The sequence below is a fragment of the Phallusia mammillata genome, chromosome 6 (assembly GCF_965637545.1).
Source record: "Phallusia mammillata chromosome 6, kaPhaMamm4.hap1.1, whole genome shotgun sequence".
Classification (NCBI taxonomy): domain Eukaryota; kingdom Metazoa; phylum Chordata; class Ascidiacea; order Phlebobranchia; family Ascidiidae; genus Phallusia; species Phallusia mammillata.
In genome coordinates, this window is record NC_137257.1 from 23,633,852 (window position 1) to 23,703,232 (window position 69,381).

Sequence of the window (69,381 nt, forward strand, 5' to 3'; positions counted from 1 at the left end):
GTAAAAAATAGTTTGTCATGATCACCGGAACTTTGCTTATCAAACAGTCCCTGAGTATCCATCAAAAAGAGAGCAACCTGTCAGAAAAAAAGCATTAACCAGAGCCTGGTAAATGTGTTTTCAACAGTTAATAGCATTCCACACCATCCACATCAAATTGGGGCATAAAAAACTTTTGTTACTAGTCTTTTGTTACTATGAGGTGTTCGCAGAATGTATCTGACTGCTTGCTATGTGCGATTAACGTTCAAAAGCGCAGATATATTTTTTTACATACTGCTTTGTTATTTTTTGATTCCAGCCAAAAAGGTTGGCTCCAGACGTAAATGCCTTGAGTATGTCCTTCTGATCCATCTTTCCATTCAAAACCTGTGTTGAGAAATGATTTTGTGTCATCCCACCAATTACCTTCCTGTAAAAAGTCGGGATAAAAATAAAATGTTTTTTTTTTGTCAGGTATACATATACATCACACATTTTATTTAAGGTATAAAAAGAACATAAAACACACTTCATTATTTGTTCTGTGGTCAAAATATCGAAGCATCAATGACATAAGGAGGGACTTTCCCGTTCTCATTGGACCAGCGATGGAGTAAATGCAAATCGGAGCATGTTTTACTTCTGGATTTCCAAACACTTGGTCAATCGCTTTATGTTTGATCACAATCTTGTTTTCATTATTCACACACGTGATCTGAACAGCTGTAAACATGGTTTGATGTCGGTATTTAAGGGTGGCAATTTTTTTAAATCAAGTTTGGGATAACCGGCAAACTTTCATGTTAACATAAACCGCCTTGATCAACTACCATATTTCAATTTTACCCTGGCCAATATCATGATTAAAACGCCCCGAAAGAGACGTTGGAATGTCGGATAAGTCAAATATATTCACAGGTTGATCAATAGGACAGTTTATGAATCATGTCTGGCAACAACACTATATTTACATGTATACATTTGCACAATATTCGGCATACGTATATTTAGAATTTAATTTCGACATAATTAAACCCGAAACAAATGCTTGTTTATTGTCTGGAAGTCAAGCACAACGATTTTTGCTTAAACATCTTGTTGGCTTTTCTGCAGTGTTATTTTTTATTTGTTACCTGAATTATATTTGACTTTTATTAGTATGTCAATGTTATTTGCTTGTGCGTCGATTCTTAGAACCACAGGTTTAAAATTAATTTGTAACCACGCGATTTTTATATTATTTGATGCAAGGTAGGCGGTTTCACTGACCCTTTGGTTGTTGCAATTGCTTCTCTGGTTGTTGTGACATTTCCTCCATCGCTTTGTCTTAAATGTTCTACAAAACAGGTTTAGGTTAAAGGCTGCAGATGGCACCGTTACCGAAAAGAGATACGGTCCATAGCCGTGAACTTTTGAGTAGAAATATCGATCTGCGGGCCAGCGAAGACTTGTCCCCCGCCGACTAAACCGTAAAAGCAAGGCTACACGTAAAAAGATACACATTTAAAAACAAGCTAGTTACGAAATATTTAAGTGAGCTTTATAAGGATCATCAAATGCAGCATACCTTTGTCAATGCAAATTCAAATTAGAAAATATCAGTCACAAAAATCGTCCTTTATCTTAAAAAAGTTATTTGTAAGATTGATCTAATATTAAACAAAACACTGTTTTCTTTAGACTTAAATGCTTTTTGAAACATGTATTTCTAAACATCTAATCACATACTATCTTGTCATAAACAATTAGTTGCAGCTCGTTTTGTTTGTGCTCTACGTGCTCTACGCCTGCCAAGCAGTGGCGTAGCCAGGGAGGGGCCAAAGGGGCCATGGCCCCTCCCAATTTTTCAAAGTTGTACATTGATAAACTTAAATTTAGTGTAGTTTCGTCTCTCAACTGACAAAGGAATATATAAATTACCAAAAATGATTTTTGTCACCAAGTTGTAGGCCGAAATCCATGCCATTTATGCAGACATGGAATAAATCAATAAAGCGTTTGGCTGTCCCGTCGAACCACGTACAGTTTGGCAAGTCACGTTTTTGGTAAAAGCATGCGGAACGTTAGCAAAAAGTAGTATTTGACATCAAATTATTTGGCCCCTCCCAAACCTTTTACTGCCTACGCCATTGCTGCCAAGTAACCTTTTTGCTTCTGAATAAAACACATAGTCTCAAAGTTCAACAGTAAGTGATAGGCTGGTTATTGACTACTCTTTGACACCTTATTATAAACGCGACACTCTTGTGACAGATTTTTGTTCACTGTAGCATTAAAACACGTTTTTTATTCTAAGGAAAACTTTGGTGCGAAGCAAATATCAATTAGGAGGTAAAAGAACAGTGCCTCTTAGTACTGTGACCGTTCGACAATGAGTCGTATTTTGTGTACACAGTGGTACTAAGGTCGGCCTTCGGATATGTATCAGACATTCACGGGATCGGGATGTTTCTTTTCCTGTAAATAATATACTAAGTTATTGGAACTTTTTATTATTATTTTGGGTACTTCGTTTTAAACGCTTACGTGTGCAATGTAAAAATATTCTACTTTCGTGAGGGGACGCAAACAAACGAGGGATGCAATGAAGTGTTAATGAGGGATTCCCAATCAAACCTATTTCGACTGCTGCGCTACAAAAGATTTTAAAAACAGAATGCTGGTTGCATATGCGTTCGTTAACATTTCAATCAATGATTCGTGGGGTTTTGACACAAAACATTATGTTTCTGTAATGCTACTTATGGGCCAAAAAAATAGTCCTAGTGGATGATAGTGGGCAATACAAGAATATTTTTTTAAATACACAACAGGTGAGTAATGCTGACTATAGGATCGTAAATATGATAGTTTTTTTCCTCTACTTAACATCAAGTGTTAATTACTTGGCCACAACTTCAAGATTTTAGCACAAATAACCCGGGATCTTGATTGGGAAAAAACGATTGTGATATCGGGAGTGGAATTTTTGCAACAACGTCCTAATTATAATATGAACTTAAAGGCCTTTATTAGAGGCGTTACTTTTGAGCAACCTACTTCATACATTGGTTTACTTAAAACGTCTTAGCTTGCTTGTAAATACTGAAATGTTGTTTTGTATCGCTTTTTTTAATTTCCAAAACAAAAAGTGTAAAGCTTTTGTTAAACGGATTATTTTTGCATTCCCGTTTTCCACCTAAATTAGCAGCAAAACTGTTTGTTGTTTGCGTTTGGCCATTTACTTTTCTCAAAGGAAATATAGTTTGAAATGCACAGGCTTTCAATTGGCGAATAAACTTTCGTGGTTTGTGCTATGCTTAGTTAAACCTGAGTGACGACAAAAGTGTTAGTACAGCATAGCGAAAAGAGAGTTTAAATATTGACGTGGGCGTCCTTGAGTGGTACGCGGCCCTGTTCGTGAGATGTGAGAAGTTGTTGCTAATGAGTTGTAAAGCAAATATGCAAGGGCGCGGCGTTAAACCTTTACATACTAGATTTCGTAGACTTTATGGCCTCGTTCCGTGCATTGCCGTGATAAATCAATGTTTATTGGAAAGGTTGGGACTTTGTACGTCGCTAATGAGCAAACTTGTTTACCACGCTAGGACCGTACCTAGTAACGCGACTATAATTAAAGTTTGTATATGGAACGAGATTTATTGTGTACTAGCTGGGGTATCCAAAATACGCTAAAATAAAGTTTCTGTAGATGTTATGTTCAATTTTTGGGCGTCAAATGTAAAACAACGCGCACTTTGTTTATCGTTTATTTTGGGATATGTCACAACAATCTGGCTGCTACATTTTTTTACAAATTCACAGAATTTGACGTAGAACACACGCTATATGTTTCAGATGTGTTGATTTAACTTGGAAACGATCAATCATATCTTACTGACCCCAATTTGCGATGCTGCTTCAAACACATGTTGATATGGTTTGTATATTTTGACACTGCTTTACGTATGAAAGACCTCGCGTAATTTTGTATTTTTTGCACCCATTCAATCGTAATTGAGCCTTTGTCTTATGTGCGCCTCTAACGGCGAAAGTGTACGTTGCAAAAAGGGGGTGATTTTGTTTTCACTGTAGACGTGCACTTTATTGTTTTTAAACGTTTAACACACAAAAACGGATCACACTAAATAGCGCACCGTTTCAGACTATTATTTTTAACAAGCTGGTTATTTAGTTTGTACTGTACTTAGGTATTCTAACAAAAATGCTTTATTTCCTTTTTTGTTGTTAAATTGCCGACAGTGTTTGATTGCAAAGTTTTTGCTGTTTCCACACATATAACATATGTGTGGTGTACATAACGCATGTTGAGTGCGTTTATTGTTCATGAAGGAGGCAATGACCTTGTCTGGTGTTGTTAAGTGTTAATTGTATTACATTAAAGCAGTGGTTCTCAAGTTTTTTGCATTTGCGGACCCTTTTCGATGCTGTAAGCAAGTTGCGGACCCCTTTGAAGGTTTAGGTGCATAAAATACCAACCACGTTCGGTCCAGGTCCATTGCATTGCATTGTAATGTGACGTTGTTTGCAACTGAAAATTTACTTCTGTTACATCACAATGAGATTAAAATGTCACAATGCAGTTACGGTTTCAAACAAGTTTCATGCTATTTCCAAACGCCAATACGTTGTTTTTAATCGCGATTTATCAATCTCGTTTCACGCGAATTAAGTTGCCGCGGACCCACTCAAAACGCTTTGCGGACTCCCGGTTGAGAACCGGCGGATTAAAGACATGTTGATGTTCAACAAACATTCTAAGCAGTAATTGTAAATGCAGAAGACAATAGAAGTAGAACATGCTGTTTACAAGTAAAGTATAATTACCTTGTAATTTGTTAACAAACTAAACATAATATAGAAGAAAATCCAGCAATCTATCTTATTAGCAGTGGTTCTATTAGCAGATAAAAGCGACGTACAATAAGCAACTTTTTCGATACTACCATTTATAGAAATGTGCAGGAAAATGCTTTTGTTATTTACAAGTCTTTGACTTAATCAAAAACTTTAAATACAACGTCTGAATCAAAATCGTTTATAAATTTGATTAAACTGTAAGCACTTGACAAATAAAGTTTGTTAATTATGCGTAATTTCTTTACCTCCAAAACGATCGTTTGGAGGTAAAGCCATAGACCTCCAAACGATCGTTAATTTCTATGGCTTTACCTCCAAACGATCGTGAGTCACGTTATCGTCAAGTGTTTCTTCTTTAAGAGGATAAAATTCAAGAATTGAGCGAAATGGCCTCATAGCTGACTGATCTTGTAATTCTTCAATATTATGGTCAGCTTTTGCTGCAAATTGTACAAATAATTGTTTATGAGAAATAGATTGTTTATGTAATTGTTTGTAAATAATAACTGCATATTTCGAGCCTGCTTTACTAGTTACTAAAGAAAACAATGTTTCCAAAAATAACGGAAGCTGGATTGTATAAGAGTAGGAAATTAAAGAGCAGTTTAGTGTTTTTTTAGCTTTGGGCAATTGATAAAGTTCAGTATGCTTGTTGTTTATTTTAGGTGCAGTTTGAAAAACGCTTTTGGAAAATTTGGAAAATTTGCAAGTTAAAAAATAAACTGAACGCAAAAGGTACAGCACATTTTATATGTTAAACGAGTCTTGTGGTTCAGACAAACTGATAAACATGTCAGAAAATCTCAAGGTTACTGGTAAACAAATCTTACGACATTTGCATTAGTTTATATTTTATAAATAAATACTGTCCCTTATTATGTTGTATGGAGCAAACTTGTTATTGTAAATGTTTGTGCAAATCAAGGATTTGTATAACGTATCTGTAAATAATATTAAATGGGTTTTAAGCAAAATATTTGTGTTTTTTTCAATTTTAATACACATTAAGCCTTAGAAGTTATGTTAGCACAAGGATAATGCATAACTGTGTACAGTTAAAACCAATTTACAATATTATAGCCCTAAATCTAGTTAACAACAGGGTAGGTAGGCCTACCAAAGCATCGTTTCAGAGGCGAGGCACGCTTCATGCCAAAGGCGTTTTTGCATCCTGTTTTTACCTTTTTTCTGTTTTTTTTGTAACCGTATGTAAAACTGTTGTGTTACAAATTGGAAATGCAAATGTTTGAGAACCAAGAGTAGAAAATTAAAGCATTGAATTTGACGTCAACGTTATGTAAAATTATGTAGGAAAACAATTAAAACGATTTTATAGCAATATTTTTTTTTAAAAAATTGCACTTGTACCAATGTATTAGTACGTAGAGATTTTAATTTGTATTAAATTTGTTATTGTTCCAAAAGAGTTAACATCCATAACTGATGTGCCAACTACTTTTTTGAATTGTATTGCAGATAAAATATAAAAGACATCCCCTTGATTCGACTACGAGAAGCTTTTCCGATCCAGAATATAGGAGCAAAAACGTCGGGAAACCATTAAACAAGCCATTATGTTTCGACAACGGTTTTAAATTAGGTTTGTTGAAAGTAAACATTCAAAGTTACGTATACCTTTAAAGCAGTGGTTCTTAACCGAGGTTCGGCAACGCCAAATCAGGGGTTCGACGGAGGTCTTTTTGTACAATACAAATACCTATTTTTGTCAAACTTTAGGGTCTATAGTCGCAAAAAACGGCAATTTGTATTTGCTCAATTTTAAAACACTGGAAGGTTAAACTTAGACTGGGGTGTTTTAAACTGCTCTAAACAGTCTTTGTTGTAGTAAAAAGAGTAATACCAGCCTAATAACCTGATGTGTCAGACTCTTTGTGCGCCTATTATGTGCCAACAATGCGAACAAAACAGGCACCACAAGCATCACAAAATAGATTATGACGTCATAAACATCTAAGACTGATTTCCTCGGTAGAGCAACTAGCACGATACGTTTCTCCTGACCCAAAAGTGCTTAATTTTCGACAGGTGGCGCAAAGGGCACTTTTTCCATTTAAAACGGTATATCTCAAAAAATGCCAACGGTTAGGGCTATTAGGGTTGGGGTAAGGTATATTCCAAAAAAATAGTTACTAATGTAAAAATTTTATGTAAATATTTCCCAGCCCAACCCTTTTATAGCCGCTAAATAAATAATTCAGCTCTTTACGCCACCTGTCGAAAATTAAGCTCTTTTGGATCAGGAGAAACGTATCGTGTTAGTAGCTCTACCGATTTCCTCGCTGTGCAACTCAATCTGTGCACCGTGCTGGACATTAATCTGGGATTTTTGGGCGCTAATAGATGGTAAATACATGATATAAACCAAGTATGTTAAAACAAAAATAAGCAAGTAAATGGCGGCTGCTGGTAAAATAAGAATCTGCGATGCGGCCGTCCAAAATGGTTGTGCACCTCTGCACTAAGGTCTTGTTTTGTTTGCAGGACGTAACAAAGAGCATTGTTCGTAAGCAGAAAAACAGCGAAATTTTGTTGGCAGCAAAAACCATTTTCATTTTTTTCATGTTTGTGTACAAATGCTAAAACTACAATGCTTCATTTTTGGTAAAAACTCAAAATTGCCGGAATTAAAGCAATCATGAAACAAGTTGCTTGTATTATGATGTCAGAATTTAACAAAATGACAAACAGTAACTGTTGCCACTACGTTTGAACAAAAACTAATTATGACCCGCCAAACAAAATGGGTTAAAAACCTAAGATTTTTTGGGGGTTCGACCACAGGCTGAAGAATATCGTAGGGGGTTCGGTCGTTATAAAAAGGTTAAGAACCACTGCTTTAAAGGAACGTCCTATTCATTTATTAAGGCTGACGATAATTTTAGATACGCAGCGACTGCTGACGATAAATGATCGAGCCAATTATTATCGTGGATTTTGATTATTTTTTTTCGTCGCGACTTTTTTTTTGCATGTGTAAGTTGTAGTTGAATGAAGTTTTTTACTTATCTTTGTTGCATACATTTGTTTTTATTTCTTTTACAGGCTTTGGTTCTTGATATTATGACGTGTCCGTGGGGTCAAGGGAACAGTTTAGTTCGGATGGGAGGGTGCTGACTGTGTGACGTCAGTTTAAGAAATGTGAATATCACTGTTTTATAATTCAAAACCCAGTGTATGAACCCTGGGCCAAACAGAATCAACCGTACTTGTAAACAGTATTTCACGGAATATATATTTCACCAAAAAGTTTTGGCATCTTCAAGCGAATACAATACTGTTATAAAAGCGAAGGGATAGTAAAACAGTAAAAACAATAAAATACTGAAACAAGCTGCCAGTATAACATGCAACTGGTGAAGAAAGTTTCAAGAATGAACGCCGAGCTGTTTACTATCGGACTGTCAAGTATGCTGCAGGTGTGTTGCAAAACAGAAAACAGGCGAAAGTACAGAAAAAGATAAGAGAGTAATTGGGTTGAGAGGAATGCGTGGAACAAATTCAACAAACACGCGGTATCATGCGCTGGATGTTTATTTTAGCGTTAATCAACGCCAACCTTTGCTTCGGTCATATCTAATTTTTGTAGCACAGGTTGTTCTGTGAAAGTTACCGAAAAACATTGTGCGATGTTTGTTTTTTTAACGAGAGCAGACATATGCTTCTGTTCGTAATGGCGAAAAAGCGCGGCTTTGTCATCCTTGTGCGTGGTGCTGTGTGATGGAAAATCTTTTCCATGCTGCGCGATGACTACGCCACCTTGTTGCAAACGTATTTTTTGTTTGGCCAACGTATCTGTCGCCACAAAGCGTGCATTTCGCAATATAAATACCGTGGCTGTTGCAATCCAGGCATTGCCTTCACGTATAAATTTATGTTTCCGTCATTATCTCCTTCACAACGCTTATCATCGACGTGATGTTTTTGTAGTTCCCGCAAAGAGCACAGTGTCCGCAGGGCTTTGAAATACCGGGTTCTCTTGTGGTGGGGTTTGATGCCAGTTGCCAGTAATTAGTAAGTATTCTGCCTAACGTTGGCGGTCGTTTATAGGTGAACATTGCGTTCGGATTTAGCTGTTTTTCTTTATTTGTTTGTTGTAGCAGTCGTGGAAACGCCGTAGCCCATACCAATGGTTCCGCCGTCCAGTGCACAGCCTCAGACAAAATTTTGTCAACTGTTCTAGGTGGGAAACACGAGTTAATACATTTCGTTTTTGGCTTGTTGAGACTCTTTGTATAGTACGCATTTTGTTCGTTAAGTCTACGTAGACGCGTGGCTTCGCCCTTCACAATTGCCTTGAAAATGTGAAGGGGTGGTGGGAGGTACCGTGTAAAAAAATCCGATTTGATGCAGAAAGTTTTTTGTAGTCTCCAAAAATAAAACCATACGGAGACTGCATGGACGATGAATGTAATACATCCAGCAACTCAACATCTCCTTCATATTTTAAAATTATTCCTAAAGGTCAGGCGAAGCCCAAACTTCATCATTGCATTTTTAGTGCAACATCGATGCATCTGTTTACCGCTGGTCTAGTTGCGATTCATATAGTGTCATGATGTCGTCTATAAATCGTTTGAATATCTCGCATTTTTTAAGTGTTTTTGCTATCGGTTTCAAGACAAAGTGCAAAGCTATGTTTGCTAAAGAGACCGAGTGATTATCTCCGGTAACAATACGTTCGGTTTGTTGATAATAATCTTCAGCATACTTAGTTGTAACACTTTTATACTTACCATGACCAATTCCACCAACTGTTTTCTTCCCTCAGCATTAAACTTCGTGTGTTCTTGTAGCGCTGTACCAACCGCTTCTTTTAATAAACTTCTGGGCAGATTTGGATACAGGGCAACTATATCTGCAGCTGTAATGCAGAGGAGTCCACCGAGCATCTGTGCTTTGTGCATGTCATCTCGCTTCCACTTTTTTACCTACTCCACATAGTGTATACTGTCACGACAGAATTAGTCAATGCCCGACTGGCAGTATTTGATTGCCACAGGATGCAATATACATTCAATAAGTGCCGTCACAAAGTTGTGATGTTGCCAGCAGCTTGTAAGAGCCTGTTTTATATCAGTATTGTAATCGCTTACCGGAACTGAAGATGCCAAAACTTTTTGGTGAAATATATATTCCGTGAAATACTGTGCACAAGTACGGTTGATTCTGTTTGGCCTAGGGTTTATAAACTGGGTTTTGAATTGTATTGATGTAAAGAACAGTAATAAACTGGGTGAGTAAAATCAGGAGAATCGTTTTTGCAGTTTTGCAGTCGTGCAATATAAATGTTATTCCATTTGCTGCATACACAATGGCAACAGTTCTAAACCTTATACAAACCACGCACCACCCGATTTCTTTTTCTATCGCTGCGAACAAGCTAAACCATGTTTGAATGAGTGGGCAAAGGGAGAGGACCGTTCCTCTCTTCTTGCTTGACTGAGCTAGCGTACTTGTAAAACGAACAAGGTTAGCAATTGGAAGAGAATATCCATGGCAGAGTTGTGCACAAAACCAGGGCTGATTAGTTGTTAGATGCCTTGCAATTTTTATTTGACTTAAATTAAGAATAGCAGAAAGCTATTAGCGTACCACAAGTTGAGAACCACTGCACTATGGTTATAGTAACCAAATTTACAAATTGAAAATGTATTAGTGATAGAACTGAAAGCAGAAAGTTGTACAAAACATGAGGTACTTTGTTCCCTCCAGATGTTTCATCTAGTGCAGTGGTTCTTTTAATTTTAAGACGTTTTAGGTGCTGGAATATTATCACGACATTTTGCTTGCAGGACATTTATTGAAAACCAAACACCTAATAGAAGGAATGTTGAGTTTAAATATTTTCAGGTGAGATTTATCATGTGCATGGTTGTTTTCTGCCGTTTGAAACCATTGCTCTTATTCTGTAGAGTTGCAAAAATTAATAATAATGGAGGCTTGAATAAATAGAATGTGTTGAGTACTTGCATGGCAAATTGTTTACAGTCTCTTAACATATTTTTTGACAATTTTCTTCATTTGTTTGAAGATAAAAATAAACTTTGCAAAATAAACTGCAAAAAAGAAAGAACAAACCGATGTATTTGTGTCTGGGTGCACGAACTGTGCGGTTAACTATTTTGCTTCATTTGTGCATTTGATTTATCCTCAACAGCAGGTTTTTTTAAGGTTTGGTTTGGGTGACCGCTAAGTAGTTTTAAGAGACCGCAAGTGTTCTAGTTAAATACCCAAAAATAGCCATACTTGCTTAAAAAGCCATTTTGGGAAACCGCTGGAGAAATTTGGGAAACCGCAAAACACCAAAAAAGGAAGGCTTTGTGTGAAGCGGAGGGCTTTGTGTGACGCTTATTATCAGTTTGTAGAAATTATTGACTTCTGTATTCAACCGCGAGTATACGCTCCTGCTAAGATCCCACAAGATAAACTCCTGTTGGCGGTGGTACGACCTTATCTACCGTATCTCATTTGGATTGCTGGTTGGAATTCGAGATTTGAGCTTGCTTATTCAGTTACTACAGGAAACCTATTTGGGACTGCTTCTTATCGTTGCATTTTACACAAGATTCAAAACGATGCGCTGCATTACGGTTTTGTTGTTGATTGCAACATTCTATAAATTTACTGGTACCCTTGGTATATTGTCGCTGTCATTTGTAAATGCCAAGGAAGTCTGTGCTGTGAAAACGAGAAAAAAAAATCAGTCCGTGATTGACAAGTTCCCTCCAATTTGGACAAATGTGAAGAAAATGGCGAAAACACGTTTAATCACCACTGTTGGAGACAGAGTAAAAATTAAGTGTCGTGCAGGCGGAAGCAAACCCTTACTTGTTGTCTGGTACAAAAACGGAAATCTCATTACAAAGTCGCAAAGAGTTGGAGGTTACAAATTTCGTCGTAACAATCAGATTTTGATCCTAAGTTTTGTGGTCGTATTAGATGAAGGTCCTTACCGTTGCGTTATGGGCAATCATTTCGGCTCAGTTACATTCACACGACATCTGTACGTGAAACAGCGAACCGCACACCGTCCCATACTTCAGTTCCATGAGCCATAAAATTGACCCACAGACGAATTCGCCATATGTGAAAGAAATCACTTCAATAAAGGCCAGTCCTGTTGAATCTGATTGGCAGAATGTGACTTTAGATGATTCTGGAATTTACACTTGTCTGGTAAGCAATGCTATTGGAATCTCTCATCTTAGTACATGGTTAGCCTAACTGTTACTGAAAAACCTGGTCTAGGCCAAACTAAAGGGGTTTTGTATTTTGTTGTAGTTGGAGCAATTCTTGTAGAGAACAACATTAGTATATTTCATGGAGTAGCTATGAAGTTTGAGGCCAGCGCACATCGCATACTTTTTGGGTTGATTTTGGACATTATTTATGAATTATCAATCGCAAATGTGGTACAGTAGACGTGTTGCTAGAAGCTCGAGTGAATGCTTATTTTTGAGGTATGATTGTAGAGAACAATATTTGTAAATTTCATGGAGTAGCGATGAAGTTTAGGGCCAGCGCACATTGAATATTGTTTGGGTGGAATTTTATCGGTTTTGGGATGTCGGTTATGAATTTTCCATAGTGTATTAGTGCTGACTCCCTGTTGCTAGAAGCTCGAGTCATGGCTCATTTAAAAGGTATGATTGTAGAGAACAACATTTGTAAATTTTATGGAGTAGCAATGAAGTTTAGGGCCAGCGCACATTGAATATTGTTTGGGTGGAATTTTATCGGTGTTGGGATGTTGGTTATGAATTTTCGACAGTAGTGATGATTCCCTGTTGCTAGAAGCTCGAGTGATGGCCCATTATAAAGGTATGAATGTAGAGAACAACATTTGTAAATTTCATGGAGTAGCGAGGAAGTTTAGGGCCAGAACACATTGAATATTATGTGGATGTAATTGGTTCGGTTTTGGAATGTCGGTTATCAATTTTCGATAGTGTATTACCGTTGCGTTCCCGTTGTTAGATGCTCGGGTAATGGCTCAATTTAAAGGTATGGGTATAAAGAATAATATTTGCAAATTTTAATGGATATTGTTTGGGGTGAATATTACATATTGTTATTAATATTTCGACTTGAATCCCCGTTGCTAAATCATTGTGCTTGGGCTTATTCTGTAGCGTGTGTTTAGGAGAAGACTCTGCATAACATTTTATGGAGTATCCCTGGCGTTATGACCAGGGTCGGCTCGTGCTAGGGTGCTGCGGAGCTGCAGCACCCCCTAGATATTTTTACTTAATACACCTACCATAATATTACAAATAACTTTCATTATTTTTATTTTTTATTCCTTAGCAATATATAATAAGCATAATTTCCGCCCTAATCACCTTTTTTTTCATTGAAAAAAATTTTTTTTTGGAAACACTAATGTATATCTATGCTGGAACTGCAGCACCAGTTTTCTGACGTTTCGTGACGTTTCATGACGTTTTGCGGTTCTGCACATGCGCACTTTGAAAAGCTACATGCTGGGCGAAATAGGAGCCAGGGTGCTGCGGCTCGCGCAGCTCCACCAATCACGTAGCGTCTGACCTGGGCACCCGGAAGTAGTTGTCTGTTCCGCGTTTATTGTGTGCCAAAGCAAATCACGTGTACCATCAGGTTCTACAATGAGTACAGTACGACAGTTATTCTTTTTTAATCACTTTTACAGTTTTTGATTAAAAGGTTATAATCATGGCTTTTCAAGATTCTAATTCGGTGACTGCAAGTGAGCTTCAGCAACTTAAGATTTCGCAGATTTCATCAAATGCTGAAAAGGTAATTATAAAGAAAAAAGGACGTCCAACGCCTGATATTCAACTTTGTCAGCCAGGAATGAGCCACAACAAGAAATATATACGCAGTTTTAATTCTGAATGGTATCAAAAGAAAAATGGCTTTGTGGTTGTGAAGTTAAAAATGCACTGTTCTGTTTTCCATGTTTGCTGTTTGGAGGTGATGAAAAATGCTGGACAAAAGATGGCTTTACAAATGTAGCCAAAATAGGTGAGAAAGCAGGAAAACATGAGAAGTCAAAGAAGCATGTGGACAATGATGTTTCACTTTCACTTTTGGGAACTGTAAATATTAAGGAAAAACTTAGTGAGGCGTGTATAGACTTTCAATTATTGAACACATCAAAAAAGTGGAAAAAAATCGTAAAATTTTGTCCAAAATAATATACTGCATTTTGTTCTGTAGAAACTCCCTTACATGTACTGTTTGTCTAAACAGTAGCTGCTAAATTGCTTCACAGGAAGTGTTTCTTAAGAATGAACATTCTACAGACAAGATAGTAGTGAACACCATCCTATTGTTGACAAAGAAATACTAGTTACTGAAATAAAAATGTTTCTGTAGATCTGATGTTCGTGATTACTTTGAAAATAATCTAGATGATGTTTTGACAAGTGAAATTGCTAGGATGAAAAATCCTTTTTGCTGTTTCCATGAGTCCTTCACAGGCAAAACAGTTTGGATGCAAACCTTTGTTAGGAACACAATTATTTCCAAAAGACTTGCACTTGTAGTGCTAATACTACTAAATAGAAAAACAGTTTCTCAGTTGTCATTTGGAATCAAGGAAGAAGCTATCAATTATCATGCCCAAACTATAACTTTATGATTCATTTTGGTTGTAAAAAGGAAGCACAAGGTTTAATAATATGGTTTAAATTTAAGTGATAGTGTTGTAAATTTTAAAGGTTGAAGGTGTTTTGCACTTAAAAAAGCAATTATAAGCTTTTTGCCAACAAATCAAGCAGCAATTATAGCAGTTAAAAATCTGAAAGACAAATAATAGTCTGTACACAAAAATTCAAAAAAAGATGTTAAAATAGTCAAGTTCTGACACAAATGTAAAGTGGTTGTTAAATTTGTCAGTTATGATACCAATAAACAGCTGTATGGCTAGTTTTTTGTGTGACAATTATAATCTGTGAAATTTCATATAATATGTTGAAAACGCTGACTGTGACCATAAGGTTACTTAAATGAAACATGACCCTTTTTTTAAATGTTGTCGAACTGAAATACTTCGACCTTTTTCGAATCATTACTTTTTTTCCATATTCTTGTTGTGTTTTACCGTATTTACAACCGCTTGGTTTCGAGTCTGTGTCACGTGCTTTTGTTCCACATTATTACTGCATGTTATGGTGTTTAGGCTAAACAGTTTAGCCGTCGCTGTGCAAGTAAACAAAATACACAAATGATATCGTCTGCTATTTACACTCGTGTACATTATTGCGTAACAAAAATTACGTCACAATGCAGTTTCTAATTAAGATTTGTATTACTTGTTTTTCTACACAAAGCAATGGCTAGAAAACTATAAATGTAGGTTTTTTATATATTGCCAACTTATATATGTTCAATAAAGGCTAAAATTTTGAGCAGCACCCCCACAAATTTTAGACACGAGCCGCCACTGGTTATGACGTTCATATCGATGAATATTAATTTCAACATACGCGTATTAATAACTAAAAATTTTTCAATTTTTTTTCGAAAGTTTGTGCGATAAAAAGCTTTGAAAGCGTAAAATATCATGTCAACTTTTCAGTACCGTATTTTTTTAGTTTTAGCGCAATAGCGATTGCTATCTAGCTTCAACTAAGAAAAATAGTTTAGCGAAATGTTTTTCTTACTTGAGAATCAGCTGGATTACTACATCGTGTTGCGTGTCTCTTTGATATTTGTTTAGCGACATCATTGTAACGAAGACGACAAAAAGAAAAAAAATGAGGAACACCGAACAAACAAAGTTCGGTTAACAATAATCTTGTTTAAATGTGTTTTCAATGAGAAATCATTCTTAGCTGTTCCTATTCACTTAAGTTAGCTGCTTTGTTAATTTGGTTGTGGAGATTATCGCGATTCAAGAAAATGAGGAACGCAAAAACTTGTCACGTCTCTTTGCAAAATTTGACAGAGCGCGTTTTTTGTTTGACATTCTTGAAATACGTTACACAAGTTATAAGATCAACAGAAAACGCCAACTACAGATTCTACCTCATCAAGTTTGGGCAGTCAGCGTTTTATTTAATAATTAAAAAAACTGTATGTCCATAACTGGTAATTAACATAAACAGGAGTGAATTGGATTACTGTAGTAACGACATTATCAGGAAATTTTTCAAACTTTCCAGGTGTTTTTTTTTCATTTTTCAGTAAAACTTTTGATTTTTAAAACTTGCTTGCTTAAACATAATTTAAAGTTTGTTTCGAAAATGCCTGTCTATTAGAACAAACACCGCAGATAATGAAACCAACAATTTAAATCACTTGTTAAAATTAGAACAATTGCTTTGACTTTCATCGTCGCTGTCGGAAACGAAAATTCCACAATCCCCAGATAGTTGAAAGCTAAAAACAACCACCAAAACATTTAGCAATATTTCCAAACAACACAAAATAAAATTCTTCAATGTAGAGAAAGTTGTGACGACAGTATGTTTGCGTCATCATTTTTTTACAGGTTTAAAATAGTTAAATTCAAAATCAGAACACATAATCGTACGGGAAGTCCGAGTCTTTGGAGTTCTCCGCGTAAAATCCGTTTTCCATCATCAGAAATCCCGCAATCCACCAGACACAACTGCCGCACATTGTTTAAACAATCACAAATAAATCCAATTCCGGTATCTCCGAACTTGTTGAAATTCAGATTAAGAAATTCCATCTGAGCAAGACTTAATGATTGTTTGTTCCAAAAATTTAATTGACAAAACTGATTTTTATGGTTCATACGTCATCACCAGTGACGTAATTGTGTAAATTCACCCGTAGAAGTCTTTGTAAAACAATGAGTAAATATTCAAGACAAACCTGATGTTTGAGATTCGAGATTCCGTTAGAAATTAGCTGTTTTTATTGTCAACATATTTTCACCAAAAGTTGTAGGCAATAAGAGACATATTAAGCGGTAAAACTTATTAAGCGGTAAGAGAATTAAACGCGTCCTACCTCTGCAACTCGTGAACTTATACTGATCTGAAAATTAACTGGTTGAGCAATTATTCCATAAAACAATGTTGTTTTTGTGACGTAATACAATTAGGCTAAGTTTCGGTCTGTGACATCACATGTGCTAGTTATCACAGTATTGTTCACACTTTGCAGCAATTGTTGCTACACTAATTTTCAAAACCAATTTACCTTTATTTTTCAAACAGTTTTAGGAAAACAAAAACTGTCGCTCATGTAAAATACGTTTTTGTGCAGTTTTACAGGGCAGATTCAACACATTGCGAAAAGAATCATACTCGGGCGTCTACGGCCATGCTTACGTGTTGTAACGACTCAAATGTCTGATATACTTCCATTTTATATATTCTATATGTTATTTACCAATTTACTATACCACGCGTGTTTGTGCGGATAAATTTAACTCAAGTATTATTTCTGGAGTATACGTGTAAAAATTAAAGAAGCTATGTTGTGACAAAAAAATCATTCTCAACTGTGTTCAGCGATTCCTACAAGTTGACCTTCAGTCGTCATAAGGCGGCCAACTTGACAATGAACGTTTAATGACTTTTTATTACTTCTTTGAAAAAAGTTAGTTTTTACCTTCATGTTAATCAATAAGGTTTGTCTGAAATGCACAAAACCGAAATATCGTTTTACTCACTTCTAAGATACGAAACTTTCGCTAAAGCTGAAAATACGCGTGCTAACTTAATAAAACCACATAGGATTATTATACTGATCTAATCAAATAGACCGCGTGTCAGGCAGCGATTTCCTATGCATTTATGCATTAAATCGCCGCAATTGTAAACCAGTGAATTACTCCATTGGTATTTCCAGTGTAGCATATTATGGGCTGTAATGGTAACAATTTGGCCATCGAGTCAAAATTTTGAAAACTAAATGAGTAACCCACTGCAAAAAAACTTTTTTCTAACAGTTTTACCTTTTAGCATATATAACGGGCTTGCATTTCTGACCTAAGGGACTAGAAAAACTAAAACCGATTATTTCGAGGTTAAAGGTGCGCAGAATGGGTTAATCCAATAAAAAGTTAGAAAATTCTTTAGAATACCTTACATCGCAGCAAACAAACCATAAAACTCTATGTACTTTGGTTAGTAGAGCCGTAATAAAAATTTTACTTTTGGGGGGCCTGTGAGTGAAACCCTTGGGTCATTTGGGGTCACACTTCATAAGGATCACGTATAGATAAAAAAAAAACTAACACCTGTGTAAATTTGAATGAATTTTAAGCACTCTCTCTTGACCAAACGCGTATAACAAACCAGCGTTAGACAGAAAAAAGAAAAAAAATACGGAAAAAACAGTATGTGTCCCCTTCAGGGAAGCTTTTCAAACTATTACCATACCAAAAAGTTACACAGTTCAAAAAAGTTACACAGTTTCTGTGAACGTACTTTCAAGTTTAACTATATTTCTCTAAAATAAAATATTAGTTACTATGAAAGCCGCTTAAGATTTCACGTTATACTAAGCTTTATCACACAAACAAACTGCAATTGTTACGTCATAGCAGTACCTAAACTGCAATTGTTGCATCACAACACTACTTGTATTAGTAACTATAACGAAATTGAAGACACGAAACAGTCTTTCTCCCAATAATTTCCGACTTGATTTCGTCATGTCAAACCAGCAAGCTGAGGTTTCACTTTAACAAAAGTATTGCTTGTGCGGTTATTATTTTTCTTTCTTAATTTTAGGTCTTTTTTCCATTGTGATTTTATCGCAATTTTAAACGGTGGTGCGCCAAAAACTTTTTTTAAAGTGGGCCGTGAGCTGGAAAAGGTTGGGAAGCACTGATCTAGATTATTTTCAAAGTAATCATGAACATCAGATCTACAGAAACATTTTTATTTCAGTAACTAGTATTTCTTTGTCAACAATAGGATGGTGTTCACTACTATCTTGTCTGTAGAATGTTCATTCTTAAGAAACACTTCCTGTGAAGCAATTTAGCAGCTACTGTTTAGACAAACAGTACATCTCCATTATGTCAATACTCATCTTTTTCATCATGTCCACGTAATGGAGTTTCAAAGTTTCCACAGAACAAAATGCTGTCTATTATTTTGGACAAAATTTCACGATTTTTTTCCACTTTTTTGATGTGTTCAATAATTGAAAGTCTATATACGCCTCACTAAGTTTTTCCTTAATATTTACAGTTCCCAGAAGTGAAAGTGAAACATCATTGTCCACATGCTTCTTTGACTTCTCATGTTTTCCTGCTTTCTCACCTATTTTGGCTACATTTGTAAAACCATCTTTTGTCCAGCATTTTTCATCACCTCCAAACAGCAAACATGGAAAACAGAACAGTGCATTTTTAACTTCACAACCACAAAGCCATTTTTTCTTTTGATACCATTCAGAATTAAAACTGCGTATATATTTCTTGTTGTTGCTCATTCCTGGCTGACAAAGTTGAATATCAGTCGTTGGACGTCCTTTTTTCTTTATAATTACCTTTTCAGCACTTGATAACTGCGAAATCTTAAGTTGCTAAAGCTCACTTACAGTCACCGAAATAGAATCTTGAAAAACCATGATTAACCTTTCAATCCAAAACTGTAAAAATGATTAAAAAAGAATAACTGTCGTACTGTACTCATTGTAGAACCTGATGGTACACGTGATTTTTACTTTGGCACACAATAAACGCGGAACAGACAACTACTTCCGGGTGCCCAGGTCAGACGCTACGTGATTGGTGGAGCTGCGCGAGACGCAGCACCCTGGCTCCTATTTCGCCCAGCATGTAGCTTTTCAAAGTGCGCAAGTGCAGAACCGCAAAACGTCGTGAAACGTCAGAAAATTGGTGCTGCAGTTCCAGCATAGATATACATTAGTGTTTCCAAAAAAAATTTTTTTTCAATGAAAAAAAGGTGATTAGGGCGGAAATTATGCTTATTATATATTGCTAAGGAATAAAAAAATAAAAATAATGAAAGTTATTTGTAATATTATGGTAGGTTAAGTAAAAATATCTAGGGGGTACTGCAGCTCCGCAGCACCCTAGCACAAGCCGCCCCTGATGTTAATACTGGATATAAAGAGGTCTGCATTAGCAAAATGTAGCAAAAGCTTGTAAACAATTTTTACGTACCTTGTTTGCGGTCGTTTCCGAGCAAGTCCACACATAAAGCGCCGAACCATTGACCAGTGACTGTTGTAAACCACCTGGTGAACGACGTTTTTGAACTCTGAATCCGGCATTTTCATGCAGATGTGCATGGCTGCAAATACTTCCTGCAACGATTGATGTGTAAAGTAGAATGTTGCATTAATGTCTCCTTCGAAAAGCGGTTTCCATGAGGCAACCTTGATGACGAAATCTTGTACATTCACATCATCCAAGCCAGTCTTTTCCACATCCTCATTTGTGAAAACAACAGTTTGGCGACTCATTCCGTCGTAAGCCATTCCACCAAGTGGTTGGACAAGTTCGGGAAATTTTAAACCTTTTTTGTGAACTGAGTTTTCTAACTTGCGTAGAAATTGTAAGAACACTTTGGTTATTGTGTTAAGTTGATCGACATTGCCTTTTAAACCAGCGTAAACCACTAATTGTAACAGTAATTGGTTGTGACAAAGTTCAATTAGGTGTGGTATTTAATGTTTTCCACAAATTCTCTGCTTGGTCCCCGGCGAATGCTTTAAAGTGCACTCATGCCATCTGTTGGAAGATCTCCAACAACAACTGTGACTTTTGGGCGCAGGGAAAGTGGAATGGAAAGAATGGCATGAGGCCGAGATGTGATAATTAGAAGGGATTGGCCGAAAAAATTCTTGCAGCAAAGACTCGCTACAAGCTGCTGAATCGGCAAAGGTGTGTTATATGATACATTTGGTGGATTCACGGCGATTGGTCAAAGCCATCTAGCACTATAACACACTTGTTTTGGTATTTTAACATCCATTCAAAGGCATTAACTCTAGTTGTCTGGTCTACATCTTTAAAGGGAAAATCAATTAGTAGCTGCTTTGGAGTGAGAACCAAATTATAATCCAAGTCCATGAATCTCAGAAAAATCACAAAGAAATCAGTATTTTTTGCCAATCTTTTGGCCAACGTGGTTTTTACTCAACCTGGGGGGCCAATTAGAGCCAAAAAACCAACCCCCATCATGGAAAATAACAACTTTTTAAAGTCTACAGCTTTTAAAGTTTTAAACTTTTCGATCTCTTTTCTTTGTGTGGATGTATAAAAAGGTTCGCTGATGGGTGGTTCCTCTATTTCATAAATGTCACTTTTGGCCAGGCTCTGACAAACTTCAGGAAATTCTGACTCTTCTGTAGTCAAACCATGTAAAACTGAATTAGATTCAAGTTGTTTCAACTGATGTTTTTGAATTGTGTCTGCTGCTTCTTTGAAAACTTTCTCTGAAACCACAATAAACCAGGTAAGTAAACTATGTAGGAAATAATTCAACTGTTTACACACAAAAATATAAATCACAACAAAACTTTTCCTTACACACTGTTACTCATATTGGAATAAGTATATGTTAAGATAATATTTTATACTGGTTCCCAAAGTTTCATATTTTTTGGCATATAATGTATCAGTTGGTCTACACAGAAAAGTTATTGATCTGGTGTATTTAGTGAATTATCAATATGCTATTTAGCAGCAGCTTGGGATTTGTGTCCTAGTCATTTCCAAATGTTTTTAAAACAAATAATCAAACAGTGAATTCTCACAATTCATAAACATGTTTAAGTTGCATTTTATTTGTAAATTGAAACTGAGTCTTATAAAAGTTGTCACATTTTAACACTTTACTTGCATTTGCTAATGTTTGTTTGAGATGGAATAGTAATTATGCACAAATGCAAATTAGTAGAGGTTGGAATATTATGAACCTTAAGAGTTTTATGTTTAATGTCACCTACACAAAATCCCTTTCATTTGTTGCAACAAAGGTTAGAGCCAAAATCGAATATCCGCCTGAATCTTGCTGAACGAAACCGATTTGGATGTTTTGGAAAGAAAGGTGCAACAAGATGAAAAAAACCTTCACTTAAACACTTTATAATATGCAAACAGTCGACGTTAGAAAACCTCATGCAAATGACATATTTTTAGCGCGACAAATAACTGATTACTGCTTAAAGCCCATAATGGCTCTCAGCCGAAACCGAAACATCTAATTTTGGCAGGCGGTCCCTGTCAAGTGATGAGGTTCCAAGGGCGTCCGCACATAGGGGCAAATGGGGTCAGCTGACCCCCCATCTTGTAAGATTGAGGTCTTACGTCCTGCCTGTTCAAGATTGAAAGATTAATTGCTCCAGAAGTGTGATTGTTTTTGTAGTTTATTCGATTCTACTCTATGCAGTACAACAGAGAATATTGACTGAACGTTGAAGTGAAGTAAAAGTAGAATAATGCTCGGCCTAACTTACTACGTATATATAGATCTAGACAAACCGTCAATAATTTCCGGTATTACCTATAGCAACGCTTAACACGTGGGTGCCAACGCTCAGAACTTATTGTCCAGTAGCGTCCAGCGTATCAGCTATCAAACTGTCCAACAAATGCGCTTACGAAACCAACGCTATCTGAATAAAGCAAACACTTCTACACAATGGGTAGTTACCAAGGGAACAATGATCGTTGCTGCAGTCAATACAAAAGGGACGTCAGTGAACAAACGTTATGTAGGTCGTTGGGCTAGATTTCAAAAGGGCTATTCAAATTCCAACGGTTCGTTGCTAGTAAACAACGGGAACAAACATTTTACTAATGGAAATTCCATAAAACAAACGCAAATTAATAAAACTCAAAATTAATACGTTACAATCTGGAAAATTGTTGGATGAAAAGTGATTATACGCTTGCTGTTCAATTTCTTTAGTTGTTTGACAAATACAGCTATATGGTGATTTGTGGCTTGTAGATATTAAAATAATTGATTTTGGGGATTAGTGCACAATGCCTAAATCTTTTTAGGCTCACTGCAAATCTCAAATCACCACATATAGGCAACTGGTAAACTGCATTTACAGCTTGCCACACTTCTACCAGTCTTTGGCAGATTGAAACTAAGCTATTTGAACAATCGCTAATTTTCAAACTTGCTGTTGATGTAATCACAACTCATAACTTTTTTCTCTGTATGGTTTTAAAGATTATAGACTCCCAAATACCATCGTGTGATTGAAATACTTCTTTGTCTCTGTAGCGGTTGCGACATAATTTGTGCAAACTTGCAATATTTGTTTACCAAAATAGCTCGGTTTTTGACTCGCTAGCTCAAAGGCTGCGAGGAAGTTAAAATGTATAGCATCCAAATCCCACTGTATTGACAAATCATGTTCGGACTTTGTAATATTTCCTGTCGCAGTTAATTAGGATGCAGAGGCAACTTTGTGATCTGGTGTTTATGTGCTTTAACCGTATGGTTTTGTCTCGTGCTGTGATTGGACGCTGCTTTGTGTGGGAATCGCAAGAGCACATGTGTACGATTTAACGCCTTTTTCCGGGGTATATATAAAACCGCACTCGTTCATTTCGATCTCTTTCCTCTTGTCTCTCTCTCTGTCGCATTATCCTGCAATAAACGAACGAACCGAAGTGCAAGACACGTGTGTGGAGTTTCCAGGACTCCGGTCCTGACAAGCTCAGGAGCTTGGGAGGTTAAGGATGGTGGTATACCTCTTTTAATTTGTAGTGACTACAAAATTTGGTGCCGCTCGAGAGAGGAGAACTTACAAAAATTTACTGTTTAACGAATGATAACCTGAGAAAAGCTCTAGTGATGTCAGCAAAGTTTGCGACAAGCGACCAAAAGAATTACAAGTTTGCCGTCGAAATTGCTGAACTGTATCTTTAAGCTGAGAAGTTACAAACATTTTCCTTTTTGCAGAAATCTGTATTTTATGTGTTGTCATCAACGTCCAGATCATGTTTCTTTTTCATCGTACGATAAGTTTCGCCACAGTACGGAGTCTTTTCTTAAACGAGGTGAGCAAATATTGAAGTGCTATTCTTGGCTGATTTGTTATTTGTATGCATTTTGTTTAACGAAAATAAATCTTTATACGCCTCATGTTACATCATATGCGCACAAAGAATTTTGTACCGGTCTTTGTAGACCCCATGCGCCTGACATTAAGAAACGCATAATCTAACCATAAAAAGAACCAAATCGAATAGGTGCTGTCCCCTAGCCAAACCACAGGAGTGTACTTTTTATGTCTTACTTGTTGCCTATCAAAATATAAAATAAAAATGAAGAAAATATAAATATTGGCGACAGATTTTAGCGAATGCTTACCAACTCTGGCATTATGTCAGCCAGAGGTGCACACTTTACTTACCCTTTGCATTCGATAATATCACACGGGTCGCAATGCCATGTGCCAACACGTAGGCAACGTTGAGCACGAATTGCGACTTTTTAGATCCCTTCGAATAGTACGTCATGCGTCCACTCTGTGTACAACCGATAGGAATGATCACCCTACGACCGTAACAGAAGTGCGCATACAAATGAAGGGAACAATCTAACGAGACGTGATTTTCCTGGGAAACTGTATACCATATTGACATTTTTTTGCGCCCAGGAAATAAAAATAAACATTTAAAAAAAAATCTTATATCATTATACTACGAAATTTTACAGAAATTATATCTGTCGCCCAAATATCTTTACAAATATGCCAAATAGGCGTTGTTTTATTATTTCTTATTCATGCATGTTACGCCAATGGGGCGGTGTTATTACTTTTATTATTATTACATTACTACGCCAAGTGGGCGGTGATTACTTTCTTATTATTACAATACTACGCCAAGTGGGCGGTCTTTACAATGAACGAATGATTATCGAAGCTCGTAGTTTCTGAGCATGACTTGATACATGTACGTATTCTTTTTATTACTTTCCCACGAGGAATGAATGCTATGCGAATGATTACTTACATCAATATACTCCTGAGTACCATCTCAATTTAAGGTTTAGTCTGAACATCGGCTAGCTTGGGGGTAAACCTACATTGAATCACAACTTGATTTCATGTTCTACTTTATCAAACATATAGATTTTTTTGTACAATTTTATCGAATATAGTCAGCCAAGACTACCAGTTTAATTGCGAAAATTATTGCCTGCCCGATTGTAAAACATAGTAATGAATTCGATTCTCAGGCAATAAATGCGCTGCTCTTCCACGATTATATGTTCTATTGTTACACATTGAAACGTAGAAACTTTAATGCAAAATAAATTGCATTGTTATTTCGGTATACTGCTTGTTAATTTGTTGTTTCAGAAGCGACGTGACTTTCAACCGCTATTGTGGACAAGAGCAAAGGACATTCAAATTCACCATACTTATAGACAAAGAATTTCAGCCTGGAGACAATCCATCTTCAGAAACAAAACGTAACGCGCGAAATGCGATTGTAAATTCGATAATTGGTGTGGTGTAAAATGAATGTTGTTTGTTTTTGAATGTATATGCTCATGCTGTTTTAAATGCTTAATGAAGAAATTCTTGTATTTGTGCTGTAACTTATGTATTTTTGAGTAGTTGATCCAGAAATTAACAGAAATCAACAAATTGTCGATTGCATACTGTTTTCTGTTGTGTATGACATGTATTTTTTTGTGTACCACTTTCATGCCCAATCCCGCAATGACCATATATTGCTCATTGCTCAAAAAAATGGCGGGGGGTATTTTGTAGCGGTTGCGACATAATTTGTGCAAACTTGCAATATTTGTTTACCAAAATAGCTCGGTTTTTGACTCGCTAGCTCAAAGGCTGCGAGGAAGTTAAAATGTATAGCATCCAAATCCCACTGTATTGACAAATCATGTTCGGACTTTGTAATATTTCCTGTCGCAGTTAATTAGGATGCAGAGGCAACTTTGTGATCTGGTGTTTATGTGCTTTAACCGTATGGTTTTGTCTCGTGCTGTGATTGGACGCTGCTTTGTGTGGGAATCGCAAGAGCACATGTGTACGATTTAACGCCTTTTTCCGGGGTATATATAAAACCGCACTCGTTCATTTCGATCTCTTTCCTCTTGTCTCTCTCTCTGTCGCATTATCCTGCAATAAACGAACGAACCGAAGTGCAAGACACGTGTGTGGAGTTTCCAGGACTCCGGTCCTGACAAGCTCAGGAGCTTGGGAGGTTAAGGATGGTGGTATACCTTCTTTAATTTGTAGTGACGCGGTTGTAACCTTGAGACTCATCAGCGAACATTTATAGTGACTCGGTTTATAGCTTATACCGAGACAAACCGTATTTAACACTACATCTCCATTCTTATCGTCTCTGCGGAAACCACACAGTTATGAATTATGACAAAACAAAGTGCATTATTACCCCAAATGTATATATTACACCTTACGCAAGGTTCACTTTAGCACGATAATAACTGATAAACATGATAAATTGTCTGGATGGTGTAATGCAGTGGTTTTTAACCGGGGTTTGACCGCACCCCAGGGTTCGGCAAAGCTGAATCAGGGGTTCGACGAAGGTCTTTTTGAAGTACAATACAAATACTCGTTTTGGTCAAACTCTGGGGTCTATAGTCGCAACAAAATGACATTTCTAGTGGCCAAATATCAAAACGCTGGAAGCTTACACTAAGGCAGGGGTTCACACCCTGCGGCCGTATGCCGCCGCAGAGTCGAGGTGATGCGGCCGTGAACATGTTTACTAAAAGATATGTACAGGCGGCGGTGAGGTAATTAAATATCTTTTGCTAAATATTTTAATTTTTAAACTGCTCTAACAGTTTTTGTGGTACTAAAAAGAGTATTACCACCTAATAACCATATGTATCAGACTTTCTGTACGCCTATTGTGTGCAAACAATGCGAACAAAACAGGTACCACAAGCATCACAATATAGATTATGACATCATAAACACTTAAGACTTAAGACCGATCTCCACGTTGTGCAGCTCAATCTGTGCACCAAGCTAGAAATTAATCTGGGCTTATTGGGCTCTATCAATTTATTATATATATATGATATAAACCAAGTATTTTAAAACAAAAGAACAGTTAAATGGCCGCAGTTGGTGAAACAAGAGCCTGCGATGCGACCGTCTTAGCAAAAAGATGTGCACCCCTGAACTGTAGTTTTATTTTATTTTTGAACGTAACAAGAGCACTATGCGTTGTTCTCAAGCACAAAAGCAACGAAATTTTGTTGGCAGCAAAAACTTATTACTTCGTCTTTTTCATGTTTGTGTACAGATGTTAAAAATACAATGCTTCATTTTGGTAAAAACTAAAAATTGCCGGAATTAAAGCAATCTGGAAACAAGATGCTTGTATTATTATGTCAGAATTTAACAAAAGGACAAGCAATAACTGTTGACACTACGCTTAAACAAAATCTAATTACGACCCAGCAAACAAAATGGGTTAAAAACCTAAGATGTAACTTTGGGGTTCGACCAAACGCTGAACAATGGCGTAGGGATCGGGCTGTTATAAAAAAGTTAAGAACCACTGGTGTAATGGTCAAATTTTCAAAAAAAGAGTGAACCCACCTTGATGAGTTTCTGTCCCCGTTTTTGGGCCACTAGTTCAACGATGCATGTTGACCTATCCTATTTGAGTTTATTTTGTAAATTACTGTTTGAAGTTTCTACTTGCGTTGTACGCTTGCAAAAATACAGACGATACTGAACATTTTTCCGGTAAATACTTTATACTAATGTTACAGCACAACTACTTACACCATAAACACTAAAGATTGCCTTTTTGTCTTGACCCAATAAACTATCATTTTGAGTTCGCATCCGAGTGTTTTTATATTTTATCAGTCACATTCCAACAGGATCAAAAAATTTATTATCATAGTTTTAAGATTTTGTTAACTAAATTATAGTTGCCGCAACGCGTTTCGAAGTTTTTTTCGATTTTAGAATCACATTCGCATTGTTCCGCCGCGTCGCCTTTGTCTTCCTTGGGGCCGGGGAATCCCCTTGGGGACGGGAGATCTTTTGTCTCCCTTGGGGCCGGGAAACCTTAAACCTAACAAATAACTTGTTTATCAACCGTGTACTTAGCCCTCCAAAATAAAGAGATGGACAAAAAAGTAAAGTCAGAATGTATGCTCAAAGTTCTTTTTTAAGCCGCACCAGTTTTTTTTTCACAAACATCTCACCAGCCCACAACTACGTATTATGATGTAATTGTTAAATACGCCTTTGTTGCTTTTTCTAAATTGCAAAAAGCTTGGAGGCCTGAGTTCGCTTTTTCTTAACTCATATTAAAGTAAAATGTCGTGTATTTGTCTTACCTGTTTTGCCTGGTTGGCCTCGGCCGTAGCCTGGCATTTTGGCTGTATTCGATTGATTATGTGATGATGATCTTTGAAACACTTCACGCAAACTTCCACACTGAAAACTCACTGAACATAAGTTTAATGGAGAAAATAACGGCCCATATAGACGTAAAAAGCGACATGCTTTATTTTTCAAACGTTTCGGCAGTGCTTACTTTACTTGATCTCTTTTAGAAAAGAATCATAGTTTAAATAAACTATATTATATTCTGGTTTTGCGGTTTTGTGGTAACAGGACGGAAACATTCCTATCATGATCGTAACGTTTGTTTGTGCTAGTTAACCGAATGTTTTTGATGTCCGTTAACGATGCAGTAACTTCTCTTTTAGACATTCAATTTTTCCAATGTATACCTATTCTAGGTATTCAACTCCCTACAGTAAAAGTTCAGCCCAAGATGAAGTAAACCCTTTTTTGTCACATGTTTCTGTACATTCATCACAAGCAAATACAACCTTTCTATAAATCATGATACTTTATTATTAAAAATTCTTTTATTAATCAGGTTACATTTCCAGCAAAACACATCAATATCGTTAAACAAAGCTCTTTATGTTGTGAGAAACAGTATAACAGTAAAACCAGGGGCGGCCCCCTAGATATTTTTACTTAATATTCCCACCACAACATTACAGATAACTTTCACGATACTTATTTTTTTATTCTAAAGTATAATTATATAAATAAAATTTGCGCCTTGATCCGCATTTTTTTCATCAAAAAAAGTGTATCTACTCAAAAAGTGTATCTACCACCTTAAAAAAGAAAAAGGGGTCATCTAACCGTTTGAAAAGTCACGATTACCCTTTATAATAAAAACCTGAATAAGAAGTTAAGAAAACTGGGATAAAGCATCCGCTATTCCTAATATGTCATGCAGGAATAAGCAACCACAAGAACTTTAGTTTGAATGCTAACAAAGAAAAAATAGCTTTGTGACTGTGAAGTTAAATGCCTTACTGAAATTTAGGCAATATTAAATGCAGAACAAGCAACAGGACTTTTTAAATATCTTAGTGATGACAGTTTAAGTCTTGGTTTCTTAACACACCATGTGGACAGTATTTGCATCGTAATCTGTTACCATCGTAACCGTTGGCGCCAAGTACAATACTTTGCCGACCAATAATGTCGGCGATTGTCGCGCAAGTACCTGCCGACGCTAATGCCCATATCGAAGTGGGCAAATGAACATTCTAATTTCGCAGCCGGCTTTGCTTGTAGCAGGTGATAATCAGCCCAGGATCAAATGGCTTCTGGGTCGCGTGACCGATGTGCTTCCTGATCGAAAGGGAGTGGTGCGCCAGGTGGTGGTCAAGACTTACACTGGTGCCTTAAGACTTGTACTTGCCATGCCGCGACGACGCGATGCGTAATTAGTAGGGCTGTTATTAAACACATAATTATTTGATTATTTGAAATTTTTAATTGTTTAAAAATTTATCAAATAATTTTTACACAACTTTAAATAATCAAATAATTTTTTTCTATGCAGTAAACCTCGATACATGTGCAAAATCAATTTACTTGAACACAATGGTGACATTTTTCTGAAATACTGCAACATGTGTTTTCAGCCTTATATTAATGTTTATTCCATTCCCCCAAAAGTGTTGGACAAAAAAAACATGTCAGTTTACTATTCATTTCGGTATTAGTTACACCCAAAATTAAAGAGAACAAATACACGCGAAAATACATATGGTTTTGCTTAATTACGGAGAGTAACTAAAGCATGTATCTTTCTGCACTAGTTTATTATTTTAAACAGAAAAAAGATGTAGCCTCGATTTAATGACTAAGAGCTTACAAACTTCGTTTAGTAGCCTAATTTTAACTCGGATTTCTAATCCTTATTTATCAATAACTCCGGGCCTTATGTATCAGGTGTTCTAAATTATTTGAATTATTTGATTATTTGATTTGAAAGGGAAAAAGTTATTTGATTATTTGAAAAATTAAAAACCTTTATTTGATAACAGCCCTAGTAATTAGTTGTGTTCTTTGTGGTCGCAATTACTGCCGATGTTTGTGTGTTGTGTTGTAAATGTACTCCTTGGATTCGTACATTGTGGGGGGTATGTTGCATCTTATTTGCCAGTAATTGCCGATTTCTATTGATCCCCGTATTTCCTCACTACAACTTGTGTTGTAATCTATTGCGATGTGTGACGTAACAATCGACCGCCAGTTTTGTGTGATAACGCAACATGGTTTAGTTCTTTTTGTTGCTGACTTCCGTGGAGCACGGTGCTGCGTCGGTTGTTTTAGAAAAGCTGCTTATTGTCGTGTTGACGATTATTGGTGAGTCATTTTGTATATATGTGTTTAATGACTCAATACTGTGAATTACCATAATGAATGCTAACCGCTGTGAACTTGACCTAAACTGCAATGACCTAAAATGTCATTTCCCTTTTTAATAGTCGTATTGTGCGTGTAGTTGGGTTTATTTAAGTTGTATTTGTTTACGCAGCGTTCTTGTACGATATTCACGTGAAGCGTGACTTTTCCACACTGTCACTCAACATAGCTTGGTAAGCATTATGTATGACGTCATAATGACATATTGTGGTCTTGTAGTGGTTGTTTGTTTATGTTAATGTTCGCTTATGAGTCTCAAGGTTATAATCGCGTCACTATAAATTAAAGAAATATATCACCGTCCTTAACCTCCCAAGCTCCTGGGCTTGTCAGGACAGAGTCCTGGAAACTCAACACACGTGTCTTGCACTTCGGTTCAATTGTTTATTACCTATTTAAATGAAATCTTATTCTTATTCAAATGGAATGTTTGAGAAACAAAACAAGTCGATAGAAATTAATAGTAATAAAGTTTACATATAAATTCACGTTTAACTAGCAACCAACACATAACTTCAATGCAAGTAATTGAACAGTAAGCCAAACGAGTTAACTGCGATAGGGCTAAAACTGTCATGAGCTATTACATCAGCGGTGCGTTACATAAATTCATAACACGTGACATTAACTGTACAACTATGCTTTTTGCCCTTGGCTCTTGCACATTTTCTCACACACAAAACAGCGACCAATTCACCGCACAAGACAAAACATACGATTAAAGCGAGTAAACACCGGATAGCAAAGTCGATCAACCTCCTAATTTAACTGTAACAGGAATATCAACTCGAGCATTTCAGCAAGTACAACGAGCCAATTTTGCAAACAACTATTGCAAAGTTTGCACAAATTATGACGTATTGCAAAGTTTGCACAAATTATGACGTGCTTTATTGTGTATCTAGGTTTTTGACAGTGATTTCTGGGATTGCCCATGTTATACATTTTCTTCCGGTTCCCATAACAGTTGGTAAGCTTTGAGTTATATTTCTGCATTTAAAGGAAAAGCGCAGTGTTAATGCAATGTTTTATGTAGGAACCGTTTCCTATTCGTTTCCTATCGTTTCTATCGCCTCCCACCGTCCTCTTCATTCTTTATTGAAAGTGTTTGAATATATGATCTACAAAACATCCTATCTGTGTGGACTGCTTGTTGGAGACCTTTAGGAATCGCGTTTCAATCCCCCCTCGTGTGACGTTCCGCGCTTTAACCGGGACGTTACATACCTTGCTATGTTGGTAGAATTTCCTCTCGACAACCTCCAAAACTTCTTGCGTAACCAAAGTTTTGAAAGGCAGTGCTATGCTGATTGATCATTAAAAACGTTTACGTCATAACCGTAAGGAAAACACGTGAACGGAAACTATATATAGGCTAACTTAGAGCGTAGCAAAACAACAAATTGTTGCTTGTTAAATAACAACCATCTGTTGTTACAAAATAGAGTACAGGTAAACTGTGCAAAGGGGACAGAATGCAGAATGAAATTCGTAATAATAGTTTGATGTTTCCTAAGTAATAAGCTATGGTTTACATTTAGACCACAACATTTCGTGTTAAAAATTGGCTGGTATTTTTCGCTGCCTGAAGATGAAAACGATCATTTCCCGGTAAAGATATAAACTTTAATGGGAGGGACTTTTAAACTCAATTTAGTACATACCGTTAGACGGCGCAAAAAGTACCGTCGCCCCCTAAATAAAGGAAAAAATATGTAATAATACTGACTGCATGGGGCTATTTGTGCTTTTGTAAATTTTGTATTTAAATTTTGAAATTCGTTAATTGCTAGAAATCAATCCCGCCTCAGTTGTTTATTTCCATTTACCTGAAACATGAGTCCCAATAAAAAGGCTATTTCTTTACTTTTATAAACTGTAACGCAAACGTGCACAAAGTTGAAAACGGGTCTGGAATTGGGGCCGTTTTTTTTAAAGGAAACCCGCACCAGAACTAAAAGTCCAGAAAACGCGGTAAAGATGCCGAGTCTAGCCTATATTCAGACCCGAAAATCCCGACCCGACTTAAAGTTAAAACTCCTAACGTGGTAAAACAGAGGCCGAACCTTTGCACATCATGGTTTTGTTTTTATCTGAGTTCTTCTTTTAAACAACTTTATCAATATATGCGACTGCTTGGTATTAGCATGTCAGCTCGGTATTAAGCGGTATTATCGTGCTCGTGTCATATTTGTGATATTTGTGACCCCATTAAGCAGGTTTCAACAAACTCTAATTATTGAGATCTTCGTAGAACTCAAATACAACAAACACGACATATACATTAATGCAAATTTAAAGGATTTTTCTGCATGTATTGTAAAATAGTTTCAAAAATCAGTCGATCGAAATAACTGGGTGGCCAAAGGACGTTCTTATTATTTGTAAAGTATCTGTAAAGTAAACTTCCAAGGGCGTGAGGTTAAATCGTCGCATACAACCTTGTACAAAGGGCCATTGCATGACATGTTATTTTTTATTACCCCATAAAGGCCCTTGCATGCAATGATATTTTATGTGATTATCTCCAATAAATCTGTCTCTGTTCGAGCCAATGGTACTTGTACGTCGACATTGAGCACACATTTTTACCGCTTACAACCGTTATTGTCACGGGACGTTTATTGACCCCCATAGTCGGGACGATGTTGCGTTTGGTTTATGTCGCCCTAACTGACGGTAGAAATATAAATTGTTGTGTCAAATGGTTTGCTTAGGTTTGTTCGCATAATATGGCTTGTTTCAAACTTCTTATAACTTACTTTTATGTACAAAATCCATACTTTTATCAGAAGGAACTTTACAACATGCTAATTAGTGACATAAGGGTTTGTCTATTTTTTAAATAATAATTGTTTTCGTGGGCATATAATACGTTTTTCGTATCTGAGTGGTAAAAGTCACCTCACATGGAGAAGTTGTCCAACAGGTGCGGCCTAAAAAGTTTGAAATTGCTTCAGCACCTTTTTGTATTGATTGGGGAACTTTAATTTTGATTGCCCTGCTAACATGCTTGGCCAATATTCACCCCCATCCAGACCAAGTTGTGTGTAAGATTTTCATGTGAAACTGTTTGATGTTTCTTCGTTCAGACGTTTCGACAATCTCTGTTGTCATCATCATTGAACCTGCACTGGTAAAGACAACAGAGATTGTCGAAACGTCTGAACGATGTATTCTATATACACAATTACCTTGGCAGTAATGTTTATGGTCAAATTACTTTTCAAGTCCGTGTATAGTGTTCCTATGTATAATAGTTTCTGTCACGTTTCGACGTTTCGTAAAGCCGATTTCATTTCCCAAACACAGCTTAGTAAGAACAAAACTATCATTCGTTTTTTATGAAACTTTTGATATCTGGCTAGTTTGCTAATGGACCCTAGAATAAGTTAATTACAATAGTTGTGAATGAGCCCTAACGGACAGACAGGTGCGTTTAAATTGGTTTTAATGTGTTTTAGTCTTCAGCGTCCAATCAGAGCAAGTTTAAAGCCAACTATCAAAATCTGCAGTACAATTGAATTCTTGGCCCTACTTGCGCATTGCTTACCCTTTTTGGCCTTAAAAAAGACAGGATGCAAATCTATTTTTAAAATCCCCTATTTTTGCATCCCGATTGCTTGCCTCTATTAGCAGCAAAACTGTTTGTTGGTCGCGTTTGTTTACCTAAATTAGACAAAAAATAATCTAAGTGTATTTCTACGAGAAATTGTAGATTGTTATGCAAGTTTTTAATTGCCGAAAAAACCTGTGAGGGTGCTATGCATGAATCAGAAGGGCGATTAAGGAGAAAAAAATATTTTACTGTGTTTATTATATCATGCGATCAAACATCCTCGTTGTTCGCAAATCGCAGCATAAAGAGGAACACGACCCCGTCCGTGAGTGGTACTGAAAGACGATTGTTGCTAACGAGCTGCAAAGCACAAGTGCAAGGGCGCGTGGTCAAAACTTAAAAAAAAATCTTTTGTAGGGGCCTCGTTTCGTGTATTGCCCAAATAAATCCATCATTATTGGAAAAGTTGGTACTTTGCACGTCGCTATTGAGCAAACAAGTTTACCACGCTAATAACTCTTTAACGCTCATGGATTAGGCCAAACGTATTGTGGATTAACTTGCGCATTCAAAATAGCCGCTAAATAAAGTTTCGGTGGATGTTTTGTTCAATCTCTCGCCGTCAAATGCGAAACAACGCGTATTTTGTTTTTTTGATTTATTTTTCTGCTGCAACCTGCATCATTGTTTAACAATTTCACAGACTTTGTTCATATGTGCTTACACATGGTTTTATAATTTAACTAAGTATCGAACAGATGTTTTGCATTGTCATTGTGTGGGCTGCAATTCAAATGTTAAACTACTACTGGGCTTATTTAAGTATAATATTTGCCATGCAAGAGCCATTTAGGAGATCACACGACTGGCTTCATTAACGTCGTCACCAATTATGGCGTTTTAATGGGCTTACAAGTCTGTTGTGTGTTCCCACTAAAGATCGGTTACCGCCAATGCAGCTGCAGCGCGTTTACCCAAGAAAATGTGTTCTTCTAATTGTGCAAACAAAACGCCCTTTGCTTTTAAAGGCCATGACATTTAACGTCCCTTTTGAACATCCTTGCAAAAACTCGAAATTGGTTTAAGCAGGTAGGCCTACATCTCAGGTTAAATCGTCTATAGCAAAAAAGCAAAAAAACAACAACATACCTTTCTGGCTTTTTTGCTTACGAGTGTTTAAGATTTTATTTGACAATGCCTCCTATCTTATTTGACAATGCAAATTAGTTTATTTTCATTTTCATCGCCATGTGAAATAACTTTGTGTAACAACTGTGGTTAACTGCAACTGAAATCATAGTATAATTTCAAAATCATGCAATACAACTATTATGCATAAAAACACACAAATAAACACATGATGTATTTCGATGTACAAAATAATCTAAGATTCAAAGTGAAATGTACGCAATTCCATCTAATTTTTAAAACAACAAAGAACCCAACGTGAGACTTAAAACGCAAACACAAGTAACCACAGGTGTAAATTCAACATAAATTCAAAACTGAAACAGTAAAAATAAAACGAACAACAACTTTAAATGATGTTTGTGATGACCATTGAGGAGTTAATTAAACTCTGGCTTTATTAAAGTAAAAATACAGCAATGTATCTGCAACACAAACAATAAATAACTTGGGAAATGTAGAAAACGAATAAGCCTAAACGGAAGAGAAAACTAAACATCCTACTTTTACCGAGACAAAACACTAATGACCGGAAGGAAGTAACATGGCGTAACGGAAAGGAAAAACGGAACAAGGTAAACCGGAACACAACATAGAAATAACATTCACCACAATGTTCTTGCCATCCAAACAGCGTCTTAAAGAAACACACACAAGAAACTACAGTTGTATAATTAAAAAGGATTCTAAATTACAGCAGTAAAACTCAACACAAACAAGAAACCAGTAAATAAAATGAAACACGGATCGAATTTGATATTTTAAACTTTTTCACAACGTACAAACATGAATTCATGAATGTCAGTACGACACGCAAAAGCAGTTGAAAACAAGTGTTATAAAACATAGGCCATAATAAAGTAATCTGACAAGAGTGGTCACGAAGACAGGTCAAATGTTTTTCGATAAGGGTTGTCAACGAATGCGCATTAGTTTTTAAACTATCAAAACTTTGTACATGGAAATGTAATAAATGTTTTTTCACATGAAAGTATTTTGACCTATACCATTATCCACACAAAAAATGTATTTATTGGCTGTAAGTTAAAGCCAAGTCTTTGACCTTCCAAAACTGAAACAGTGACAAAACAAAATCTGCGGGATTTCTCATGTCACTGGGAATCTTATTAATTACCCTGTATTTTGTAAAATGTTTCACAGATCGCTTAAATTCAGCCCAACCTGTCATTCTCATAAAGACTTCCTTGTGAAATAGATTGACTTTCTTCCAATGGACCATTAGGTCGTCCAAGGCACAACCAAAGGACACATTGGCCCTTTTTTTAAGTGCATCGTTCAGTGCGATTTTCTGACATTCCTTTTCATATTCTGTTTGGATTTTATTTTTAATTTTCTTCATGAATCTTTCTTTTGCTGTTATGCCACTCAAGTTCTGCAAAGTAAAGTTAAAACAATTAGTTACTTTCTGCAGCACAAAGCGTTTTTCGAAACTTTTGCAGCAGGTCTTAGCCCAGAATACTGATTCGCCCTGTAAAAGGCCAGCATAATATTGTATAGATGTTAACCGGTCCGTAGCGACAAAATTACTATCCAGTCTAGGATTTTAAGTTGTGTAACGCTGAGCAAATTTTACTGTTTTGTAGTTTTACTGCTATATCAAACAACTTTAAGTTGTTGTTATTTCTGTTGGCCAGTGCTGGTGTACAGTTACACTTATTGTTGTTGTTGCTACAGTAATTGATGTTTTCGTAGTAATGATGCTTGTCTAATTGGATTGAAACTGAGGTTCTTGTTTCCCATATGTTTTTTTATTGGCGTATGCTTTTTTGTACTGCCTTAAGTAATGTGTTTTCTCCACTGTTTGACAACAACAAAAATAATGCGCGAGCCTCCAGAGTTTGAAACCCAAGAAAATAAAACAGTTTTTAAAAATAATTTTAGCATAAGCGTTCATTGTAACATTGCCGCCCAGTGGGAGATTCTGCTAAGATTTACAGTGTGTAAAGTTACGTTTACAACTAACATTTAAAATATTCCTGGTAATTTTCAAACCTCATTCATTTCTTGACAGCAATTCCAAGCCGTTCGCTTTTGAAAACGGTCCAGGTTTGCGCTGATACGGCTCTAAGATAAAAAGTTTGTGTAAATGTAGTAGACTAAAGCGATATTATTTACTGAATAATACTGCTGTGCTATGTCAAGCTGACTTTAACAGTCTTGCTACGTCTGAAAACAAACTTACAAGCAAAAAGCAACCTCGATTAGTGAATAAGGATCATTTAGGCCAGGGGTGCACAAACAAGACGACAGAGGCCTCCAAGTGTGTTCTTGTTTTTATTTTTTATCTTATTATTGGTGTAACTAAATAGCTTTATCTCATACATATACCATCTAATGGTATGTGAAAACCCCACATTAATTTCTGACTTGATTTCCAAGCTTGAGCTAAACAGGTCTTAAATGTTTGTGACGTTACTGTCCATATTCTGACGCCTGTGGTACCTGTTTGTCGCGTTGTTTGTCCAATAGGCCTGCAAAAGGTTTGCCGCATCTAACTACGAAGCTGGTAATGTTTTTTCAGCACAGTAAATATTCAGACCAGTTTTATCAAAATATCTAGCAAAACAGATTTTTAACGTCACGGCTTAACGTTACAACCACATAAATTAGTCTCCGCGACCGCATTGGATAGTACAGCCACAGGTTGTGCACCCTGATTTAGGCTATGGATATGTACCTCGTGTAACTTCTGTTCTACTTTCCAAGTGTTTTGGATAGTTTTCAGCATTTGCTCCATGTCGATCCTCCTATGTTCGATGAAGGGCTTGTCTGAAATTGACTGAACTTTCGTCTGAAACAAACCTCTGGCCGATTCGACATTTTCTTCCCCTTCCAAAAGAGTTTTTCCTTTGAATAAGATGCCTTCAATCACCAAAACCTGCGCTTTCAAAACATCAACTCTCTCGTTTTCCTGAAAGAATAAAAACATAGTTTTTGAAACGCGAAATTTTAAACACAAGATTTCTGCCACTAAGTCTGTTCAAATGAGCAAGTAAATTTCAAAAATTTACCCTCAAATTTGCTATTTACTCCAAAATGTCCTTTGCTCACACGGAAACAAATTACCCTGATTTTTAAGTAATAAAACATATTGTGGGGGATTCAAATTAGCGTCGGTTAAGTGTACGGCTTCCTGAATCACGTTTTTCTTTAGGTTGCCTTTATAAACATGCAATAAATTTTGAGCCTATTGTCTGAGCATTTAAACTTTTCTACCTACCTTGTTACGTCATATATCGCAAAGTCTGTTGCGTTTGTCAGCAGTCAACAAGTTTTTAATGATCGTTGCTGTCTGCATGTTGTTAAAGTTTCTTCCAACAAATTTTTAAAACACAATGCGCATTTAAATGCACAAACGTTGTGAGAAGAGCATGCGGTAAAATTTACCCGGTGTGTACTTGTTTTTTAAGTTTACTCAGTAATTTACTCCATTTGCCCTTTTTCATCATTTGTCCGACAAAACGGGGTAAATTTGTATTTGTGAACAGGCTTACTGTGGCAAACTAATTACAAATATTTCTATCTACCTTTTCAAGCTTGCATTTAAAATGCTGAAGACTCCATTCGTTTAAGCACATATCTTTGATGGTCGAACGGAGACTTCTTTGCTTGTCTTTACAAAATTGCTCCAAAACTTCATCAATCTGGGTTGGCGGCATTTTGTCGCTACTTGGCTTTCCCTAAAAGATTCTCCCATTAGCAATTCGAACATGACAAAGGGGCAATTATAGAAAATAGTAGTGCTTGCTATGAAATACAGCAATGTTGTACTTACATGGCTGGCAATTATGTCCCGTATTTTTTCAAAAGTCACTGGATAAACATCACCTGACGAAATTGCCTAAAACAACCTCATTGTTACTTGTGTATAATAATGCTATTTTTAGTTGATCACCTCTTTAATGGAAAGTCTCTTGCGGTATATGTTTTTAATTTCATACAGGTGTTCTTCTAACTTATCTTTGTTTGTTCCACATATGGGCAATGTAAGTTGGAAATCTTTGGCATGAAGCTGTTTCTGTGCTTTTTCGGCCGCACTGTCAATGACTTTTTGCATGTCGCTGGTATTTGTTGCTTTCTGTGGGTGTTGATACATGTTATTGTTTTTCTGTATTTATTTAATGTCTACTAAAACGTTCACTAAAAAGTTCAACACAACCAATACGACTCCATTGCATTTTGTATTAAAATTGTTTCTGTTCAATTAATTTTAACCAGAGCTTTTTTTCAACATTTCGGAAATCAATGCATTAACTGAACAAAAACATACAAGCGAGTAATTGAATGTAAAAATCACTGCCGTGTAGCGACCTCACTATCGTTTTCGCGTTTTATGTTTTACACTCAAATCCAGGCTTGTATATTTTTGTTAAGAATATTTATTCAGTATAAAAGGCATTTTTAGCTCTGAGAAACATAATAGCTCCCTTTGGTTAACATCTACAGACTTGCTGAATACTACAAAATGCATTTTTTACTTTAAACACCTTTTGCAAAATATCACTCGAAGTTCTTAATTTTTTTACCGTTTCGACTTGCTTCATGAAACTCTCTAAAGCTGCACATACTTTTTTGCGAAGCGAAGCGTCCAACTTTGTCTAAAAAGCAAGTAAATTTGTATACAGCAAAAATTCAAATTTTGAAAATGTGAGTTCTATTTGGCAATATGTTGGTAAAAAGTTGGTGGTAAAAACAACTTGCCTGATTCAAATCGTTTTTTAGCAGGTAAATTTTAGTTTCAGCATTAATTAGTTCTTCAAATTGTTTTTCGAAACTTTTCCATATTTCAACTTCCAAATGCCTGCGTTTTAGTGCAGGTCGTCTGAACATCGTAATGGCTTCTGTTTTCTTGTTATTGGCAATTTGCTTACGCTCATCTTCATTCATAATTTTTACGTTTGCTGCAAAACTCTAAACAGAGAACGTTTGCAGATGTGTTTGATAATATTTTTGGTTTTGTAAAACCAACCGCCAATAATATTTAAATACAACTGGCACTCCAAATTCAATACGATTTGAATAAAAAGGTATTATGCTTTCAGAAATTACCTACCTCCATAGTGAAGTTAAGGCATTTTCGAAAGATTTTCCAGGTCTCGTGTTTTACAGTCACCTTTAAAACAACGAAGTAACAGGCTTCACCTAAACTTTAACCTCATGAAACAAATACATCTCAATTACTATTTTAAAAAGAAGTTCCCTGTATTGTAGACAGGTGCATAGGCGCCGAACACGGGTATGCCGGTTATGTCACGCATACCCGGACGAAAACCTCGGGTGTGCCGCATACCCGAGGATCGGACCAACGTTGGACCTGCGTTATACGCTTTGTAAAAATTACTCTGATACGAACCATTTAGTACCGAGCACACTTGATTTCAATGACGGTTATTGTTTCACAACCCATGAATTATTCATTAATTATGATTAATTACAATCATGACAATTGTAACGTCTACAAGAAGCATTGGAATTTGAGCATTAAAGGGTGGTAACAAATAAAACAAAGGTGTTGGCGCTCGCTTACGGGAGAAGGGGATACGCCGCTGCCCCGGGTTATACGTAAACAACTACTTGATAAAAAAGTTTAGCGTTTGCGAATTAAATTTTGAGAATACAGTCCAATCTTTGTTCTAGCTGCATTTAACGCAAGGACAACGACTGTCTAGTTTCAACTGGAAAAACAACAATGCTTATTGCTACGTCACAAAGGTTGGTACTTATTAACGTGTTAGCTTATCAAAAGTTTCTGGCAGTTTTGGACAGGGGTGTGCAACCTGCGCCCCGCGGTCCAAATGCGGCCCTTGAATAAAGGCTGTGCGGCCCGCAGTGACCCTTAGATTTCAAATGTACTGCCAAACGAGTCCAAATATTATACGTTTTTGAGTAGATTAATGCGCCTGGTGCTATATTTTCCTGCGACCTGGCAATATAATCAAATGCGAATTTTACTTGTAGTAAAGCATATTTGGTAAGCAACAAAGTAAAATCACCTTGTGTTATACACAGGTGCGGCCCGCGATCTAATTTTGGAAATTGTATTTGGCCCCACAGTAAAAAAGGTTGCACACCCCTGGTTTAGGACATCATTTGAAGTACACTAAAGTTAATAATGCGTCACATATGATTGACTGCGTTAAATAGGCGAAACGTTGTAAATGAAACAAACGACTTTATAACGTATAAAACGATTTTTGTAATGGCTATGCCAGAAGTTTGTGGGCTTTGTTGCGTGAAAACAGAGAAAATAAATGTTACACACTATAGTAATTTGCAACGAAAGGTGACGTCCGACGTAAATCTGTTTTATCTTTATTGTTCCGCCTTCCCGTGATTTCGGTAGGTGGGTCTCATTTTTTTGTAACGTTACCGTGTTGTTGAATAGCAGCACTAGCAGAAGGGCCTGGTAGTGGAACTATGGTGTGTAAACTTATACACTGCGAGTTTTAACGCAGTCTCATCATATGTAGCGACAGGAAATGAATTTGGTATTTCATGACGTCATTTTGTGACGTCATATATGTGGCATACCCGGGAAAAATATAAAGTCGGCGCCTATGGACAGGTGTTAAAATTGTTTACCTCTAGAAGTTTATTGTAGCATCGAAACATGAAAATACGTCCTTGCAAGGAATAAAAAAGTGCATTCCGGTATCGTTCGATATCAACCTTGTTTCCGATTTTTCGTTTCTCGTCAAATACTTTCATGGCTGTTTCCACTGCGATGTGATGAATTTCATTCAATTCTTGCTCCGTCCGATACGTTTTTTTTATTTGTTTCTGAAAATTCGGTAAATGAAACACTTGTTTTACTTGCAATGTTAGGCTATTTCTTACCTCGATTAAGTTGAAAAAGGTCCATTCACAACTTGTAATTACTTTTTGCAGGTTGTTTGTGGCGTTTGCCTAAAGTATTTCATAATTAGCACATATTATTTTGTTTTGCCAAAAAAGACACACACCGCAAACATAACGTAAATTCCAAAAGTTTTTTCTTCCAATAAATCGGAAATGGTTTTAGCCAGGTTTGCCATATCGTTTCCGGTCATTGCCTGCTCGTTATCTCTTTTAACGACTGGATTTTTAAAAATCGATTCACAAACGTCATTACAAACGTTCCAGAACTTTTCACGAATTTCTGTTTAAACAAAAGATTGTTAAATTTTTTGGTCTGTAAAGCAAATTTTCCAAACATTATTTGGCGAAGTTTTTTTTTTTTGTAACTTACCAGAAAGCTGATCTGAAACGTCATCACCTTCGTATTCTACAAAGTCATGTCCAGGGTGCGGCAAAAGAGCGCACTCAACTGACTCAAATACTTTTTCAATGTCGTCATATAATGCTTTGTAGCCACCTGTTGACTTATCTCTGTTTTCTTTAAGGTATTTAATACCTTCTTTGTGGCCAAATTTGTAGGAAGGGTTTTCCCAATCCCGCAGAAGAAACAGCAGCGACTATAAAACGATTTTTGTGTAAAACATTCTAAATAAGGGAGCACAAAAGGTCAATGTCAAATGACAACATTTATATTTTTCTAAACTTTTAGAACTTAACCTGCCGTAATTTCCCTCCACCTTCCGATACAAGTCTTTTGTAAAACTTACTGAACATCTAAATCGTAGCCTTGTTAAAAGTAGAAATATCAACATCAAATTTTGCTCACAAATACGTTTAATACCTGTAACTTTTGCATATCGTGTGTTTGAATGGTTGATTTCAAATTGTAGATTTGGTACGAAGACAGGTAGGTGCTTAAAGTAAACAGTAGCTCGTTATGGAGTTCAGAGTTTGTTGTATTAAAAAAACCCTCAGTATCCATTAGGAAAACTGCAACCTGCTAAAATAGATTTACCCTTACATACTAAGTTAGCTTATAATATAATATTGTTTAAAGAATTTGTCATATTTACTTTGTTCTCTGTTGGTGACTCAAGCCAAAAAGGTTGGTTCCAAATGTAAATTCCCCTAGTAACCGTGTCTACACCACTCTTCCATTCAAACCCTTTTTTCAGAAATTTTTTGTCGCATCTCCAATCACCCTCCTACAACACGGAGTTACCAAACTTTACCAACCAGAACTGTTTATATCAACAAGTTTCAAACCTTATTTTGGGGCTTGCTGTGTTCAAGATACTGCAAAATTATTGACATAAGAAAAGATTTTCCAATTCTGAATGGGCCAGCAATGGAATAAATGCAGATCGGAGCATTTCTTACCTCGGCATCTCCAAATATTTTAACCATCTCGTCACAATCGATTACAATGTTATTTTCCTTATTCAATTTTGTAACCAGTACCGCTGTAAATGCAATAGTTAGCGGCAAAACTAGATTTGTAGAGAAAGAGAAATAGCGTTACAAATCCTAGCGTCAGTAACACGAAATCGATCAACCAGTTTAGATTGCAGAAATATGTACGAATTTAAATTAAAAATAAAACGACAAAACGCCGTGCGTCATTTGCGTCCCTTTTATGCATCACTTGTGTATGTAATAACCGTTGTCAAACATAAACGTTTCAAATTTCTGACCTTTAGGAGGTGGCGGCAAATCCTCTTGCAACTCCAAGTGATCATCTTGTGGTTGCAACTCATCCTCTGGTAGCTGCAACTCAACCATTGGTAGCAGCGATTGATCCTCTAATTGTTGAGACATCTTATCTGGCAGGCGGCAAATAAGTTACACAAATAAAACGAGAACAATGGCTCAGTGAAAAATTAAATTTAGAAGATAGAGTGCCAGTAAAAAATACCTAAAAGTAAACAATGTGTTGTCTAAAAAGACTTGTGATGTTGACATGTAACTAAGTGTAATTTTTAAGCAACAAACAAATGCTCTAGGAAATATACCAAATGCAAGTAAACTAGTGTACTGTTTCGCTTATTTCTCATGACAGAATCAAATGTTACTAAAGAAGTAAGATGGCGGATTATAATCTTTTCACACTTTCTGGAACAGACTGTTTTCTGTCTAAATTAGTTTTTAGTCCTATTCGCGTTTAAAAATTGATTTGACACTAAGTTTATAGGCATGTTTCAACGTGTATTAGTTACCAATTCTTCTCAATGACAATAAACATTTTCTGCTCATGCGTGCTTTTTATAATTAACTTCTGAGTTACTGTTAGTCGCAGGTGAAAAAGCAACTCCCGGCAGGGGAAAAGGCAACCGAAATTTTTGACAGGGACAAACAATTGTGGTCCAACACTATTTGCTTTGCTCACACTAGGCATAAGTGGTGTTTTTACAATGATCGCAAACACGTTGTTTTCCGAAATGGGGTTCAATAGGACCGTCAAAAACTTTGCCATGCCTGCATGAAAGTATATATACATGGACTTGACATTGTAGAGAATTGATGCGTTCGTTAGGTAATTGAGTCACGATCTGATACAAAACTACACAGTACCGCAGTCAATGACTTCAAGAAACCTTAGTATTTTACCAACAAGGGTGGTGAGAAAGACAAAACTCTGTTGTTATTATATTTGCAAAGGTAATTTAAAATATCAAAAGCATTAAAAAACGCCAAACCATGCTAAAAACTAATGTTTTTTATTTCACCTATGAAGTGTTTTTTGTTCACAATCAAATAACTTACTTGCCTGCCAAAACTATCTCCTACTTTAAATTAATAAATGAATTAATAAAATGAAATAAATGAGTTTTTTGTGTCCGAATTCGCAGTCGGACGGTTTACCTATTACCTATTTTATGAAAGACAACAACAACATTATGGCGGTATTAAAAACAAGCCGTGTGTTTTTTTTCGTAAACATTGTTTCTTTAACGACCCAAAGCAAGAGACAGATATTTGAAATAATGCCATTGCCGAAAAACAAGCCAACGTTAATTGGAATTGTTACTTGCCTAACATACTTTTAATATTTTCATAAATTGGCGAAGTAAAAATACGTTTCACTGAGGTAACTGCCACCTAACCTATTTAGCATCTGCAGCAGCACAAATCCACACGGTAAACTGCATCGCAGGTCAACCAAATCCTCTTTCGCCCTTTCGAGGTTACGATTGATGCGAAAAAGGTAAACGTCATTAGTTACGTGAAACCTCACGTGACGAATAGAAAACATGTCTTGTGGTATTACAACTGCAATAACACGTATCAGGGTATATAAAAAATAACTGATTATACCTTTATATTTCTTAGCGTGTGGAAACAATTTAGAATAATTTGAAGCTTAAACAAACGTACAGTAATGATATGGAGCGTTGTTACGTTGGTTGCCGTGAAAGTTTGTTGCCGTTTTGTGCGTTGTGCACTTAGCATTGTGTGATATTGAAACCCTTAGTAAACTTTGCTCGGTGCAGAATTTGCACAAGGTATGATACAAGAGGTTGTACGATCGAAATGTTTGACAACTAGACATGGGGTCGAATACACACTTCCAGCATTCGAATACTTTACAAATACGTACATGTGTGTGTTCGAAATCATGGATGGTTTCGTGATTTTTAGGTAACAGCAATTCGAGTCAAATTCGACAAAGAGGGTTTAAATATCAGCAATTCGAATGGTAATTGAATTGGTAGTTTCAGGCTTGCGTGTTCGCAAACTGTTCAATTTTTGTAAGAGGCTAACAAATCAAAGGGCATTCGAATGCACCGAATCGAATTGTAGTTACTTCTCGTTTAAAGGTTACCACCAATTAGGATTATTTTTTGTAAAAGTTTGAACGCTTATGTTGGCAAAGACCGACATCATTTCCATTTGTGTTCGAATAAATACAAGCAAGTATTCGATTTGGCGAAAAATTTTATTCATATTGAACACAACCAAAATCAGTAGAAAACAGCACGACAGCAGCGAAACCTTCATTCGAATGCATTCGAATACGAAACCAACGACGAATACGAATTGCCCTATGTGTAGTGGTCAAACATAATAGCTGTGGTGTTGTTTGCCCATCAAGGGACAAACATGAAGGGTGGGTCAAAATGTGTGTTGTTATCACCTGGTGGGTGGCGGTGCATGGTACACGACCTTTGATGCTTGCATAAGTTCACTCAATGCTTGTAATCTTGCATTGTGCTGAAGTTATCTGTTAATGCAAGCAATTGCTTCAGGTCAGTTCTGCAGGTAAAGCGTTTTCTGGCGAATCCCGACTAACGCGCCTAAACTGTTTTTGTTTGAACAACGATGTTAAAACAAAAGCCCCAATGCAACATGTTACCAAATTAGGTAACTATATTAAAACCGATTCTGCAATCGAAATCCACAACGATGCTCTACAAATTGTAACAAAGCAAATTTGGTTACTAGAATAAACTTTATTTCCCGATGGACACGGTATTAGTCATCTTTAATAACCATTCATAGGCAGATACGTTTTTCCTTAACTCTGCTCTCGTTTCGTGCAACGATATTTTTTTTCCGTTTTTCTACTTTTCGTCCTTTATTTTGGAAAGAAGACGACAAAATAACTTTTTACGGCCAATTTACGGTCGGTCGTCACTTGTTGGGGCGGTGAGGGGCCCCCACATAGGTAGAAAAAATATATATAACGAAGAAACGAGTTTTGGAGACAGACCTGCACCGATCTACATCAGGGGTGCACATCTTTTTAGCAATTACCGGTCGCATCATGGAATCAAGTGTCTACTCTAGTCTATAGGTGTTTGTTTACAAATTACAACGGTAATTAATTAACTTTTTTTTACAATATCCCTACTACTTGGAGACAAGTCCATTCACGCGTTTATGTCTACTTAGTTAGAAGTATACCTTAAAGTTAATTGCAACCAGTATGAAAAGTGCTATTTTGGCTTTGCGCCCGAGAGTTTTACTCCACACCCGGCCGCCAGTAGAGCCGCACAATTTTGGCTTTGCGCCCGGAGTTTTTGCACCCCTGCTGCATATTATGCTTAATTGTCCTGGTAAAATCGTTGGGTAGCCTACGATACAGTATTGAAATGCTCGCTGGAAAAACCTTACTTTGCATGCTTTTGCGTCCAAACACGGGAGTTATATTTGTTTCTGGCATTTTCATAACAAATGCTCTAAGGCTTGACATGTCGCCACTTCAATGACTCAGCGAACGTCAGCCCGATTTACCGGTTACTCGAAAGCAAACATGCACAGCGTTTTCACCACTGCTGCAAATGCAATTTCTCCTTAAATGTCTGGTAACCCTTTCGTGCTGATTTTTTTTTGGCGTGCAAGTCATAGTGCCTGCCTGATTTTGTTTTATTTACCTTTTTACTTGTTGAAACAAACATAATGTGAACGAGACAGTAAACGTAAGCAATTATGGAAATAGGAAGCACTTGTCTTCCTTAAAATAAAGTCTGGTTCAGAACCAAAAAATTACATAAAGGTATCTACTCCGAAGGATTTGGTAGTTCTTCATTTTTTGCACACAACGATGATGGCATGAGCATTTGCCGAAACGTTTGAACAATAAAGCATGTCGCTTTTTACGTCTATTTGGCCGTTATTTTCACCATTAATACATTATGGTTTTGTTAATAACACTAGCGTGAATGCGTTTGTTCTAAGTGCACCATCGTTGTGCGAAGTTTAATTTACAACAACAACAAAAACTACAACACATTTATAATTATAAGAGTAAAATAATATACCTAAACTTGGCAAATGCGATATACACTGAATCTCACTTTCCAGTTTAAATCAGAGTCGAACCGGAACTGAACCCGAACCCGCGAACCGGTTTGAGCGGTTGATTTTATTAAACCCGAACCGCTAATTACGATTTTCTAAAAACCCGAACCGGAGTTGAACCCCACATTACTGTTGGCGTTGGACCCGAACCGGAACCGAACCAGTAAAAATGCAGCCTATTTTATATTTTGTGATTTTTGTCAAAACAGCGCACTGAAGAATACGCGACATAACACTTATAGGGCGTGTCAAAATGAATAAAAATTTGAACCGGTTTAAAAACCGCAAACCGGTTCGGACCCGATAATTTGCCCAAACCGGAACAAAACCCGAACCCGAAAATATACATTTTTGAAAACCGGAACCGAACCCGAACCCTTAAAAACGAAACCAAGTGAACCCGAACAGAACCTGAACCCATATGATAAGCGGTTCGACTCCCTGGTTTAAATAGACTTTTGCAGTCGGATAGTCTAGGATTCAAATTATTCTGCCTCTCTTTCAAATTGGTGCACACAAACAAAAAAACAATCAAAATTGTACATCACTTAGTGCAAGAGTCATAAAAAAATATGTATTTTTTTAATGAAATAGTGGATGAATTGAATTAAAATTATAGTAAGTGCAGTCATAATACGGAAAGTTAATTTTTTAGGCGTTTGCCAAAATGCTTGGCAGAGTGCACAAATTCATCCCATCCGGTCATTCTCGGATAGACTTTTTTGTGAAATTTGTTAATCTTCTTCCAGTCATCCATTAATGTATTGATTGCCCTCTCGAAAGATTCCACACCATTTTTCCTTGCAGCAGCATCGTGTGTAATGGTCCGGCATTTTTTGATGAAATTTGATTTCATCACTTCTGTTATGTTGTTGACAAATTCGTCGTTGCCTCCTACGGCATGCAGTTTCTGTAAACGTACAAATTAAAACGAAAGTTACTAAAAAACAAAACTTTACGGCCGAAACAAGAACCATATGTAGCCTATGCTGACAGTCTTGTGTTGTTTAAAAGTTTATTTTAACCTATGTAACCTACGTCCATTTAAGTTCGCAAATAATGTAGCCTCACGAACGCTGGTTTAATAAGTCATGTCCTTTGTTTTAAGCAAGCCTGACTTGTGTCATCATTGTTAAGTTACGCCTAAAAATGATAGCGATTTTCAGTTTTTTCCAAACCTCATTCATTTGTTGGCAATGTTTCCAAGTTTTTCTCTTGATGAAATTGTCCACTTTTTCTTCGTTACCATCCTTAAAAATCGTTTTGGTGTGTAAATTAGGTCCATATATACGTATATTACTGTGAGTTGGTGAACAAGGCCGAACAGATAGGTGCTTTATTGAGCAAATAGATTGGAATGGGAAAAACTGGGTAGTCCAAATTAAAGGTAATATTTATTACTTAAATGAAAGTTATGGAAACTTTGCAATGTGGTCTACCTCGTGTGAGATTTGCTCCAGTCTCCAGTTGTCCAGGATAGTTTTAAACATTTGTTCCATTGATTTTTCACTGCATTCAATCAACTTCCTGTCCGAAATCGATCGTACTTTGTCCTGGAACAAACTTCCTGCCCGGTCGATGTGTTGGTTGAAAAGCAATATATTTCTCGTTTTTTTAAGAATGCTTTCGATTGCCGAAACTTGAGCCTCTAAAACAACATTTTTTTCTTTTTCCTAAAAACAAGACTTAGTTTAACTAAAAGGCTGGAATGTAGTTTCGAACTTTTAATCTACTTTTTCAAGTTTCCATTTAAAATGCAGAAGGCTCCACGCGTTTTTGCACATATCTTGGACAGTGTTATGTACAGTTCCTTGCTTGTGAGGAGGAATCTGTTCCAAAACAGCTAAAAAAAATTTTTGCGGCATAGTCTCTCCATTTACGTTTTCCTAAAACACATTATTGAGGTAAACAACACGAACCGAGTATCTGCATGGTTTGCAGCCTAGAAGTATTTTAATTATATGTATATAGATGAGATCGATAAGTGCGCAAAAAGCTGTACTTACATGGAAAGCAACAATTTCCTGCACTTTTGCAAAAGTGAGAGGTGCCACATCCCCCGACGAAATAGCCTAAATTAACCTCATCGTTACTGACGTAAACAAGAGTTTATTGTTCATACTTTGGATTGTATACCTTAATGATGGCAAATCTCTCCAGATAAATGTTTTTAAGCTCATCAATATTGATTTGCAGTGTCGATATGCCTGTTGTTATTGTGGGCGATGTAAATGTGACTTTAAAACTTCCCGCATGGATTCGCTTTCGAGCTTTTACTGCTGCATTGTCAGTGAGCTGATTCACGTCGCTGGCCTTATTTCCTTTCTGTCCGTTAAATAGTAAAGAGGTTATGTTATTGTGATCATTGATAAATAGTTTTATGTGTGGAATCACAAAACGCATTGGATAGAAAGCATTCGTTCACTGAAACGTGTCCTGTTTTACGTTTGGTTTGAGCTTTTGCCTTTATTAGAAATGAAAAATAAAGAGTGTTTTGGGCAAAAAAGAATGAAAAGCGATCGTCGCTGCCATGCCAGTCACTTCGAAAGACTATATTAGTTGAGTTGCCTGATTGACAAATTTTTTTTTACCTTTTCCACTTCCGTTATAATTCCGTTAAGAGCTTCAATCGATGATTTTCGAAGCAGTATTTCAAGTTTTATCTAAAACACAAGGTTGTTTGTAGTTTAAACCAAAAAAGCTCATTCACACAACTGCTTATCACAGTCTTAGCATTTAACCGCCTTTTAAACTGCCTGATTATGCTTAGACTTTTATTTAAAAGTAAACTTACCCTATTTAAATCAACATTTAGTTGGTACATATTAGCTTCAGCCGCAACTATCTCTTGAAGTCGTTTTTGATAAATGTCCCAAATTTCAACTTCTAAGTGTCTGTGTGGTGACGCGGGTTGTTCAAATTTGGCCAAAACTTCTTCTTTCTTGTCAGAGACGGTTTGTTGCAGTTGCTCTTCGTCCACAATTGACAGATCACGGAGGAAAATCTAACAATTCGTATCGAAATATGTTTATAAATATAAAGAAGTTTATATTCTGTGTATATATTGTTACACTATTGCCGCCTGCTAGTTGTCAGCTGATCTAGTATTGTAACATACGAATAGGACCTTAACATAACCCAACAAAAAAGATTTGTTTTTTATTGAAAGGTGATTGGTCTCAGGAGCAAGTCAACTTGTTTCGCAAATCTGAATATTTTTTCTCACCTCTTTGCTGGTTTTTACACATTTTTCAAGCATTTGTTGGTGTTCCTCTTTCACACTAGCCTTTAAAAAACAAATAAGCCACAATCGCAATTTTATTGTTAAACGAAAGCAAAAAAGTTGACAAAAGCATTTAATGTAAAAAACTGTAAGATGTTTGTAATGACGATTAACACCTACCCTTAAAGCCTCGTTGTTACACTGAAACATGAAAAGACGCTGTGTCAGGGATTCGTGCAGCAACTTTCTGTACTGCTTGATTTCAACCTGGCTTCCGATTTTTCGTTCTTCATCAAAGTCTTTCATCGCATTTTCCACAGAAATTTGATGGATTTCTTTTACTTCTTCCTCAGTTCGATACAATTTGTCTTGCCTCTAAGTATTTGCTTAAAGTAGGTTAATAAACTAAAGAGGCGGGGCATATCAAACCTTACCTCTATGGACTTGAAAAAAATCCATTCTATGCGACTTATTATTTTTTGGAGGTTAGCTGAGGCACTGGCCTAAATACCAAATCCGTTGCTGTTATTTTTTATTTTTATTTAACTTTTACGACTGTTCACGACTTACCGCTAACATTACGTCAACACCAAAATCTCTTTCATCAATTAAATTGGAAATGGTGTAAGCCAAATTTGCAATGTCACTACCAGTCAAAGGCTGCTCGTTCATAGTTTTAACTACTGGGTTTTCGTATATGTCCTCAAAGGTTTTATCACATACTTTCAAAAATATGTCACGAACATCTGTCAAAATGTGGAACTTAGAATCACGTCATGTTTAAATTAAGAATTTTACCGCCTAGATGAGCTGGAGGGGCATCAGGTTTTCGTTCCGATATCTCAAAACCAGGATGGGGTATAAGAGCACACTTTATTGTTTCAAATGTGTTTTGGATTTCAAGATACATTGCTTTATAGTCGTTTAACGACGTGTCATTATTTTCCTTGAGGTGTTCCTCTCCTCCTTGGTACCCAAATTTAAAGGACGTGTCCTGCCAGTCCCTCAAGAAAAACAACAAGGACTGCAAAAGTAAGGAACTGATTATACACAATTTTGATTGCGTGTTTTACAGCTTGAAATTTAACAATAATGTACTTTCTTCCTACCTGGTGTAGTTTCCTTTCTTCGTTTGGACACAGTTTTTTGTAAAACTGAGAAAACTTCTAAAGAGAAAAAACAATGCCATATTGATTTTTTGGTTAAAATGTAATGATTTTTGGGCCTAAATTTATTACCTGCAACTTTTTTAGGTCGTGTGTATTAATAATTGATTTCAAGTTGTAGATTTGGCGTGAGCACAGGTAAGTGCTCAAAGTAAATAATAAATTGTCATGAAGGTTAGAAGTTTGTTTGTCAAACAAGCCCTGAGTGTCCATCAGAAACACAGCAACCTGTCCATAAACAGAATAAATCACACTTACAATATAGTCATGTATCTTTTTTTTCCGGGAATGGAAACTATTATGTTTACTTTTTCATGTTTTATTGACTCCAGCCAAAAAGGTTGCCTCCATACATAAATCCCTTGTGTATTACCTTCTACCCCGCCTATCCATTCAAAACCATTTTTAAGCAAAGATTCTTTGTCGTCTCTCCAATCACCTTTCTGCAGAAAGCAATAAAACAGTAATGCTTCGGAAATTAGACGTTTTAGACCCAATAAAATAAAATAACGAACCCTATTTTTTGATTTGTGTTCAAAATACCGGAGCATTAGAGACATCAAAAATGACTTTCCTGTTCTTAATGGACCGGCGATCGAGTAAATACAGATTGGAGCGTGTTGTACTTCGTCGTTTCGAAACAACAAGTCAATTGCCTCACGATTTATCACAATCTTGTTTTGCTCGTTTAATCGTGTGATCTGCACGGCTGTAAACATAACCACAAAGATTGCTGAGTTACCATGATATATAAACATAAAGCCTGGTATTAAAGTCATATTCTTTCAGAAAAATAAAACATTTTTTCAGATAATCGACTTAATATTGTACCATAAAAGGTTTTTAAACACATTATTGACTTAAAAACAGTGATGCAACTGACCCTCTGGTTGTTGTAACTGATCCTCTGCTTGTTGCAAATGATCCTGCGGTTGTTGTAATTGATAATCCGGTTGTTGGAACTGATCCTCTGCTTGTTGTAATTGATAATCCGGGTGTTGGAACTGATGATTTGCTTGTTGTAATTGATCCTCAGGTTGTTGGAACTGATAATCCGGTTGTTGGAACTGACCCTCTGGTTGTTGTAACTGATGCTTTGTTTGTTGTAATTGATAATCCGGTTGTTGGAACTGATAATCCGGTGGTTGTAACTGATGATTTACTTGTTGTAATTGATTTTCCGGTTGTTGTAACTGACCCTCCGGTTTTTGGAACTGATGCTCTGCTTGTTGTAGTGGACCCTCCGGTTGTTGCAACTGATAATAATCCGCCTGTAGCAACTGACACTCCGGTTGGAATAACTGATGTTCTGTTTGTTGCATATCTTCCATGAATTGTTGTGACAGTCCCGCCATATTTTTAACAAAGTGGAAAATATGTTTCGGTGGCTCGCTGAAAATTTATAACCCGCCTGAAAAGAAACATTAAACAAAAACAAAAGCACTGTGACGTCATTTGTTACACAAATTGAAATTGTTGTTTGTCACAAAATATTTCTTCTGTACATTGTGTGGTACTTGAGACAAGTAATTGTGTGGGCACTAAAACTCTAGATCCCTTTTCAATAGTTAGTCTAAACTGAGAAAAATATTATTTGCTTAGCTGTTTTGCGCCTGGGCCCGTTTTCCTAAAGTATAATGCGACAGTCAAATATACACTTTCTGTCACCGCTAAAGCTTTTTCGAAATCAAATCGAAACATTAGTCAGTACCTATTACTAACACCAGCGCAATGTGCTGTTAATTAGCTTCGGTGAATATCGTGCGGAAGACAAGCAAATAACCTTTTAAAAGCAATAAAAACGGGTAGTTCTGTGTGTGAAGCATAACATAACGCCCACTGACGTGACATCGCAAATTACATGCCATAAATAGCCCATACACAAAGGTACAAGTTCGTCTGATGCGAATTTTATTGTCCTGAAGCACATAAATCGAGTTCGAGTAAAGACATCAATTTAACAACTTCCCCGTTGCAACATCTAACCTTTACTCTCCATGTGCTGTCCCAAAACAGCCGACTTGGGCAAACAAGTTCAATGTTTTGCTACAACAAAGCCCTTTTACTACCTATTTTGCAGGTTTATCGGTGTGCCTAACGAATGCTATCTGCTCCTATTGCCTTTATGACCAGTTGATCCTCTTTCGCAAACAAAATTTAAGTCACGTAGCTTCACACATTTTTAACTTATGTGGAATATACGTTAAATAAATGAAATATGTGTTTGAAACATGTTTTGTTTGAGCAACTTTTTTTCCAGTAATCATATTTGTGTCCATAAAAAACTGTTTTATGATTTTTACTGCTTGTTGTGTACATGCAAAGTATATGATTGTAATACTATGTGCTGAATTAAAAAAAAATGTTGACCGGTTGACTCCAACACAAACTACGCCAGACATTGTTATCAGTCAACCATTAAACGAATAAAACAGTCATTTACAAAACAAGATTACAACTTCGTTAATGTATCACAGAACGGGTTTGTTGAACAAAAAGAGAGCTGAAACCAAATACCCCAAAACACGCCATAATATTACTGCTATATCCACATCAAATTGAACCCAACTGAAATTTTACATCAAACGAAGTTAATGACTACGATTTATATTTATGAAACATATATTCAACCTAACGTAAGACACGAGAACTTGTGATTATATCGTTTCATTGGTGGACTAAAAGATAAAAGATCAAAATTTGGGCCGAACAAACAAAGGGGTTTACAACATTTCTCGTGTGTACCGTTGTTGTCTGAGGGCTATAAAGTTTATGTGAGCATGCTTTCTCCATCCTTGCATACAATAGCTTTATCCAATATATTGGTTTGAAATCATGAACGTTAATATCCGCTCAAAAATTTAAACTTCCAACTGTAATCAATTTTTGTTCGACCCACCAGCCGTTTATATTTGGTGATAGAAATAGTGGGACATAATTTATAAAATATTCACTGCTTAAAACTGTCATCCCAGAACTTGTCCATTTATTGGTAGCATTCAGTCGTTATATAACTTATCACTTCTCAAAATTCTGTTTTAAGAAATGTATTTTAAGTCAATACGCTTATGGATGCTTCTTAATAGTGGAATCTGGAATGGTCTGAGATAGTGTTTATTTGAACTGGTGGTCCTTGGCCTAAAACGAGTTAAGAACCACTGGTTTGTTTTATGCAACCGCTTGTACCCCGTAAAAAAGTGTGCTCAATTGTTTGCCTATGTCCACTTTACTTGTTTTTTTTTAACAATATGGTAGTCGACTCGATAACCACTTTTCTTAATACCCTAGCTGCTTTACGAATACCTACAACAACCACATTGAATCAAATGACAATGCAAATAAAACTTTACTTAATCGACTTGTCACTGTAGAATACGAAACCCTTTGGCTCTGATTCCACGTCCCAGCTAGCTTTCTAACTGGCCACTGTGTGGGTTACTTGCACCGCCAAATGCTGTCTGTCACACTGATACGTTGCAACAATAAAACGAAGGCTGAATTCCAATACCGAGTACCACAGTACAACGAAACTGGACAGTTCATAACAGTACAGATTAGTACAGTCAGTCAGGTCAGATCAGTTGGTACAAAACATTCAGTACAGAACAGATTGATGACAGAAACAGATCAGAACAGTCTACAACAGAGCAGAACAGATCAGATTTCTGCGTTAGCAGCTCCCACACAGATTTACATTGCTTAGTGTCTTATTCAAATAGAAATACAAAATAGAGAGTTTAGTTAAGCTACTAACACGAGAAAAGAATAAAAAGTATACACGGATAGCATGGTCAGATTATCACACACATGTAAATTATCCATACATCAACTAGTACACTCTAACCCACTGTAGTACCTTACATACAACCACTTTTACAATAATAAACCATATACAATGCTAATTACCAGTCCTATGCCCTGCAAAACTGACACAAAAAGGAATTACGCAATAACTGTAAGCTGCCTCGTGTAAAACGTACGGTAAAGGACACGAGACACGACAATCACCACGCCACAACTAATAGAAATCGATATTGACACGCTTCACTGCATCTTGACCACAACAGTCACATACGCTTTTTTTTCGTCACTAATACACATACTGCGTCGAACAACATGCATTTCGACATTTTCACAAACATGTATCTGGGATATAACAAAACTACCAAAAACAGTTCCAAAAAGGCACATTTTATATTGTGTAACAAACAAAAAACGTCTGTTATAACGTATATCAGTACGTGGTGTAGTAAAACTACTTTTTACATCAGTTTTAAATCATTGTGTTGTTGAACTAAATTTATGTCGCTAAACTAATAAGGCAAATGCCTAAACGATTACTTTTGCCCTCTCTGGTGTAACATCTTTAATGTAGCTTTTATAAAATCCAAATGATTTGTGAATTTTCTCCAATAATATGGTTGTCGGAAAGAGCTTCTGGTGAAATTGGTTGATTTTTATCCAATAAATCATTTGTGCATCAAAAAGTGTTTTCGAGTCCTTGTGCCGACTCAGATTACGTCATGGTCCTGTCCGCACTACGGTCCCGCAGGAGTGGAGTCAACTCCGTACGTTTTCGTACAAAAAGAAGGCCACAAACCCCCATTTACGCCGGCTTACATTGTTTTTTTTTCGGCGTTGCCTTCGGAGAAGCAGCCAGCTTGTTTCCAATGACCATCTAAAGGTAGCACATGTGGACTTTACGCAGCCGGTACAGATAAACCTACACCCAAGCGGTGGCCGGCAACCCAGTTCCGCGCACCACCCGATGCCAACCCACCGGGATTCGTTCGAACAGGGATCTCATAATTTGGCCCCGCTCGATCCGGTTTTACCCGAACCTTTACCTACTCTGACGAATCCACCAGGTCACCAGCCAAATACTTTACCTTCTGGCCAACACACGCGAACGCGTTAAATTTGCATTTCTTCGCGTTTTATGTGTTAATTTATATTCTGTCTGTTTCTGGAGGGAGGGCATATAGCGGTCTCTCACTACTGTTCCTATGCTCTTGCATACCTACACATTGTCTTCTTTCTTTTACTCTCGTCTTATGAAGCGTATTCGTATATTGTGCATAAACACCTACATGTCATTCGTGTTATTTTATCTAATCATGCGCAGTTATGTTATCAAAAACAAAGTATAACTACCTCACACAATTTTTCCACACTGCTTTTGGGCACTCTGTGAAAATATGTATCTGTAATTATCCTAATGTTTGTAATGTTTTAAACTTTAGAGCATCGAAAATAATGTCACACTGTCCACCTGCTATGCGGGGAACAGATATTGTTTTTGTTTTTTAAGAAAAATTAGGTTAGACTTACAGCCTGCACTTCTAAGGTGGGGGTAAGTTTTTTAGGCTTTTTACCCACTACAGTGCCTCACTCACGCGTTTAGGAATTTATTCACGTTGCTGTCCACAACATCTGCACAGGTAATATACTAACGAACAAAACGGTAACACGTGACAGAGGATGGTAAATGGCACATTACAAAACACTACACCCACAGTCCCCCAAAACAACGAAATCGAATTGAAACAGCCCAACCTAGCATACAAATTTTGGCTTTTTGGTAATTGCTATATACTCACGCTCGCAATGTAATGTGACAAAAATATATAAGGTCATGGTATACACTTTATTAAACATGACATAGGATAATTGATTACAACAGAAAATTTAAGAATTAGGCTTAATTTGCTTATACAATGCTTACACATACAGGAAACTTATCCGTTTTAATTCTATAACCAAATTGGTAAACTTACAGATTATTGATAGATTTCATTTCTGCATGTTTGGTTTGTTGATAGAGCTATTAACACAAAAATAACTCACGGCACACAAGAACTTACGGCACAGGCCTACTAATTTTTTATTGGTGGCGCAACGGATCATAGACGTTTGCAACAGCGATAATTGCCTGCCGAGCAAATTGCTGACTCAGCAATTCTTGCAAACGACGATGCTCCGTTGCGTCACCTATCGTGAGTTCTCATGTTAGTAGCTCTACCAAGTATGTTCAGTCAAATAGCGGTCTGCCGAAAGGAAACAATGCTACAGTCCAAGCTGGAAATTTACAGCTTGATGAGCGCTACTATAAGGTATAGACATGACAGCGCCCGTGGTCAGGTTTATGTTGTTATTCTGTTGGTTGAATTGAGAAACAAACCACTTTTTTAAAGACCGCAAAAATTCATCCCATTTTGTCCACTTTCTCAAGTAAACATCCTTGTGGAACTGGTTGACCTTCTCCCAGTTGCTTATTTGTGCATCGATTCCAATTTCAAATGATTCAACTAATTTTTCCAACATCACGTCATTTTCCGCTATTTTGTGGCACTCAGTTTGAAATTCTTCAGTCATTTCCAATTTCACTTTTTTCATAAATTCTGGTGTTGCGCTTTTTGAGTCTAAATTCTGCGTATGAAGTGTTTTGGGTAAGAAAGTTCAAAAAGAGTAAATTGAACCGTTATTCTTTTCACTGACATAAAAAACAAAAATGCCGTGGTTTGTTTTTATTTTTAAATTGGGTTTTTGTTAATCTCATCAGTAATTGAGTGAACATTTGCATGTAGGTGTACGTATAGGGATAGAAAGTAAATCAAACCTCATTCATTCCTTGACATAGTCTCCACATTATCGACATTCGAATTTCTTTGCCTCTTTGTGTGACAAGTTTCTAAAGGTGAAAATATCGGTTTCAGCTAAAAAGTTGTTTTTCAACCAGTTTATACCGAAATGAACTTTAGGACGAAAAAAACCTACAAACTTCTGCAATATGAGTTTATTTACAAGTTTGTTTTGATTTAGCATAGCTTACAAAAATTAAAACTATCTGAACTTTAATTTTATAGCTACCATCTCGTAGGATCTTTTCCTTTCCCAGACAATTTTAATTGCACTTAGCCATTTATCTATTTTTCTTCTCCGTTGATTAATGTAGTCATGGTCTCGAATTGGTCGAACTCTTTCTAAAAAAGAATTTCTTGCGTCGTTGAGTCGTTTATCTTTATCATCTTTTGTAACATGTTTCTGTTTCGCCACCCTACCCTGAAAATGGGTTTTTGTTTGCATAAGTTCGTCATAATATTTTTACTTGTTTGTCTTACGCGGCTTCGCGACTCGTTAAAAAAAATTGCTTTCAAGTTGAAGGTTTAATTGTACCTACTACCTACACTAACACTCATTCTGCTTCCCAGTAACTGCATAACCGTACTAACTTTGACTAAAATAATACATTATTACGCAAAAATCGTTTAATGACGTAATATACGTAAAATAACGATTGTTCACTATAGTTGATACGTTGGCTAGTGTTTTTGCATGAACAGTACACAGACTTGTATTTTAGTGTAATCAACACAGTACAGCTTTCATGATTTTTTTAGGACTTTATGCTATAAATAACGCCCCCTTCGAACGCTCGGCGCCCCCCAAATCAGAAAAGAAATCACAACGCCCCCTTGCTACTCACCACCGCCCACCAGGGGGCGGTATTGCCCACGTTGGGAATCACTGCTCTAAATCAACATCTACCATCTGACTAAATAAAACTGTAACTTACCTCGTTCTTTATAGCTGTTGCAACATCTTCAAATGTCATAGAAAAACTGGGCGAATCTGCAATCTTCTGAAAATTTATCAGAAACCATTGTTTTTTCAGTTAATTTTGTACAAGTTTTTGTATTGAAAATATGTAGTTGGGTTATGTTTGTTAGCACGATGCATTTACAGAATATTATATTTTAATCAGTCCATTACAAAAAGAGATTCTTGTTATTCAATAACATTGCCACTCACATTTTTGATTAAATTCCTTTCTTTGTATATATTTTTGAGTGCGTTCAATGAGATTCCAAACCGGACGTCGAAGTTTTCTGAATGATCAACATCAGATTGTTGCCATTTCTCGTGAGCTAACTCTTCTTCACGATCGATTTCACATTCTCCCTGTGCAGGTGAAACCTGTTCAACAATCAAGTGTTATCTTTTCCGTAAAGTTTCAAAACTTATTTTGCGTTCACGTTGACTATTATTTTGTATGTGGATACATTGTTTATGACTTGATAGTAGTTAACAGCGACATCAAACTTTTTTACACACATTTGACTGGCGATAAAAGTAACAGATGTTTTTTAACAGTGTTGCAGGTAAGTAAAAGTTGTCTCAACTATTTGTTCACCTTTTCAGCAAAGGATTCGAATTCAAGAAGAGCTTCTTCGACATTTTTGCGAAACGCTATCTCTGATTTCACCTGCAGTAAATGCCAAGAGAAAAGTATTTGCAGCAGAGGATGTTTGTTTCACAGAAATGCCAATAATCTTTTTTTTAATTGGAACGCTTTCTTAGATTTCAGTTAAGGTTTGTTTTGTCCACAGTTTGTAACAAATAAAACGGGTGCAAATAATGCATAAGGTAACGAGTTCAGCAAACAATAACTCACTAGGGCACGATTACCACTGTGTGGGTCAACGTATTTTTTGCCAAAATGTTTTATTATTTTATTTATTGCTGTCATTGTTTTTATCCTAAAAGTGTTATTTACATATAGTTACCTCTCTCATTTCGTTTTTTATGTTATACAATTCAGCTTCAGCACCAATCACATTTTTCACTTGTTGCCAGTATTCTTCTCTAATTTCAGGAACCAAATCATATTGGAATGGTATGATTGCCTGGTATGCTGTGTGAAAATCGTTGTTTTCCTGAAATAACTCAAGGGTAGATAAAGCATTCAGTTACCCACATTTTTGAGATACTATTGACAAGAAAGACTAATGTTAAGAGATGGTGGGCGGTTGTAGATTGTGTTGACGCAATTTAAAACCATATCATATCATTTGATCTTTTTAAACTACCATTAACCATTATTAACTACAAGTGATTTTGTTCAAAGTCGCCCGAATGCCTCGTTACCGAAACATTAAGACGGTTTGCAGCTTAAGTAGCTTTACCTCCATACAATCACGGAATGTTTGAAGACAACTTTCGATCACGTTTGCATAGCGTACTTCCAAACCCACCTATAAGAGGCTTTTGTTACTATTTTATCACCTACAAAGGAATAGTTTTCTCTTAATAATGTTTTTAAACAGACATGCAGTATTAAAGCTTAGAACGTTATACCTCCACATATTCGTTGTAACACTGAAACATGAAAAGACGAGTTTGTAAGGACGGCTCGCACAGTATTTCAGCACTGGCATCGTCTTCACTTGGTCTTCCATTTTTTCTTTCCTCTTTAAGCAACTTGATTGATTCTTTTACAAAAGCAGAATGAATCATTTTTAGTTGTTCTTGAGAGCAATAGGAGTCTTTAATCTTATCCTGTGAATTTCATTGCCAATTTAATCTGTAGGCTACTATTAATTTTAATAACGCGCTTCAACATAAAGGGCCAGTCTAATATTTTTATATTAAAAACAAAAAATACGTTGGAAGTATAAGGTTATGGATAACCATACAATTTCAATCTACTTCACACAGGTGTACATCCCAAACGGAGACACCATAGAAACGACAGTTTTGTTGTCAACAGTTCCAAAGCGAAGGCCAAATCTAATAATCCTGTGTTTTTGCTAGAATGTAGCTCTTGCTAAAATTCGAATACCATTTAGTGCTATGTTGCTCACCTTAATGGATTGAAAGAAATCTCGTTCACAAAGAACTGTCAGTCGTTGAAGGTTCGACTGGGTGTATGCCTAAAAGTATTTAGTGAGGTTTTTACATTCCTTTAAGTTTGAAAATTCTTATACCTTGTACATTTCGCTGGCGCCGAATTGGAGTTTGAGTTTTCAATTGAGTTTGAGATGTTGTATGCCAAGTTGACAACATCTTCCCCTGTTGTCGGGTGTTTTTTTTTCATCTTTTAACGCATGGTACTTCAAACATTTTCGAGAAAATATCGTCACAGGCTTTTAAAAAACGCTCATCAAAGTCTGAAAACATTTAAATCATTTCAATTCACTGTGTTTGTTAACGATTACGCAGAACGTCAGTTTCGTTTGTAACTCTATCGTTTTGGTAACATGAATTTGGATTTATTGAATTGCCATTTGCAAGTTAAAAAGTGTGCCAACACGAATTGTTCACTAAAACAGTTGATTGTATTTTGTTTACTCTTACCACCGATGGTTGCTGGCAGGACGTCATTTTCTCGAAAGATGAAATCGTTTCCTGGGTGTGGTATACACGCATATTCCATTTTCTTGAAAGAATTTGTTATATTTTTGCACAAGGCTGTATTTTCGTCTGACATGCGTTGATTTTCCGTCATTATCTTGTCAAGATATTTTCTTACCCCTTCATAACCGAGTTTGTAACCCCTAGTTTGCCAATCCCGGACGAGAAACAACAATGCCTGAATACCAAAACAAACAGAACAATTAACATTTATATTAATAAGCAATCAACCCCAAAACCATCGTTGTAGGTTATTTAAGGTTGCGATAATAGCAGCCGGTTTTGAAAAGCAATGCTGATTTCTGAAACATGTCTCGCCATCAAAACGAGTGCAATTTTATTTGGTACGAGTCATTACCATCATCGTTATTCACAATTACCTACTTGATAGGATTTCCAATCGCCTTGAGACTGAATCCGATGATAAAACTGAGAAAATTCCTGCACAAATACGGGACAGAAGTTAAATTACTGTCCTTCAAGTTCAGCGTTAATTTTTTTACCTTTAGTCTCTCTAAATCATTAAAGTTGATCACTGTTTTTAAATTGTAAATTTGGTAGGAACTGAGAAACGTACTCAAAGTAAAAAGCAGTGAATCGATATGTTTGGAACTTTCTCCGGCAAATAAACCCTGGGTATCCATAAGAAAAATGGCAACCTGTCAATATTCATAGTGTATTTGTATTGGAGTGAGGCGGAAGTATTGGCGTTTGACTTGTAAAACGAAAAATGGCAAACGTCTCTTTTATTTTGCGAAATATTTATGCTCATAACGGTTATGACATAACCGAACAAATTTTTAAGTCAGCTTCGGCTATTTCAAGCACTAATTAGTTAAACATCTTACCTTTCCGTATTTCTGTGTTTCAAGCCAATAAGGTCTGTTCCAAAGAACAATTCCTTGTGTTTGTCCTTCTACACCATCTTTGTATTCAAAACCACTGTTCAGTTCTGCGGTCGTATTATTTCTCCAATTATTTTCCTTTTAACAAAATTGGCTGTTGTAATGGTTTGAAAGCAAACTGCTTTGATGTAGGTCCAAATGACCAGATTATATGGGTTGTGTTGAATGCTTCGAACAGTTTGCTCATACAAAATCACATCAGATTGCAAACCAAAACCCCACGTTGTGGTAATTCATTTTTTTTATTACAATTAACAATAACTTAAAATCTGATAATTTTTATCTAGCAAATAACTAAAAGTAAGTTTCAGTACGTTGTTTTTATCCCAACCTCATTTTTGGATTGAAACTGCAGACATAAAAAGCGACTTTCCTGTTCTCATCGCACCAGTAATGGAGTAAATGCAGATTGGAGAATTTTTGACATCTCTGTTTCCAAACAAACGTTCCACCGCATCCCCATCTATCACTGGATTGCCGTGTTCGTTTAACTTTGTTATGCTAACAACTGAAAAAAAATGCTACTAAAGATTTTTTATCAGAGATTTACGCACAAACAAGAGTTCCCAAAATTATTTTGATGACCAGAATGACCTTTGTTTCTGCACCACACAGTGCTGTTTGTTTTTCAGTTATTATATTAGCGTGTGGGATTTTAGTTTTTTTTTCAGTTATTATATTAGCGTGTGGGGTTTAGCTTTCAATGAAACCACGGTAAAAGTCGTTAAGCGATCTCTTTTGGGTTTGGTTACGGCACGCTGAGGGTTAGGTTCCTTTGCTATAATGTGTCTTCACAATTTTTGTTGTCTGTAATTAGCTGCTTTAAACCAGAGTTTGGACACAATTACCCTGCTTAAAACAAAAGTTTAAGTCTCAAAGGAAATAGGTGTAGTCAGTTTCGTATTCTTACAACTTTTCAATTTAAAACGCATTCGTGTTGTTTAAGGATAACGATGAAATGGTTAAAATTTTCGCCCATGTTCCCTTCGGACTCCTTATTAGCACCTTTGCCGATTTGCATACACTGGCCTGTGTAAAGCCAAGCCGGAATATGTGCGTATAAATCAGCAGCATATGGTAGAGCCACTTTTGTATTAAAGTAAGTATACGTTTGCGGGTAATTAACGCTTTTGCTATTTCAACAACATGCGTGCGTTTTGGATGCAAACACGTTAAGACAGAAACAAAATACGTGAAATGTTGTTTGCATGCAGTAATCGAATGTGGATCGTCCAAATTGCAAACGTAACGATGATAAAATATTTTGCTAATTAAAATCAAGGTATTAAAAATATTTATATTTAATTTTGACTGGTATGCAAACCCCTTCTCTTTTCGGTAAACACATCACAAAATACATCAGCTTGCGCAGTTCCGCACTTCAAATGGTATTAAACCTGCTCCATTCAATGGGGGGCGATTTGATTCGTCATGCGATAAAACTAACTTCCGCAATTGATCATTAAAAGTAAACATTGTTATCAGCAATTCTCGTGACTGGTATGCCGCACCTGTTTTAAATCATGCTGACAAAGTAAATTGCCAAGGCAATGTTTTGTTGTGGCAAACAAATTCATAGCTGAAATGTTTTACCAGGAAATGAAAGCCAGTTTTGATAATTTGCTATCATACGCCTTGCGTTTTGTTTTTCAATTTTGACAAATTCCCGTCTCGTATTTTATGTTTGGTTCTATACATTCATATTTGCTAATAAAGAATAACGTTGCAAGTTAAATGTGCAGGTTAAATTTGATACAATGTTTAGCAAATACATTTACACAATATTTGCAAATAACGCTTACTAAGCCGATAAGTCGTGGGGGTCATTTGCAACAAAACTGTAACAGATATACTTTGTTCATTTCTAACTTCAATTTCTTGAAAGCACTACAGTTTGTTGTACCATATGGGCAAACAGAGCCGCTGTTGCAACTCCTGTTTGATCTGCCCCATTACCTTAATTTGCTGAACTTTGCCCTTGTAGCTACTAAATCGGGTCTTTGCGTTGGTAGCTTTGCAAATAATGTGTCATGATGCAATCGTCCTGGCCCTTCCTGATTTACGCAGCTACCTCAGTTTTCGCATCCCTGTATTTTCTGTTTTCTTTCGGGTGCATCCAAGATAAATGAGCTACAAGGAATTTTGGATGGGGCAAATCGACGCTGGAAACTGTTCATTCTTACTTGCACTTGTTGTTTTGGAGATTAGTTTGGACAAAAGAAGTGATTTTTATCAACAACAAAAAATGTTCTAAAAAGTGTTTCGAAAAATATGGCAGTTAAGACTGGACAGATTTTTTATGAACAGGCACCTCACTTTCCATCTAATGCTAACAAACCATAAAACCCCTTTCAACTGTTTATTTTGACGAATTCGAGTGAAACGTCGGTATTAATTGCCCAAAAGATGATTTGTTCCAAATGACTTTTGAAGGGTGCGTCGGTATGATGGTGGAAAGCCGCTTAAGAAAGAAACAATTTGAATCTTTACGTAAATGTTTGGTTTGGTTTGCTTATGCTTGCTGATAGACAGCAAAATACGAAATCGAAACTAGGTTTAGTGGCTAAGTGCAATACTCCGTTCTGAAAGCAGTTTGTAAAAAATTATTGTTAGTCAAATAAACTCTTGCGTTTTTATGCAAAGGTAAAAAAACATTCGTACTAAAACAATCAAAAGCTGCGTTAAAACGGGCCCAAGGCCTAATATATACAACAAGTTTTACGCGCGGTCAGTGAGACAATTTAGGAGAAGCTGCGACAAGTCCAGTGGGCTCCCATGGTAGAAAGAAAGTGGGGTTGGACAGGAAAACAATTAGTGATTTAATCACAGGTTTTAGACTGAGTGCGAATAAAGTAAGTTAAAGTTATTAAATGTTAAAACTTTGCGCCAATTTTCTTAGATTAAAACAAAATACGCCTTAAACTTTCGGTGGAGTAAGCCTTTACTTAGCTATGTCTTTACTGGGACTAACAATTTTCCTGATGAAATATACTTGAAAACTAGGACTTATTCGAAGTCAGAAGCATTGCTTTTTTATTCATTGTCTCAGTTAACAGGGAAATCACTGATATTCAACATGACTGCCAGGAGAGTGGTGTGATTAAACTCAACTCATGCAAAGCCAACTGCTGGTATGAATATCATTGCTAACAAGAAACTACAAAGCTAAAAAGTTACTCTAAAAATACAGGATTATGAATCGAGACAAACAAGAAAAAATATAAACAAGATTTTTATGAATCATTTTTATGAATCATAGAGAAATAGCGTTTTGGTATAGTAAAGCCTTACAAGTTAGGTTGATTTAGAATGTTTTGTTGTCCGCGGTTGCCACAGAGATCACCTGGTGACGTCTAGCACTATTCAGCCTACAACGAATATACTCCGGAGCTGTGGGTAAATTTGGGGTTTTGCCTGAATGAGCGATTGCTTTTGTTCCACACCAGGCAATAAAAAGATTGTATCCAACATCACGTTAGTAGAAAGTTTGCTCAATTTGTTGTTATCCGGAGAAATATATTTCATCATTTCTTGCCTAACCAATGCGTCACCTTCATCCAATTTATTCGACTAAGAAAAGAGAAAAAAACTTACTGTTAAATTTTTAGGTTACCGTCTGTTGCCTACCTCCGGAATTGCTTAATTCAAAGTTCTGGATTTACAATTTTCGCATGATTACGTACGTAGAAAACCATCTCCTAGTACCCGCTGATAGCCCAAGGTAAACGGTTAAATAGACTGTAAATTCACACATGTTTCGGTTTTTGTGGGTTATATTAATTTTTGCTGTGCTCCGAAAATTTATACAAATGAAGTGCAGTGAGTTTAGTATCAAACCGCATTAATTTTTACATAAATACACAACTGTACTGTGGGTTCCATTTTGTCAAAGGGTTTTGTGACGAAACAACGCACAATTACGTCATTGAGGGCTTTCACAGTGGTTTCTTTAGTTTTCCAGCACTGATTGCATTTAGGAATGGGTTGACTTTAGGCTGAAAGTACCTCAAAGTTGTTTTCCCGATGTCCGATTATGTGTCATATCGCTAGTTTCTGGTGCCTTAGGAAGCAATCTGGTAAAACAAAAATGCTTAGTTTCAATCTCTGCTAAAAATGCTCCAAAAAGAAAAAGATCGTGTCGGGTTGTCAGCCAGTCTGTATGTTAGGTGTGAATGACATAATACGAAACCCGTAAGACCTAGTAGGTTGGTTTTTAGTTAAAGTAATTCTACACGCAACTCTTGCAGAACTTTTATGGACTCTACTGTACTTCAGTTCCAACCCGACCCAAAAGTCATGGTCAGACTTAACTCTAAATCGGGCATTGGTGGAATTTGTCACAGTAACATTGTATGATTTATTTTAAAAAGAGGGTTCTAACTATTTTCATTCTGGCGTCATTGTTAACCAATTAAGCACCATGATCTTCATGTATTTATAAAAGTTAGTTACTGTGCATTTTACCTGATTAAAACTGATAGTGATAATATATAACAAGTATGTATTTGGTAAAATGGTTATCTTGAATCTGGCAAAGCATTAATTACAGATTTACAAACTTTTGTAATCAATAAAACAGAATGAAGTAAATTTGGACGAGCGCAGCTTAAAATGCAAAAAAACTGTATTTTTACAATGATAATACGCAATGTATCGTTTATCTTCTTACCCTGCTGATGCAAAAAGTCCGGCGACATTGGCAAGAGACGATTGATTCCAGGGCATTGGAACTGGCGTGTATTGCCTTTGCTGTCCCAATAAGGCTGCTAAGTGTTGATTAAAGATGCTTGCGAAACTTTGCGACATCACATCCGGGATTAGTGTGGGCAGAAAGCTATTGTTTAATGCCAACCTTGCTGCTAGGGACAAATCTTCGGATGGGTGAAATTTTGGCCGTTGTTTACTAGCAACGAACCGTTTGAATTTGAAGGCCCTTTTGATATCTTGTCCAACGACCTAAATAATGTTTGTCCACTAACAGCCGATTGATCGAGTGCAGTAACGGTCTTTTGTTCCCCTAGTAACTCGTTGTGTACGAAGTTGTTTGTGTTTACTCAGACTGCGTTGTCACGACAAAAGCGCAGTGGTTGGAGAGTTGTTAAGATGCTGACCGTTAGGTGGACAATAGTTTCTGAGTATGATATTCCATAACCGTTGAGCGTTGGTAAACAATATTTGAAATAACTGACGTTATGTGTAGATCTATATATACGTAGTAAGTTAGGCCGAGCGTTATTCTACTTCTACTTTTACTTCACTTCAACGTTCAGTCAATATTCTGTTGTGCTGCATTGAACTGATATTCGTGGATCCGCTCTGAGTAGAATCGAATAAACTACAAAAACAATCAACTTCTGGAGCAATTAATATCCAATCGGAACACGCAAGGCTGTAAGACCTTCAATCTTACAGAGCCCTGGATAAAAAAGCGTTAGTAAAGGCAAGTCGAAACTAAACGGCAAGTAGCCATTGGTTTAAAACAGTGATTCCCAACCGGGGAGGAATTTCATAAAACTGTCAAAAAAAAAAATTACATTGGAAATGTTTCAGAATATTTTTGTACATACATTGATGTCCATTATAATTTGTATGGAGTTCACATTTTAAACCGGTTGTAAAGGATTCTGAAATAGACATCCCTAATTGTAAAGGTGTACTTGTATATACGGCCACATGCTACGTTTCAGGTGCTTAAATTAATCGATTATTGTCGTAACAAAGTCCATTGTGGTAACATTTTAATTTTTTGACAGTCTGGCTGTTGCTTGCTTGCTTAAAAACTGAACAGTTTACAGTTAGTAAACAATATGTGTAATGAAACTAGATTCTTAGTTACGTATCATTGTCTTGTGTAGATTTTGGCTGTGGCCTAATTGCACTGTCACGAACTGCGCCGTGTATACAACTACTTTCAGAGCGCAAACAAGAGCA

General features: G+C 36.5%; 2 protein-coding genes across 2 annotated transcripts; both read right to left on the reverse strand.

The window, feature by feature from the left end:
- Positions 1-48,532: 48,532 nt before the first annotated feature.
- LOC145234103 (uncharacterized) lies at positions 48,533-52,206 on the reverse strand. The gene is made up of 12 exons (XM_080098880.1): positions 51,756-52,206; positions 51,620-51,688; positions 51,366-51,560; positions 51,189-51,248; positions 50,757-50,966; positions 50,554-50,625; positions 50,099-50,287; positions 49,969-50,034; positions 49,696-49,848; positions 49,402-49,635; positions 49,141-49,212; positions 48,533-48,872 (listed from the first exon to the last, which is right to left on the reverse strand). Exons 1-12 carry the CDS (start codon positions 51,855-51,857, stop codon positions 48,606-48,608), a joined length of 1,689 nt encoding a protein of 562 aa, XP_079955006.1. The 5' UTR covers positions 51,858-52,206; the 3' UTR covers positions 48,533-48,605.
- LOC145234535 (atlastin-like) lies at positions 51,955-53,685 on the reverse strand. The gene is made up of 6 exons (XM_080099252.1): positions 53,235-53,685; positions 52,867-53,060; positions 52,660-52,794; positions 52,424-52,579; positions 52,295-52,351; positions 51,955-52,209 (listed from the first exon to the last, which is right to left on the reverse strand). Exons 1-6 carry the CDS (start codon positions 53,680-53,682, stop codon positions 51,955-51,957), a joined length of 1,245 nt encoding a protein of 414 aa, XP_079955378.1. The 5' UTR covers positions 53,683-53,685.
- Between the last annotated feature and the right edge of the window lie 15,696 nt (positions 53,686-69,381).

Bases quoted from the DNA above. Each gene is read 5' to 3' on its own strand.
- LOC145234103 (XM_080098880.1), bottom strand. From the start codon at position 51,857: ATGAACGAGCAGCCTTTGACTGGTAGTGACATTGCAAATTTGGCTTAC. The intron at 50,967-51,188 runs GTGAGAAAAAAT...ACGAATTGTTAG, and splicing joins GTGTAAAAACCAGCAAAGAG to ATTTTCCTCCGTGATCTGTC. The intron at 50,626-50,756 runs GTAAGTTTACTT...CTTGTGTTTTAG, and splicing joins TAAATGTTGATTTAAATAGG to ATAAAACTTGAAATACTGCT.
- LOC145234535 (XM_080099252.1), bottom strand. From the start codon at position 53,682: ATGGAAGATATGCAACAAACAGAACATCAGTTATTCCAACCGGAGTGT. The intron at 53,061-53,234 runs GTCAGTTGCATC...TTATGTTTACAG, and splicing joins TCAGTTACAACAACCAGAGG to CCGTGCAGATCACACGATTA. The intron at 52,795-52,866 runs GTTCGTTATTTT...TGCTTTCTGCAG, and splicing joins AACACAAATCAAAAAATAGG to AAAGGTGATTGGAGAGACGA.